This window comes from Odontesthes bonariensis, chromosome 12 (assembly GCF_027942865.1).
Source record: "Odontesthes bonariensis isolate fOdoBon6 chromosome 12, fOdoBon6.hap1, whole genome shotgun sequence".
NCBI lineage: Eukaryota > Metazoa > Chordata > Actinopteri > Atheriniformes > Atherinopsidae > Odontesthes > Odontesthes bonariensis.
The window spans coordinates 31,892,443-31,953,390 of NC_134517.1; the positions used below are offsets into that span (position 1 = coordinate 31,892,443).

The 60,948-nt window shown below is 41.7% G+C and overlaps 2 protein-coding genes across 2 annotated transcripts; both read right to left on the bottom strand.

The window, feature by feature from the left end:
• Positions 1-2,855: 2,855 nt before the first annotated feature.
• LOC142396907 (ADP-ribosylation factor-like protein 4C) lies at positions 2,856-4,655 on the bottom strand. The gene has a single exon (XM_075480116.1). It carries the CDS (start codon positions 4,114-4,116, stop codon positions 3,538-3,540), a length of 579 nt encoding a protein of 192 aa, XP_075336231.1. The 5' UTR covers positions 4,117-4,655; the 3' UTR covers positions 2,856-3,537.
• Positions 4,656-22,417: 17,762 nt separating this feature from the next.
• On the bottom strand, positions 22,418-58,640 carry LOC142396908 (SH3 domain-binding protein 4). Its single transcript, XM_075480117.1, has 5 exons — positions 58,484-58,640; positions 39,972-40,194; positions 37,125-39,481; positions 24,795-24,983; positions 22,418-23,652 (listed from the first exon to the last, which is right to left on the bottom strand). Exons 2-5 carry the CDS (start codon positions 40,093-40,095, stop codon positions 23,428-23,430), a joined length of 2,895 nt encoding a protein of 964 aa, XP_075336232.1. The 5' UTR covers positions 40,096-40,194; positions 58,484-58,640; the 3' UTR covers positions 22,418-23,427.
• Between the last annotated feature and the right edge of the window lie 2,308 nt (positions 58,641-60,948).

Below are 60,948 nucleotides of genomic sequence, written 5' to 3' on the forward strand. Positions count from 1 at the left end.
TTTTGCTGTTGTTGTCGGAGGTTGAAGTGACTCAGCGGTTGATTCATCATCTTTGATTCTAGATTTGTGTCGTGAGAAAAAAGATGTTGCTTTAATCATCAGCTAAACTGCTAAAATGTAAATAAATCGGACTGATTGCAAGGTTTAAAAGAAAAATAAAGCTTATGTCGATCTTCTTGAGTCCTCACTGCTTTACCGTTTCAATTACGTATTGACAAACTCAACATTAAGAGCCTTATGCATTCCATGGGATCCATGGTTTGACACCTGGTCGAGAGCAACTTTATAGATAGCCATGTGTAGCAATCTGCAGTCACCTTCAGCCAGACTACCCTGCGATGTAAAGCAGATAGTCTTAAAACTAACCATGCTCATTTGAAAAGCTAAAGAAGGAAAAACAGTGATAGCTGAGATGTTTACAAAGATGAGTTAAGTCTGTCTACGTGTACAAGCACGGGCAATGTGTCTCAAGTTTGCACAGGGCCTTGCAGCCTGCCCAACCCCTGCGTAGGACCTGGTTTCTAATCTTGGTGGTTGTCTTGGCCCCCAAAGAGCAGAACCTTCTTAAAGTTGATCCTGACGCATATTATCAGGTTCAATTATCAAAAGGATTCCTTTAAACACAAGTCTTCTGAACAGCTATATTACAAGAAATCTAGGCTTGAAAATGAGGCGATGCCGTGATAGCCTGAAATTGCACACTAGTTTTTTTATCTGCTCTCGTAGCATGATGTTGTGTTTTAGATATTACCTTAAGTTTCAAAATATCTTAGTGCAATCAAAAAATATCCTGTTTCTCTCTGATTCTCCAGTTATGTTCCTGACTAAGTGTTTATTAGCTTATTGTTAGTTTTGATGTTAGCTGCATTGTTATATCCTCATCACGTATATTTGTAAATCGCTTTGGATGAAAGCATCTGCCAAATGCATAACCATAAACATGTTTATGAATCAAATAAAAAGGTGAAAATTGTCTTTCAAATGTTTTTTTTTTGGTCAAACTTTAAAAAGAATCAAAAGAATTTGCTTCTAGAGGAAGAAAAGATGAAAAAACAGTCGACTTTCATTACATTTTTGCTACATTTCCTTCGATTTAACTCATTTTAACTTCATTTTTTCCACTTGCTAAGTCACTTTTAAGTCAATAGACTTGTTGATTGATCAAAAATAGTTTTATCTTTGCTCTTAAACACATTACAACACAACGACAGCAGAGAACAAAATTCGAACAAAACACACTGAAGAGATCAAGTCTTTGTCTTTTTTTCACATTTCTCTTAACTGTAACAGAAATCCTTGGTGTGTGTCGCTGCATTTTTTTCTGAATTTCTGCACAGTTGAGCTCCTGATTCAGTTTTTAAATCTGAACTACGCAGAGTTGAGAGAAGGCGATGAAATATGGATGAATCAGTCACACGACAGGAATGCAGAACCCTCTGACACATGAGATTAACTCATTATGTCTCAGTCAAAGTGGACAGCTGTGAAAGTGTTGAGCTTTTTCTCAAGTAATGTCATGTTGGAGCTGCTGGTTGTTCGGCTCCCAACCTCAGGCTCAGACCCCTTCAGAGGCTCACCTGATGAATCAGAGGAGTCATGACATGACTGATAGGAAACGAAAACACTACTGTAGTTTTTAACTTTATATTCTCCTTCCCTGTACTTCTAAATCACAGCTTCTAAACTCCTCATTAGATGTAGCATCTATGTGAAAAGGTAGGTCGACACTGAGGAAGGGTGTACAGTCTCATAGTCTCATTCCCCATGAGCTCTGGCCTCATTTAAATACAGTGCTTTCAATGTCAGGACACAGACTCCACTAAAATTAGCTGCACCACATGGTCAGACTGAGCAGGGTTATGTTGCCTCATAGAGGAGCTGGAAATAAATCGTTTAACTTCACCTGAGTATTTTGAGACCAACTGCAGTGCAACTTTTAGAAATCAGTGTAAATAAATGTCAATTTTCTGGATCTGAACACATTACACCTGTTTGTTTCTTGGGCACAGGTCACTCAGACTCTTTCATTTTAGAAGACTGAAAGAAGTTCAAAAGTTATTGGGTTCCAACCTAAAAATAAAAGGAGGCTGTAGCTGTAAAACATGTAGGGAGGTACAGGTACATTTTCCTCTGATATGTTGGGGAGTCTAAGGCAAACAGAACAAGTTCTCAGAAATACACACAGCACTGAACTTAGGATATCCTTCAGAGACCTGTGGGTTTAAGGTTTAATAGATGATCATTCCTGTTTAAAAGCAATGCTTAAGCTTTGTACGCATCAGGTCATATTAATCACCAGGATAATTGCAAATGCACACACAAAGAAAGTTTTGTCTTATTTCATCAATGGGTTTAGCACTTATAACCTCACATCCAGCACACGTGTCAGAAGCATTACACTTCAAAAACACAACATTTTGCTTTATCTGAGCAGTAAAATAAACTCTTTCTGTCCAGAAAATATCTGCAAAATGGTGCCACCATCATTTCGGAGAAAGGCATGTGAAAATCATTGGTATTCAGGACGGAAATCTATAATGTTCCGGTCCAATACGAGCACTGGCTCCTGCTGTAAACGCAGCACCGCAATGCAGATCCATAAATTTCGCAAATGGGCTCCAGCTTTGCTCCTCACGTTCTCTCTTCTCTTTAAAGGGAGACCTGTGCTGTCGGCTTCCACACCTCAATTAATCATCTGTGTGAACTATGTGACCTTTGACCCCGTCTTTTGAATGTATCTCAATGAAGAAATCACTAAAGTCACTAATGAGCTTTGTGTCACCAGTCCCAGCCCATTATCCCACTTCCTGCTGCCACATCCCTACCATGTAAATAAAGACCAGTCGTTAAAGCTGTGGGTTTAAAATCTTTTTAATATTCCAAAAATACTTCAATTTTGGCTTCTTGGTACATAAACAACCTGGATCTGCTCTTCTATTAATACAGTGTCGTTTTCCTACTGTTTGTTAGCAAATGAAAAGTGCAAAGTAGTGGACGCTGTTCTCAGTCCACCATGCAGAGGAAAGGCTACTTCAATGCTCCAAAAACAGTCTGCATGACATCCATAATAATCAACAACTGATACTACAGATGTCTGTTTAAAGAAAATAAAGGGGGCAGGGGACACTAGTGACCCCTGCTACGTGCAAAATGAAACTTGTGATTCCACAAAGATGTCCTGTGGATGCAAATAAAAACGATGAGTCCATAAAAGAAGTCCTCGGTGAGCTACAGCTTCTTCAGTGTTCAAAGTCCGAGATAAAGCAGCAAGACACACGGGCCAGCCCGTTTCTCCCCCTCAGTGCTGTAGCTCTAAAGTTTATTTCATGAATTAGTCTTTTTTGGTTAACATCGTTGTGTATACTGCAGCCACTGAGGCAGCCACCCTCATTCAGCAAGGCTTCACAGGTCAAAGAGCTTTAATCCAAACAGAGGATGGAAGGGAAAAAAAAACAAAAACACGGCAAACCATGTTTAGGGCAACACTGGCAGAACCCGGATTCCTCACAGTAAAATAATGTCCGCTCTCAGCTGCTGTTATCGCTTCTTCTTCTGTTTTAGAGATTTCCTCCTCTTCACTATCATTTCATACAGCTTGTCCATACCCTCGTGCAGCCCCTCGCCAATGATGGCACAGGCAGGCTGGATGTGGTAGGTGGTGGAAGGGGTGAGCTCGTGCAGGGCCAGCTGCTTTTCAATGTCCGCCACCGGGAGAGATTTGGGCAGGTCCTGCTTGTTTGCGATGACCAGCAGCGGTGTGCCCTGGTTCTCCGCAAACTTGGTGACTTTGTGCAGTTCAGTTTTGGCCTCCTCCAGCCTGTCGACGTCCACCGAGTCCACGACATAGATGATCCCGTCGGTGCACCGGCTGTAGGACTTCCACAGGGGCCTCAGCTTCTCCTGGCCCCCGACGTCCCAGAAATGACAGCTGATGCCCTTTGCGGTGCCGTTACTCAGCTTGATCTTCTCAGTGTTGAAACCGATCGTTGGGACCGTGTTGACGAATTCGTTGAATTTGAGTCTGTACAGAACTGTGGTTTTCCCTGCAGAGTCCAAACCCAGCATGACGATGTGAAGAGACTGGAAAGCAGAGATGTTGGAGAAGCTGTTGCCCATTTTGGCGTATCTTTTTGTTTTTGTTTTCCCAGCAGCTTCAGGAGGATTTCACCCACCCCCCGAATCTGTAAACAAAACGCCTCTAAAGCTCAGATCCGGCTCATTAATTCCGGGGTTTGAAGGCGTAAAATTCCTCTGGTCGGTGGACTGGGGGAGTGCGCAGGACCCGGTGCGCTCTGGATGATTGATCGGCTCTGCTGTGGCCCTCAGCAGCAGAGAGGGAAGCGGTGCGCCTCGGCAGGACGCAGCGCGCTGTTCATTAGTATTCGCCTCACGCACTAACATCCATCTGGCGGCGAGGAAGCTCCACAGTTTAAACACTCCTTCGTTTAAATGTCAGAGCTGGAAAGGACAGGGATGAGCAGAAAACTCCTCCGCGTATTCAGAAATCCTGTAAACTGCGCACAGACACCTCTCAGGATTCGGACTGCGCTCCGTCCCTGTGGAGAAATGAACATCCACAGCGTCCTTCACCGGCTCGTGTCGGACGCTGCGCTCCTCTTCTGTGTGTCGCTGGAGCCGCACTGTTGCGAGGCTTACAAAACACCACCACAAAACTAGAGGCAGGCCCACTACGCTCCACCCCGCCGGGACATGTGCCAATGAGGCTGCTGCAGCGATCCGGTTCCCATAGACACGCAAACACCAAATACTTTACACGCGAGGTTTCATGTCAACGTTGCTGCATCGTTTGTCCACCAAAATAACGAAACTATAAGCAACCATTTCCATATTGATTAACGCGGTTTGCTGATAAAATACCAAATCAGGAGAACAATCTCCAATCAAACGCGGAGGGTGACTCCATTGTGTTAAAATCTCGGTGACCCTCTGGTATCGACCGTGGACAAAGGCGCCACATTCTGGTACAGATGAGTAGTGAAAACGTACGTCTTTTTTTTCTAATTGGAGCATCAGCTGGTTTATAAAATTTGTGAAAAGCTGCAAATTGAGTTATTAAAAGTGTCAAAATCTAAAATGAAACACCATCGGTCCCAAATATTTTCATCTGAGGCACTGGATGTAATTGTTGGCTGTTGAGCTGCAGTTCTGTCACCAACATGGGCCCAAGCGTGAACTGATTCTGAAACTGCTCTCAAACAAAAGCCATCATGTTTTCACTATGATTTGAAAAATGACTGTCACATCTGAGGTCCTGGCCCGGCCTGCGTCCCGTTGAGTAATCCATGGTTCCAGGTGTCTCTCAGATTTCTTGTGGTAAGTATACTTCCAGTGTTTAGATGCCTTTTGGAAGATAAATAATGAAAGAATAAAATAAATTTACAGCTCTTTTGCTCAACAAAGTTGATGTAAAACAAAGAATTCATCTTCTTGGTGCAGCTCCTCATTCTGTGTCTTTGTCTCCACAATGAAGAAATTGATGGATACAAAACGTTTAGTAATCCCAAAGAGAAAGGAAAGTCAGCAACCATGTGGCATTAACCTAAGACGCTGAACAGAATCAGAACAAACTGGGTAAACAAATTATTTATCCCTATTCTTGGTGAATCTTTCCATCCGGTTTCTATAACCGCTTAATCCAATTCAATGTTCACAGGGGGGCTGGAGCCTCTGCCGGCTGCCTTTGGGCAAAAGACAGAATACCACCTCAACAGCTCGCCAGTCCATCACGGGGCCACACAGACAAATGAGATGAACAACAAAGTTCACTTCCACTTACTTATATTCAATTTAGAGTCACCAGTCAACCTAACATGCATGTTTTAGGACTGTGGGAGGAAGCCGGAGTACCCGGAGAGAACATTCAAATTACACAGAAAGGCCCCAGCCGGGATTTGAACCAGGAACCGCAGTGAATGTTTATGTCTGTCCAAGTACCAAAAGACACGGGATAAAGATGCTAAGAGTTTAACTGTTTCTGTCTTCATTTTATGTAGAAACTCTATTTTTTTGTGTCATCTGACAACAGAATTAATGATCCGTTGTTCAGGAGGCTTAACAAAAGGGTTTCTGGAAAGTTTCATGGACCATTTCATTGTTTGCTGATTGATTTTTGCAGTAAGTTAATGTATTTTGGTTTCTGTATGTACCATTATTTTCCCCTCTTTTGCAGATGAGACCAGACTCAGCACACAATAAAGTGGAAAAAGATTTGTATGGAGTAGATGTTTTGAGAGGGTCTTCCTAAAGGCAATCCATAATGTTTGCTTAACCCTATCACCCAGTTTTTAAATACCTAAAGTTAACTAAACAGCATCTGAAAACCAAACAGTTTGTAGTTTGAAACTTAAACTGTTGATAGACTTGTGTACCTCTACCATCAAAGCCCTCCAGACTTTTTAAAATCCTGTTGGAGCAAATAATCACTCCTCTATTGCTAAGTTTTTGTGACCATATACGCAAAAAAGGTGACTTTGACTTTCATGAGACTGTATTGCAGAATTGGTGTTAATACGGGAACACTTTTGTCCAAACGGACATGAAAATTAGCATGATTTATCATGAAAATATCATCGTTCTCTTGTTAAACAAACAGCAAATCTCTCCATTCAACTTTACCAATTGCAGCTTCTTTTTTTTTTAGACTCTGGCCTGTTTTATTTATTAAGAATTAATCTGTTATATAGTTACCCGGTTATCCTATGTTTCATTTGGCTTAAACATTTGTCAGATTGGACAGATTGGACAGAGAATACAGGGGAAATTTATTTCTACAGCACAATTTAAAAGCACTGTAATTCAAATAGCTTTAAAGAGAAGCTGAAAATGTTTTAAAATAAAATGTGTCAACAAAAATGCCAAGAAACAAGAAAAACCTTTATTCAAATACACTTTGGTGGACTGAAATAGGTGCACAGCATAATGATAATGTAATCAGGGTCATGAATAAATGCATTTAGAATTATGTTTTATCACTGAGTGGATTGAAAGTTAAATCCCCTGGAGCTCGTGAATAGTTTAGAAGTGTCTGTGTGGAAGATCTGCTAATTCACAAGATGTTGCTGAACCTCAGTCAAGTCATAAGCTAGCACGTGTCTTCAGCTCTTGAACTGATACTGAAGATTTTTTATTGTTCAATTTTAAATTTGCAACAAGCAGAGATGCTTAGATTTTGATTCTGTCTGGACGAAGTGGGCTGAAACATGACTTAAAGGTTTGTATAAACCATGATCTGTAAGGTTACCATGCAGGTGCCTGCATGCAAAAAAGAATCTCAGGGGCCAGGCTGGGCTCATGAAAAGCTGTAAAGGTGTACTTATTGCATCCCAAGTCACGTTAAGCTTTAATAGTGTCTGTTTTTGTCGTTCAAGGTGTCACTTTATGCTTTTTAATCATCATTTTCATGCATGTACTGTGACAGAATGACACCCTAATTTTTAGTGTGTTTTTTTTAGCAGTAGAAAAGGCACGCAATGGGCTAAAAAGCAATTAAATGTCAAAATGACACCCAAGGTGTGAGAAAAGTGGTGTGCTATTTATACCATTTCCATAAGATCATGTGGCAGGGTATGTAAACAAAACAAAGGCCCTTGACTAGCATAAAATTCAACAATGTGATGCAGTCTTCACACTCGTTCACTTGTTTATTTTATCTAAATTTGTTTTTTTTCCCTTACTGTTGATAGTTGCTTCTCATATGTATTTATTTCTAAAAAATGTTTAAGAAAAACATCCTCCAAACGGTATATTTTGCTGTACGATATTCATCCACTAGATGGCAAAGTCTAATAAAGAAACTGATTTTCTTCAAATTTGCCTGCCCTGTGTTTTTATTTCAGCACTCAGCTGTGAGATGACATAAAGATTTTTTTAGATCTTCAGAACCGTATGTATGAGCAAAGACTCGTTGTCTTGTATCTCGTAATGCCTGGTGGGGGGGGGGGGGGTGATGAGGTCCATGAGGGCGAAATCTGAGAAAGCCCACAACAAAAACAGTTTCAAGAAGTCGCAGGTACCTGCTACAGCATGTGCACACACATTTCCACCCTCGTTAATTGCTCTTTTATCACTATTCCCCAGAGGATACGTCTCTCCAATCAAACGTACACACAGAGAAAACACATAAATCTCCTTCTTCACACACATGTTCACTTCATTGTTTGTGTGAGAGCTCTCAGCTGACTGCATTTGTTCCCTGAAGCCTGATTCCTTTCCACGGATGTCATTACTGGAAGAATACTGGAGGTAAATAAGCTCCATTTACTCTCCTCTCAGAGGCTGAAATGGCATTTGGGATCTGTCATCTGTCTTATTGGATAGTGTTGTCTTCAGGAGAGGAACAGCTCGACTAACACACAGTCTTTTAAACATTTCCATGAATATTTCAGATATACTGTATATATATATATATTTTTTTTTTTTGGATAATATATTTTCTGATTTTACCTATATTTGTTTGACATTTTGAATGTTTTTGTTATTCTTCAAAAATTTATAAAAAAAATTCAAAATGATACTAGTGATGGTCACTAACAATTAGCAGTAGCTACAAATGATGTGATGCATTGCAGTGGATATTATTATTGTTATTCAGTTTTCTATTTAAAGGCACCTGCCCAATCAAATCACGATAAACTAATTAAATAGTGATTTGCGGGATTTGAAAATAATTTTCTTATATTTTAGCAATATTTACATGTGTTTTTATATCTTTTTATTCTTGTTTCATATTGAATCATGTTTGTTGGATATTTTACACCCCATTTACATTTCTATGTTGAATACTTTGCTTACCATCTGAATTTTGTTGCTTTTCTCTTAATTTTTTGGATATTTTTTGTGAAATGCGACCATTCTGAAATAGAATTAGATATTATTTCAAAATTGTTGAAATTGACACTGGATGGAGATTGGAGAAATTGTGCAAAGCGTCTTGCATGGAAGTTTTTGCTGCAAAATAATCCTGCTTGGTAACCTAATGTGCACTTGGTGAGTTGATACCAGTTGCAAACTGTAAAGTTTCCAGACAAACTCACTGTAAATTTATACTATATAGCATAATTGATGGAATCTGTTGGTTTCCTTAGCAAAGAAATTGTTTTTGAATGGGCTCTATGTGAACAAATTGAATTATTTCATAAATAATTATGATTACAATTAATTGAATTCCAATTGGCTTGAATTGGACTTTATTATTTAAGTGCCTTGAGATGACATTTGTTGTATTTGGCGCTATATAAATAAAAATGAATTGAATTGAATTGAAAGTGCTTTACATAAAAAGAAAAGCATTAAAAAGTTACAGTTTAAAAAAAAAGTACAGTGCAGTGAAAGTTATCAATCAAAGTCTTTCGTTTAAATTAAATCAGTTCATTAAAATCAACGGTAAACAAGAAAGTCTGATGGTTTAATTAAAAAGAAGCAAGAGTTGCTGCAGACCGGCAGTTATCTGGGAGTTAGTTCCACATATATAGAGCAGAAAAACTGAAGCTAACATTGACTAATAGCAAACATTTTCTTGAACACCTGAGATGCAATTTGGCCTCAAATCATTTAAAGTTTCATAAATCAATGACAATATTTCAAAATGCAGTCTTTGATGCACAGGAAGCCAGTGTAGAGACCTCAGGATGGAGAAATATGATGCACTTTCTAGGACTAATGAGGTGTCAAAGCAGCAGTGTTCTGATCCATCTTATGGGCAGACAAGAAAATACACTGTTACAGTAATCAAACTCATTCTGACACAGTAGTCCTTTAATCCTTGAAATATTCTTCAGGTGATAGTTAGCTAACTTCATAACTGACTTAATTTGATTGGTGAAGTTCGGGTCCAAGGCCATTAAAACACCCAGATTTCTGGCTTGGTTTGTAGTTTTTAACATTATAGACTGAGGTTGAATAACCTCTGTTTTGTCTTAGTTTATCTGATATTCTGGAACATCATATTTTGCTCAAGGCACTTGATGTTGATGAACGTTATAATGCCCAGGCGATATGGTTATGTGGTTTGTGTGTCTTAGCATTGTCTATTGCTTTGGATTATCTGAGCCAGTGGGAGCATGTAAAAGTTGAATAAAAGAGGACCAAGAATTGAACCCTGGGGAGCTCCACATTCCATTTTTGTCCAGTCAGATAAGTGCTTATCTATTGAGACAAAGTAGTCTGTCTTTTCAGTAGGATTCAAACCAGTTTAGTGCTGTGTCAGAAAGTCAAATCCAGTTTTTCAACCTGTGAGGCAATGTGTTGTGGTCAACTGTATCAAATGCAGCACTGAGATCCAGTAGCACTAAGACGGAAACATTGCTGTTGTCTATGTTTAATTGTGTGTTGTTTATCACTTTAACGAGCGGTCTGTGGAGTGGACTGAACCCTGACTGGAAGATGGAACAGCTGTCCTGTGTAAAAAATGGGGTTCAGCTGTTGATTTTTGCTTTGATTTTACCCATGAACAGAATGTTTGATAAACTGTTTTATCTCAATTTACATCCATTTTATTTAAAGAAAAGTTGCATGCATTTTCATCACCACCATTTGTGTAACTTAACTTGTGCAGCTTTCATCCCTCAGACCAAAAAAGCCCAGTGATTTGTAGATTTTGCAAGCTGATAAATTGCAGCACAGCTGCATCAAGGTTGCTTTGAAAGGAGGAAAAAAACACTATGTTCAATGGCTCTGCTCACTTCAACCAAAGGGGCTTCCATGTGTATAATCCAAATATTTAAATCATGATTTATTCATATTATTAAGCATGTTTTCCAGACGCAAATTTATGTTCTCTGAGGTTTTTTTTTTCATCTGTTGATGGTAATAGTTTGTATCTTTGCGGGCATGTTTATTTGGGTTTCCCTGGGTATGTCCAAATCCCTCTCCTCTGAAAACTCTTTAAGAGTTTTGTTCATTTTACACCTCTGTTTCTTCCAGTCATAAGTTAGAGCTGTCTGAGGAAATTAGCATTAGAAGTTCAAAGTAGTAGAGCCAGCCATGAGAGGATGAAGGTTTCCTAAATGAATTATGTACAGCTGCCTGTCCGTAAGTCACAAAATGTAATCACATTTAACAATGAGAGTTCAGGCTGTAAAAACGGAAGAAGATTAAAAAAAATTTGGTCTATTTAAGGACAAAGATTTGGAAAATGTGTCCATGAATAAACAAGTGAAATGTGATGTCAGATAGGATATTGTTCGACCAAAGAAGTCTGATGAACAGACATTCCTCATGACCCTGAAGTTGAAAGGCTTTTCTCTCCATGTTTGTTTGAGCAGCCAAAGAAAATTGGACTGTGGCTGCCGTGAAAGATGACTGATGCAACTGAGCTCTTTGCCTGTGAAATTCTGCTAAATGACTCCAGGCCGGTCAGAATTTATTTAAAACTCTGCCAATGAAAGACAGCAAAAAAAATTCTGATTTCCCATCATCCTTTTGGCAATAGTGGTATGGTTATGAGTGCTTCTATTATTAGTTTCAAAGGCCCAGAGACAGTGTTTTCTACATAAAACCTTTTATTCTTTGCAGGAAAAAGGTCCTGCCTGAAGTCAAAAGCATGATGCAGTCCCATTGTTTTCCATCCGGATGACTGTGGACATCTCACAGCAACCTGCAGGAACTTGTTGCTGGCTGCTGCTGGTGGAAGAGCATGGCAGGTCTTGTGTCATCCAAACTGAGACCAGTGAGCTTCGTCGTAATGGCTCCTTCAGCCTGCTCTGTGGAGATAAAAGCCTCAGTGGGCCTGCGGCAGTCTGCACTGAGATGTAATGGAATCTGACAAGACAGAACATTTGGACTCTCGAAGTTCCTCAGATAAAAAGACAGCAGTGGGTTTGAAGTAGAGAGCAGGAAAGTGGCCTGAATTCTCCTTTGATGTGTCACATCTTGACTCTGGCGTTTGTTAGGAGAGGCCTGATTATTTATTTTTTTCTGTGGTGAATTTACTACAAACGAAAATTATTTCACATATGCCTCCTTTCAATGAATACTACGCCTAAATCAAAGCATTTAATCTAGTGAAAATAACCACAAACACCTGCTATTATCTGGCTTTTGACTCCAATGGGAAGGTGTTTAAGCCGCATTCAGTGACTCTGCAGTAGTGTAGTCAAGATCATTTATTGGTAACACAAGTTCAGTCTCAAATAGAGACTCTGAAACTGATAGTAACAACTTGCAGACAAAAAATGACGAACCTGATCAATTTCAACCGTCTTCGAGACAGCTGGCAACTCAGTCTCAGTTCTGCTGTGGGGCTGACGTTTGCTTGGATTCTTTCATTCTTCAGCTTGTGAAAGAAACAGATGTACTCGTCATTTAAAACACTCTAAAACAGCAGCATTTAATCAAAATCAAATCAAATCAAATCAAATTTATTTGTATAGCACATTTCATGTACAAACAGTTCAAAGTGCTTTACATAAAATAAAAGCATTGCAGCAGGGAGTGGAACAAGCATTAAAAATACATAAAAGAATATAAAGAGAAACAAATAAAGTCATTTAAATGAATTTAAAAACAAGCAACAGTCAAGATAAGTTAAAAGATATCATTCAGATTTCATGCATAGACACATGAAAAAAGAAATGTTTTTAACCTGGATTTAAAAATGTCTCCATTTGGTGAAAGTTTAATCTAAGGGTGAGGGGTGTCTGAGATGTTTGCTACCAGGATGTTGTGGTGGTGGTGTTGTTGTTTTCTCCCCTTGTCGCCCTCCAGCTCCGACATTATTCATCTCATCTCCTGCTTCATGCATTCAGAGATGAGACGTCAGCAAACACCAAATGTTTTTGTCATTTGTCTTGACTTTTTAAAAAGGTTGCCTCCATCTTTTTTTATTTACCTACACACAAACACGTAGAGGTCGCCATGGAGATTTGCATGCTGTGCTCCGGAGGTTGCCATGGCAACAGTGTTTACATGGAGCAGAGAGTTTTGTTGGCGCAGTGGTGGCTCTGCCTCCCTCAGCAGCTGTAGCTAATGGAGCAGTTTTTCATTGTTTGGTGCCTGTTGAATGCAGCGCTGGATGTTTACGGACTCCTGAACAGGATCATCATGACTGACACAGAGGAAGAGGAGGATGTGGGCGAGGCGAAGGGAGAAAGGGGTGTGGTATTGAGATGATCTAAGATTTGCAAACTGTAAACAACCCAGAAGCAGAGAACACTCAGGACGAGTTGGAGGAAGACTGGAAGGAAAGCAGGAAGCTGTGTGCACATTTCAGCCCTGGTCTTCCTTTTATAAAATAGTTCAGCACTGAAAAGTCTGAATAAGGTCAGCGTAGCCTGCATTGGAGACATCCAGAGAAACAAATCATCCAAACAACGAGCAGGATATCACTTTACATTTTTAGATACGGGCATCAAAAGACTTCATCTCTGCTTGTTGAAACTCTCAGACTTTGTGATATTTTATTCTGTTTTTCACTTAGTTCAGCTCAGAGCTTCACTGCTCCTCATCCTGATGTGCAAAAAAAAAAAAAAAAGATAAAGCACTTAAGACTAAGACCAGTGGAGAAAATAAAGTGGATATAAGAGGCCTGATGATAGACTGCTCAGTTCTGTTGCACACTAATGATAAAAAGCAGAGTTTCTGTAACTTGGCCTCCAGAGTAATGCTTGTGAAATGCTCTTATCACTGGCAAACCTATCCTCCTAGGAGGTTACCTAGGAGACAAGCGGCTAATTTCACTCACAGAGGGTTTTTTTGATGTTGGAAAGGAGGGAAAAATGCAGCCATCAGTGATCTGCAGTTTTGTTCTGACACAGAGGTGTTCAACAGTAAAAAGTGAGAGATTCCATCTACATGTTCAGTAGCAAACACCAGTGGTCCTGTACTCTGAAAAGTTAACAGTCATATGCTTGTATTAAATGGCATCATGTGCTTTGTAAAAGACCAGAGGTATGTAATACTCTCAGAGAAATTACATTTAAAGGAAAAAGTACGAGTTTTTTCCACAAAAATAAAATGATTTGACAAGTTTTCTGCTCCAGTGAATGATGCTGATACACCTCCATCCATCAGACACTTTAATTTTCTCCTGTCTCCTGTTTGTTGGAGCTCTTTATCTCCTCATACCTCGGTGTTTTGTGCACACACGTACACACAGAGGCCTAGGATTGCGGAGAGAGGAGGTTCTGGCTTGTGCAGGGGAGAATGACTGGTACAGAGTAAACAGAGAGCCTCAGCCTCGCTGCCAGGTTTCGATCTTACTCACCTTTCACATCAGCGAGCTGCTTCAAGAACAAACAGGCTTCTGTTCTGCTCGTGTCAGCACGGTCGCAAACTCCGGCGGCAGCTCCGACACATGCAACTGTTTTTATTCATGCATGTCACCCAAACACCATCCAGTAGGCGAAGGCAGTTCATTACATTTTGATGTGGCTTTCTAAACAAAAAAAAAAGATCAAAATAAAATGTGTGTTTCAGAAACTGATACGAGAGGACTAAACTGTCCAAACAAATACGTAATGACAAGTTTGTGCAAGGAATCAGATTTCTAAAAATCTCTTCTTCGCTCTCAGATTTGCAACACTGGTTGTTTTTCCATTCACTTCTCTCATTTTGTTGATTCAGACTTTCACTTTCCAGAACAGCCCAGATTGTATTAAAGCATAAAAGCAGAAGCTTCTTCCAGTGGAAGAAAAATGTTTGTTAATCAGAGAAAACCACGTAAAATAACACACACTATTTGAACAGCTCTCATTCCTCACCACACAGAAATATGGGGCTCATCTCGGGTCTTTTGCACGACAGTCTGCTGCTGAATGCCACAAACCAGTTACTTCTACCTCTTTTCATGTGATGCAAAAACATAGTTATGAGAAAACTTTTAAAGGAAAAGCCATATGTAGGATTATAGAGCCTTGAAAATGATTATTTTGACCCTTTACTATTAAACTGCGATGCTTTGTGGTGTAAACCAATGTAACTTTTCTCACACACAGGATTGACTTGGTGTTGCTGGAGATGCTGGAAGATGTGGTGCTGAGTCTGTAGTAGTTTCAACGTGCAGTTTTCATGGCTCACGGCATTTTTTCTTTCTTCATCTTTCACATCAGCAGGTGGCAGATTGGAGTAGTCAGAAACGCTTTGTTGTGTTTGGTTGTTTAATTAGGTGGGTGGGATTTGTTGAGATGGCGTCACTGGGCATCACTTGTCATAAAGAGGTGCCAGCATCATATGTTGGGTGTCCTCACAGTAATGAACATGCATGTGGGTTAGTTTTGCCATGTAAACTCACACACAGGTGGAAATTATCAAGCAGCAGCATTGACAAATGTGGAGTCGTACTCTATATTGTTAAAGACAGGCGTTGCATTCGGCTGGAGTCCATCATAGATCAGCTGACATGAAACGTGTTACTGGTCCTTCGCCAAGACCAGGCAAGAAATATCAGATCGAGCAAGGTGTTGCCAAAACCTGTTAAACTCGCCTCCAACAGAAGACAAGGGATCTATAGCTCTTAACAGAAAAGATGAAAGCCAAATGACTCAATTTGAGGAGCAACCCATTAGGTGTCTCTGGGAGTCTCAGGCTGAGTGGTTCATTGAGACATTGACCTTTCCTGCTGATAGCTGCCACAGTGAAATGACAGCTAAATGATTAAAAAAAACGACTCAAATAACAGAGCTCCTCCTGGGCTGGCAGGGATGACAAAGCTTTCACCAGACTCTCAGCTGTTGTCAGACTGACATTTGGCTGCTGCTGTTGACGTAAAGAGCCGTCGCTCCTTTTGGAAAACAGAACAGCGCATTCATGGCATCAGAGAGGGCTGGAGTTCATCCTTTCACCTCTTTGTTTATGTACGACCGGGAGGAAAGACTTGGGCACAAACTGAACTAAAATCCATGCGTTTCAGAAAACTGTACAGAGCCGTCAAGACTTCATTCTTATTGACTAAGCCGTCTTAGTCTGAGAAAAAATGAGTCTGGAGAACTCTCAAGCCGTCTATCTTGAATGTATCAATACACAGTAGAAGTATGTGGACACGCAGGGTAGTGAACATTTTTATGGGGCGATTTTTCCTGGCTTTGAGCTCAATAGTTCAAGCGGTGCAACATATAATATTTGAAAGTAAAGACGGATATAACGGAAGAGTAAAAGTGAACAAATTAGACGATTGAGAAGTAGAGCCAAACAACCAATAGTGAAGTCCTTCAGAGGGCTACTCATGTTCTCATAGAGCTACAGTTGCATCTTTAAACTCCTGTTTTATCATTAAAATCAAATAAACTTCATATATGTTGCACATTCATACGAACTAAATGTTGCTCAATTTGCTTAATGTGGTTAAAAGCAAACAACACTTTCCCCAACCTACCCTACCTTTGCTCCAATTTCAGCCCAAAGCATGAAATGATATAAATAATATTGGAAATGGACCATAAAAATGAATAAAATTAAATTTATAAAAAATGATGACACAAACCACTTGATAAAAACTATATAAGGTAAAATGGAATTGACAGACTACATACAATAATAATCAACTAAGTAAATTTGGCTAAAAGCAATGGATTGATAGACAAATTAATGCTTGAACTAAGCAACACTTATCTTTAGATATTTATGTAGTTTAAATGTAAATTTGTCACGACTTTCATCAGCAGTTCACAAACCCTAACATTAGAAAGCGCTCTCGAAATCATTCAACAACAGGGTTGTTTAAACATTTCTAGGGAAAATAATGAGATTCTGTGCCACAGAGTTTTTATCTCTTTTATCATCAGGCGCTCCTCACCGACACGCGTTGTCTTCCATTAATCAGAAGGCAGCAACGCTATGAAGAATATTCTGTGGGTCTCAGCCAAAAACATTTCAGAGGTCCAGTAATCTTGAGTTCTTTCTGAATGAAAATAAAAGACTGTGACAAAGCGGAGAAAAAATAAATAAATTCTCTGACTTGTCTGCCTTCCTCCGTCTCTGGGAAACTTTGATTTCCTGCTTCATGCTCCATCACTGAAAAGAGCCAAACTTCCATGTGGAAGCGGCATTATGGAAAGAGAAACGTATCAGGGAGCAGAGAGAGCCGGAGACATATGGACTTAATACCCCACAAAACACAGCGTGTGCGCAAGAAACAGGAAGTTAACGGTTTAGATTTGAACTTGTGCGCGTAACGTGACACCTGCAGGCTTAAACTCGTGCAGCATCATCTGCAGCTTGATATTTTCAGTAAATTCTTTGGAAACTAAGGCCTGCAGTCTACGTGATTTGAACGACTCAATTCCCCAGATGTGTACTTGGAGGACATGTTTGACGTGACAATAAAAAGTCAGCACGTTAAATGAGCGGCCCTACAGTCCCCCATTTGTACAGATTATCCCTGGATTTTGAAGCTGAGCACAGAGCTGTGTGCTCTTTCTGTAAGCCCTGTCACCCTGGGGGAGCTCATTACCGGCACTCCAGGCTGCGATTTGAAGCCTGTCAGCCTGTTCTCCGCTGTAATTAATTTCACTCCTTTTAGTCCCTTTTTTCTCCTCTATTAATCTGTGTATTTAATTAAGGTCTGCTTGCTTTAGAAGTGAAGAGACGAAGAAGAATGACCAAACACAAAGGAGAACTGATTCTTACTTAAAGATCCTGCATATTATCTAAGAAAAGAAATGGGTCTCCCCTCTGAGTCGAGCACTTGTTTATAAAATGTCTCAAGAGAGAATGGCAATGGATGTTCTCATTTATGCTTAAACTTTGCTGATTGTCTGACTTTGCAGCTTGTTTTTGACTTAATTCATTCACCTTCATGGTTTCCAACAAATGAAATACCGATTTGAGAGTGTTGTTGTGCATCTAAGGCTCAGCGATTAGTTATTTTCCATCATGTGGATGTATGGTGGGTTTTGTGGTTGCGTTTTAGCCTCAGCAACATCTATTTCCAAGATGTTCACTCCATTTGATGACACATTCATAGACACAAAAGATTCCTAAAAATAAACCAAAATGGCCAATTTCACTATTTGTTAAAAGGTGAAGGCTGAAGGGCGAACTACAAAGCAAGATTCATGATGTAGTGAGCAACAGTATGTTGGATTGAAAGTCAATTGTCACTAAAGTGAAGTCTCTTTTAACCTGGTTAAATCACCATGGTAACTAAGCCTGAACTCATAATCTGCCCCAGAGAGGCTGATGTTCAGCGTTTCGGATTGATTCGTCTAAAAACAGCGACAGACTTTCACTGATTCTTGGCTTGATGACACCTCAGACAGCAAAGTCAGACTTCAACAACATTTAAACAGCATCTGGCAAGAGACTAAAAGTTGATGAACGACACTGTGATGACATTTAAAGATCAATCATTTGAAAAGGACATTGGTGTAGGCTACCACATAACAGATGTTAATCAAATGTTGACATTTTAATCCTCAAATGTAGCCATAATCAAATCTTGATTCAGTAACATCTTTTCAGCATCTAATCTAATTTATTTGGAACTTAATCTAAAAAAAATTACCAGAACTCAGTTTTGAATGAACGACTAACAGAGTCCAAGCAGAAGAAATACTTTGAATATCCAAACCTCATGATCCCAACATTGTGCCACGGAAGCTTTGAAGCTTTAGTGAAACAGCCTGTAGTTCGTGTGTCGTGTTACCACGGGAACCAAGCTCTCAGTTGCTGAATCGGAGTTTTTATGCTTTGTCCTGATGTTAAAGTGTAAGAGTTATTTTCTGCTGATATCAGATTTAAAATGAATGAGTCTTGGCCAATATATCAGAGAATATTCAGTAAACTTCACTTTGATTTTAACAACATTTGTGCAACTAACAGTTTTCCTCTTGTTTTAATCACAGAAGCAGGGTTTTTGCCTCCTTATGATCACCTGGTGAACCAATAATGTAAAATCTGTTATCTCTTCTGTGGAAATTTAGGTTTTGTGTTGAATTTACTTCGTGGTGCATCTGTCTATTATGACGCATAATCGCTTAAATGTAATGCAAAAGGAGCCAGACATCATCTTCGGGTTTAATTGACGTTACTGTCAGCGTAAAGTGTATCACAGTGAAAAGGTTTAAACTGAACAAGTGTTTATCGTTTTAATTTGTCTAATTCTTTGGACAAATTGAGTTAGTGAGTTAAGTGGAGTGTTCGTGTTATATCATACAGTGCTGGAAGAATGACGCACGCCTGCAACATTTAGTGTTCAGGTTAACAGAGACAAATAATAACGCATACTTATGCCTACGGACAATTTAAACAATTAAAAGGACAATTAACCTAACGTTGTGGCAGGAAGCTGGAGTCCTCACGCATCCACAGGGAGAACATGCAAACTGCACAAACAAAGGCCCCAGCTGGGATTCAAACAGCACACACCAGCTATTTTGATAGTTGCACTTCAGTTTGAGAGGATAGATTGGCGAGCATAAACCGAACATTGTTCTCTAAGTGGGCGCTTACACTCTCTCCTCATTGGGAACAAGAAAAGACGCCGGCGCTCAGGCTCAGAGGAAAGTTGCAGTTGAAAAAACTTTTCTTTCAAGACTCCACTGCGTCTGGGATAAAACGACGATTCCAAGCCGGGAATCTTTAATCCACCTCTGCTGCTTCCAATTGTTGTCGTGGTTACAACAGCTGCAGAGAGGGGCTTGAGAGGGAGAGCAGAAGCACAGCAGAGAGGGAGAGGGTTTGGATTTTCAAGTAAACTTCTTCTGAAGATTTCAAGTTCTGCTCTGCCCCTGAAAATCCGCCTTATAAACTAAAGCCAAAAGTTTGGAAACAGCTTTTTGTATCGTAAACGTTCCACAAATATGCACCCTTATAGACAGAATAGGTGATAAACTACCACTTTGCCGATTGAAAAGGGGGCATCTGTGTCTTAAAAAGGATATGTTGTTTAATTAAACGGGCTGATGTTATTTTAAGTCCAACAGCAGAGTTTACTTTTGCTCTACGCTGGTGTTCAACGCTAATTAACTTTTAGAAATCTCTGGTCTGAAAGGGCATGCATTGTCAGGAGAGCTGTACTGTTGGGAAATATCACAAAAAGTCCATTAATTCAAAGCTATTTTAGAGAAGTGGAAGTTTAATTCTTTAAACGTCACACGTACTCTGAGCAGCGTGGGCTGAAAACAAGCGGGTCTCTGCTGGAGGCCATGCTGCAGGAGCCTACTTTTCTTCAGGCCACTCGTGTCTTCTGGCTTTTCCGTCTATAGAAGAAGCAGACCTGAACTCTGGCAGCATTTCTCCACCCTCCACTACCTGCTTTCTCAGCCGGGGAAATTCTCTGGATGTTTTTCTATAAACAGCACTGATAACGCATGAAATATGATGGCCTGTTGCTCTCACTTCAGATAAGAAAGCACCCTTGATTCTGATGTCCTGTTCAATGTGTGTGTAGCCAACAGAAGGTCGATTCTCACAGTGTGTACAAATATTTACATTTTATTTTTTCCACAAAAGTATGCAGTCACAGAAAGGTGTTCAGGCTGTTACTACCACATTATACAGTACGCGGCACTGAGACGAAACAGCCAAAAGCTTTGATAAGTCATTCCATCAGTGGTCTCAACATTGTACATCTGTGTAGAGCTCCATTCATTTTTGGCAAGCTTTGGTAAAAGCATACATCTTATCAAACTATAATAACACAGGCAGAAGATGGCAGAAAGTTCAGAAGTGAGGAGCTATAGTTGGGTTGCTTCGTTGATGACTAAATTAATGGATAATTAATGGATAGATTAATCCTTGATGGAACAACTTCGGCTCCCCGTCAGCTTATTTGCTTGTTCGGGAGCTTTTAATCACGCCTTGTGTCCTCATCAGCGGTGTGAGTGAGAATAAACACGTAGCAGATGTTAGCGCGGTCAGAGACAGCTGAGCAAACGGCAGCAGGCGAGGAAGGTCGTGTGACGTGTTCAACGGTGGCTGAGAGGGCTCAAAACACTGCAAACGCATGCATGTAGAGGACCAGGCTGCAAACAAAAGAAAATATGATCTGTGAGTGGGGCGCGCTTGTTTTTCAGCACTTTCAGGAGACACGTGCCCGTTTTTCACAATCTGACACAGTTTCCTGAGCTCTTAATGAAATGCCTGTCGCATGCTTTGGTCATAATACCACAGGGTTGCAGTACACCGGCTCCTTTTTACAGCCCCATCTTTACATCTCTGTTCAAAGAGGTATAGAGGCCAGCTGTACAGGGTGGAGTGATTAACTCGACTCCGCCCCTCTCTTCCGCGGGGTTTGCCTTATTTGAGACTCATAGTGCAGTTTTGCGATGACGTAAATTTGGACTGAAATTACTCATCAGTCAAATCAATTACTCATCATTTGGTGGGATAGTCACCGAAATTTTAAGCAAAACTGTTTTTATCAGCTAAGACATATCTCTAAAACATTATCTACTGCACATATGAAAGACCCAGCGACCATTTTACACACCTTAATCTCCTCACACTCTCTCTACTCTGTTTTAGGCTCCTGGCGGTGACTCTCAGTATATCTTAGAATTCATTTTAATCTCATACAATCAACTTCTGAGGCTCTATTTCCCCTAAAGTTGATATTTTCCATGTCTGAATAGATTTAATGTGTTCTTGCTGTGTGAAGCACACTGAAACGCTTGTAGAGAAAAGTGCTACACCAATAACGTTTTGTATTACCGTTATTATCCTTCTCAGGGTTATTAAACTACCGCACACTATAAATACTTATTCTCAAGCATCATTTCCCTCATCTGCAGTTCAGTCACAGACAGCAAGTGTTTTCCATCCTTTAAGCACAATCTGGTCACAAGTCAAGCTTACCTGGTCCAGGTTGTTAAAACACTGCACCGCAAAGAGGAGGACTGAAATAAGATCAATTACAAGCTCGATAAACCCTTTCAGACCATTTTTCCGTGTTAAGTTTTTATCGGCCAACATTAGAAACTGTTGCTTGCGGTCACTCGGCAAAAAGATTTCCAAATGGGAAAAGTCCAAGAGAACCCCAACAAGAAGTCTGAGTAGCTCGTTGGGAACTCGGGTTATGTTTTTTTTTATTATTATTATTTTTTGGGGCTTTTATGCCTTTAATGGATATGACAGTTTAAAGAGACAGGAAGCAGGGGGCAGAGAGAGGGGGAACGACATGCAGCACAGGGCCGTCCGATGGGGGACTCGAAGCAGGGCCAGCTGCAGCGAGGACTACATGGGGCGCCTGCTGCTGTAGGGAACTCGGGTTACGTTTATCAATTCTGACTTGCACAATTCAAGTCAGGTAGGACGATTACTAAACATGTGAATGCAAAAGCTTTCATTTACTAATCTTGATCTCACAAAACGTTGAGCGAAACAAAGGTGGAGCCTTATCAGCTCATTTCTTTCTTCAGTGAAGTGAGATATGACCTCCATTTGCTGTTCACCGCAACACGAAAAGCAAAACACAAGAGTTTCGACTTTCCCCCTTTCGAGGAGCAGTGAATGAAGGGAAACATCGCAGTTGGCAGTGACTTCATATAAATGCTTTCAAGGACAAAAAACAACATTATTTTCACATGATGACACAAAGTTGACTTTCTTCTTATCTCATAATTAAGATATGAACGGTGATATGTGTTAACCGGCCTCAGAGTTTTGATTCTTATTTGTCTGCACATTGAGATTATCCACCTAAATGCTCAAATAGTGCCTACAGTCGTGTTCCCTGCCTGACAACACCGTACAAAAGCCTCAGAATAAAGTCGGAGAACAATCAGAGTTTAGACAGAAGGCTGCTGAAATGTTCCATACAGCCCCGAAAGTAAATTATTAGACTTCTGTTCCGTCAGCCAAAATCAAAAAGTGCACTGAAGATAATAACAAATAAAAATGTGTCGCTAGTCTTTCTGCAGTTAGTTAAGCGATGAACGAGTCCATGAATCTTCAGTCAAATCAGCTGATTCAATCCTGATCGAAGGTTTTATCTCCGGCCCCAGGTCTTAAACTTACTAAGGGACATGGGAAATGTTTGGCTCTCTGAAATGAGGAGGACCACAGTGAGATAGAACCTGAAGAAAGAGGAAACGGGGGAGACTTGATTTACAAATAAATAGAACAGCTTTGACACGGGTGACGAGGTTACAGTCAGGATACCACATCTAAAAAAAGGTTTGCTTTTGAAAAAAAGTGTCTTGGCGTTCATTCCACAGTTCTTAACCAAAAGGTTCAAAATGTTGCTTTACAAAAATGCTGTGCCTTAACTGGAGTAGAAAAATACATAACTGTGCAAGACAGGAGCTGCTGGGAGTCTGGGGTAACTGCGGGCTGCTGCAGCACTGTGCTGTCCGGGGGCAGTCAGGTGGTGTTGCCCCCCGGGCACGGAGAGCTGAAGGCAACGCTGCAGGAACCAAACCACAACGTAGAACAGCAGTAGTGGCATTCAGGGAGAGCTGACAGCTGATATGCAGCATTTTGCGACTTGTAATGTTTTAAAAAGTGCTCCAAAGGAGCGAGGTGAGCGGGACTTCAGATGGCGTAGTCTTCCTGAATGGCGGGGCTGAAGGCGGAGCTCCGCAGCGCCTCCAGGCAGTTGACGAGAATGAGGGTGCCCGTCAGGTGCTTCCAGCGTTTAGTGATGGGGTTCTTCATTTTGTCCAGGCCCATGTGCAGCTCCTGGATCACGTCTCTGTAGCTGTCACCGATCTGAGCGGCCCACGTGACCAGGAAGTCATACGCCGGCTTCCACATGGCCTGCAGACAAAGGGACAAACTTTATGTCATCTGCTACGCTCAACGTGTTCAATTCGCTCAATGTGCCAATAAGCGGCCTGCTTTCGTTTCATGAGCTGAGAGGAGCTCGAGGAAAACACCGTGCGTTTCATGCACTGCTGCTGTGGTCAAACGTTTGCTGGAAAACTACTGAGCCAGCTCGACCACAAACTTTAAATATGAGAGACTCATAAAGTGCGACGCTTTAACTCTGTGGTGAGAGACGGACTGATGGAACAGCAGCGCTTTAAAGGCAGAAATCAGATAATCAGTAAATTCATCCCATCCCACAGCGCTGTTTCTTTACACTCTTACACCTCATCCTGACTGAACGCGAGCGAGCGATTGATAAAAAGTGATGAGAATGCATACTTTTCAATCAGCCTGTCCTGACATGCCGCGAGCGATGTCGCTCCATCCAGCGATGGCGCCGACCCCTTATAAAATAAAATAAAATCGCCCGCGCTGTCTCTATTTGGACGACATTTCGCGACGGTGTCCCGCCTCTAAACACTTCTTATTGGTTGAAATGAACACGCTGCTTCCTGTTGACGAGCTAGTGAGCAACAGGTCAGCATCACTGAGGGAATAATGGACGAGAAGCTGATCTTTACCGTGGAGCAGCACCCAATGGTTTATGACCCCAAACACCCGTACCACAAACATCTGAACCGAAGGGAGCCACAGAACTCGGTGTTTCAAGTGAGTGCTTTCTGAACCAATAGAATCACTCCCGACAAAATTGTCACGCTGAATATCAGGACACAAATTTCGTCGTCGTATGGCGTCAGTTTCGCTCGCTTTCAGTCAGGATGAGGTGTTAGGTTGCATTTCATTGAGCTCAAGTGAATCGAAATGCAACTCAACACATTATTTATTACGTCTTAAGTGCAATACTGAAGAATGCTTCGGTCATATTAGCCTAAAGGATGTTTTATTTGAGAGGAAAATATTTGTATTCTGGGATTTAGTCATAAAATGATGTCAACAAAGCACATTTTAACTACTTCACTGTAACATTGTTAATTAGAAATAAAACAGAGGTTTGGTATTTTTATATTGTTTATCATCAAATAATGAATTTATCGGTGTTGTAGTAAAGATCTGCTGTAAGGCAGGCGCACCTCGCTGTCCACCACCCCGTTCTTGTCGCGGTGCGGCGCCTCGTAAGCGTCCATCTGCTGGCGCGAAACCTTGACGAGCCTCTCAGCCAGCTCCCTCCAGCGTCCGGCGACCTCCACAGCGGTGGTCAGGAGGACAAAGTCCATGACCAGTCGAGCCACCAGTCCCTGACAGTCCATCTTCAACAGAGCCTGCAGAGAAAAACACAAGAGTCCTTCAGATGCAGAACGGGGATGGAGGTGTATTTCAGAAAACTGGGGTTCCAGACACGAATAAATCCTGAAAAAGTCCAACACCAGCTCTCACAGGGAGTCAGCAGGTGGGGTAAGAGGGAGGATGACAGCGAAATGTTCACAAAGGGGCGGAGATGAAACGGTTTTCATGAAAGTGTTCACTACAAAGAAACTCAAAAATTCTCCATCTGTAGGTTTCATTCCACTGACTTCATCCTGCTGTTTTTCTACCACCGGCCTCCTCGATCCCCACAAATGTCAGCTTTCTACATCTTTAAAAGGCTTTCGCCTGGAAATAGAAGTAAAAACCTTGTGTTGTTTGAACAGCGGATTTATGTCACATCTGAACTGAGGGGAGGAAAAGTGTCTCACAGCGCTGACAGACATAACACAGCAGATCCAGGACACAACATTTAAAAATGCCCTCATTTGACAAAAATGTCACAAGATTACTCATGATTTGGTCGTCTCTCTTGAGAGGGACCTTGGAGAAGGCATCGGTGTCAGTAATGAACCTTTCCAGCTCTTTGTCTGGACAGAAGTTTGGTCTTCTGAACAAGAGGGGAAAAAAACGAATCGTGCCAAAGTGTCTCCTGTTTGTTTGGGTTTAAGTGGTCTGGACAGGAGCCGGGCTCCTCCCACCGGCCCCTGTAACCTCTCTGTCTCCGTCAATTCTGCCCAGACGACTGCTGATGGTGGGAAAAGAAAATGCTGTAGAGACTCGGGCTTGTTCCGGCAGCAGAGACGACCTGCCGCGCGTCACGGGAGATTTGCAAATAGAAATGTGGCACATGCAAATACGAGTGCATTTCCACTGGTGCACACACATATCTGTACATGTCTGCCTGTGAAAAGAATCTGAATTCCACTTCCTCTCCTATTAGTAGGGCTGTGTAATATTAACAAAAAATAAATAAAAGATAATAAACAGGAAATGCTACAGGTTTACAAAGGCAGGTCGATACAGTCTTGGAGACAACCACTGAAGCTCCGCCCCTTTACTGCATGCCCGGACTCTCAGAGACTCCGCCAGGCTCAACATCATTCTCACAACTACGAGTTTAAGTCTGAACCATCAAATGATCCAACTTAAAAATAAACACGCACTAAAAATATCTTTCCTCCCTCTCACAAATCACAACTTCCCAAAAATGTCCCTTTTTCTTCTAAAAATATTCTCACTGTGCGCAACTCAAACTGGCCCGGACGGCGACGGAGGAGCAGGTTCAGAGTCAACAAAGCAAAGGTGACTGCACCGCTGCACTCTGGGCCTCAGCTGGATGTGCAGGAATGTGAGGAACGACAGGATATGAAGGAGGGGTGAGGATGGGGAGGTGTGGGAGGGGGTGAGGAATGCAGACTCCGTGCTCGCTCACTCTGAGACCAGAGGATGAGATAGTGGCAGCTGTGAGCCAATCAGACGCCACTTCTTGCTCAGCATGAATGCTGAGCTGCTGTCACATCACATCAAAGTAAAAGAGACCCAAACGAAGAGCAGTTCAGACACTTCTGACGGCTCTGAGCACAGTTTAGACTTTTAGTGACCGATTGATGCTTTTTTTTTCTCCAGGTCTGTGTGGATGTTGAGGGAAAATCGGTCTCGGTGAGAACCTCTTCCTGGACAGGAAGTCCCTGTCAAAATAAAGCCACTGGGCAGAATTGCTGCTGGGTAACAGTAACAGAGTTTGTTTACTGAGTTGGGCTGCCAAAACATTTTGACAATGAATAAATATCAGAATGTAGTCTGCAGTCCCCCGCAGACGTAAAATCCTTCCTCTCATACATAAGTTTAACTGACTGAACTTGACATAATCAAATCTCAAACCACTTTTTCCAAGAACAAGAAGCAATTACATTCAGAGTAAGAAACATATCCACCCCCTTAGAGTTTGTACTATTATTATTTTGCATTACAACCTGTATTTGGGATATATGGGATTAATTAGAAAAGCAAGAAAGAGCTCCATGGAGGAGACTGGTGCTTCTGTCCATTGGACCACTACAAGCTGAGTTTTACAGAAAAAGGTAAAAAAAAAAAATGTTCACCAAAGGGAACATGGGAGACTCCCCAAAAACATGAAAAACATCCTCTGGTCAGATGAGACTAAAATCAAACTTTTTGGTCAGTAAGGAAAACTGTCTGGATCAAAACCCAACACCTCTCATCACGCCACAGGACCCCATCCCAACACTGAAGCACGGTGGTGGCAGCGTCACAAAATTCACAAAATCAACATGTTCAGGCAGATCTTTGGACTTTAAAAACTTCAAATGAAAGGCTGACTATATTTACCATCAGGAAAATGACACAAAGCACTATACAAATAAAGCTTGAGTTGAGTTGGAAAACAATTATTTTGATTTTAAAGAAAACGACACAGGGGAAAATGGCTTCTTATGAAGTTGTATGTTACAAGATTTGTTGCGGCTGCATCTCAAGGAAGAGCAGCCAACTGCCAATAAAAAAAGGGTGTGATGCGACTTGTAGTGTAAAAGCACTTTGAAAAGCTCAGTCCATTTACAAGAATAAAAATGTGAACAAAGTGTTCAGATTCTTGTGCATTATGAAAAAAACACAAAGGACATGAGTGACGATGAGTTTATTTGATGAACGGTAAAAGTGTTCACTACTCCACATGAGAATCCCAACAGCGTTCTTAGTTGTGAGACAAGTAGGGCGACAGTCATTAGGCTTTGTTTGTGACATGTAGCCGCCCGTCTGTGTCAGTTTGCCTCCACGCAGAGTGAAGGATTATGGGTATTCTGACAGATTCGTCCTTTTGGATTTTCTGGAAAATGCCCTGGATTTAAAAGGCATCTTCACTTCAGAACCGATGCCAAAAAAACAACAAAAAATGTCTTCTCTTTATGAAAAAATATCCTCACTTTACTTTTCAGATCCACCCACTAATAACACAGAATAAAATCAACTTTTTCCATCTTAAAAACATTAGAACAAATGTCTAAATCAAAGAAACGGACGGTGGACTTACTGATGGAAGTGTTCATTTATATGGAGCATTTTGGAAGTCTCATGGTCCAGTTCCTTAAATCTGTGTGAAGCTGGTGTTTGTGGTTTTTTTTTCAGACTCATCATGGCGGTTGGAATCGCTTTGACTGCTGTACATCTTTCATGTCTTCTTCTGAGGTATTTATCTCCGACCGCCGTCCTCTGTGGGTGTCTGAGTCCGGTTTTAAACTCCCGTTGTGCTGGGAGCTGAGCTCGCTGTCGTCGCTGCGGTTTAAACGCCTTCTTCTCGCAACAATTATCTGGAGGGGGGCGGCTTACATGCAGTGCTGTGTTTTTCCAAAATGTCAGCTGGTATACATATTATGGGACTCGCTGAGTGTGTGTTAAGTACCACGGAGTTTGTTACACCAGCTCAGCTCTGGAGCTCTGCAGCTTCTCCTGCTGCATTAATAATCTGCTTGTCAAAACCAGAGGAAGATTCCTGGAGACATATTTTCAGAGATAACCTTTGCGTGGAAATTAATGAGGCGAGCAGCTCAATCATGTCGCTGCACACCAAAGCATGCGCGCGGTTTCTGTACGTTTTGGTTGGAAGGAAACAGTATTGAGGCTGGGCTATGATCCGCAGCGAGGCTTCTGATAAATGCCTTCTATCGTCTGTAATCCTGTTTCCATTTTTCCCCTCAGCTGTAAAACTGACAATCTCCCCACTTCAATCTTGTCTTTATTATGTCTCAATCCCATCTTCACTTTTCATCTGAATCTCTCCAGCTCTCCCATCTGCAGCCTCCTCACTCCATCTCAGCCCCTTGATGTTTATGCTAAATGCTCTTTCTGCTCTCTTTACTGTTTAGCGAGCAGCGACCCTAAAAACTGAAAACCCTGAAGAGATTGAAGATGGCGGCTGCCGGTTTTGACCCCGCACTTGAACTCTTCTTTCTTCATTAACTGGCTCCGGAACGACTCTCAAACCAGGCCGAATCTCCTGAGAGTCGGTGATCTGTTGTGCATTCAATTATTCCAAAGGCAGCAGATCGCCACACCCAGCCACTGAAGGAGGGAGAGGAGGAAGTGGAGGAGGCCAAGAATCATGGAGGAAAAAAAAGAAAGAAAAAACGTTTATCTGTGTACAAAAATGGCAGAGAGCTAATCGCAGATAATGGCCTCTCCAGTTTTCAGAGTCCTCCTCCAGAAATAGGATGTTATTATTATTCCCAGGCTCTATCTGCCACTGATCTCACTGCAAATAATTCACAAGGGTCAGACGCTCTGCTGCAGAGCTGAGTGAGAGCTTTGAAATGAAAATCCCCTTTTAGCTCAGAGATATAACAAAGACACCCCCTCTGTGGTCTGAGGCCTCAGCACTTTATGGATCGTGCTGTTGGCACAACAGCGTCTGTGCAGCAACAGGACGAAGAGCAGGAGGGAAGAGGAGTTCGCTTTCAGAAGAGAAGAAGAAGTGTTTTGATGCTTATTTTGATGTTTCAAATTAGAAAACCATGAAACAGCAAAATCTTAATTAGTTGTTTCTATAAAGAGGGGTGGAAACACTTGTTAGAATATTTTCTTCACTTGGTTGTTGAAGGGAAGAAAAAAAGGTTCCCAGATTCTCTCCGGGTACTCTGGCTTCTGCCACAGTCCAAAAACATGCATGTTAGGTTAAATGTTTCTAAATTTACCCTCCGAACGAGCTTGAGTGTTCTGAATTACATAACATTTAAAGTCAGCTGTGCCAAAGTTAGCCCTCAGAGCCACTAATTAATATAAATGATGTGGAACAACAAGAAGTTCAACAGCTAATTCAGGTAGTTTAGTCTTCATTTCCACCCTGTTCCAGGGAAGGAGGAGCTGGATGGGAATGACTTAATCTGTACAAACACCAGAGTTCACACTTTCCATCAGCACCCTTTGTTTAAAGAAGTTGAACAAGTTAAAAGTCCAGCTTATCACCAACACACAATGCACTACTTTATCAAGCTTCCAGTGAATCCCAAGCACGTCAGGAAAAAACAACATCCGGTTTTTATCTTAAAAGGCCTTCACCCATACAGCGGAGCTGACTTTAAATTAGTTAAGTGTGGTCTGAATGTTTTTAGAGAAAGCTAAACTTCAGACACAAACTTGAAAGCATAAACCCACTGTAAAATACATATTATAATAACACCTGTTTTAAAAGTAAAACCTCCACATAGAATCAGATGAAAATCTGTTTGAATTCAACTGTCACCGTAAGAGTTGGACTCTAATTGGGTCCTGTGATGTCTAAAGATTCAGCTGCTAATGCAGTGCGCACTATCCTGCCTGTGAGCCATCTGCTGTTTTCTCAGCTCTGACAGTCCATGCACAGAATCAGTCAGTTCAATGCTTCCTTTACTCACCGTCTCCTCCAGCATCTTTAAGCCTGTACATGATCCTGCCCCTCATACTGCTCCTTCTCAATTTAAACTTGGTGTAAAGATTCTAAAGTGGATTTTAAAAGATCAAATATATTCATACATCAAATAAATATCAACAACTCTGTGTTTACTATTCAGTTATCCATTCTCAGATGGGGTCTTCGTAAACTTTCCTTACTTCTCTTGCTGCTCATTACAGCAAATCTACGCTGGCACACGCATCCATCATTTTGGGCAAAGCCCGAACATGTCAGGACATCACGGAGTGGGAGAGGTTACAGGAGGATGCGAGCAGATTGTCCTTTTTCACTTTTAATTTCTGAACAAACAAACCTGCACGAGCTTCAGAGGAGGTGCAAGGTGAAGGAAACCTGTGAAGACTTGCCCAGATGTTCCCAGTACCAATGACAGCTGGCTGCACGTGAACTTGTGTTGAAAACCGTGTAACTGCCACACACTTAATGAGTCCTTGGGGTTTTTGTTTCTGTAACCGGACGTTTTTTAAAGTGCCACTCACTGAAATCGCTGCAGACGATGGTTTTTCAAACGGTACAAAGGAGGAGACATTTTACCCGTCAGAGCCGGTTTACAGACGGTTCATCAGATAAATCAAATCTAATGGTGGAAATCTCTTTATCGTCAACGCTGCGGAGACATTCGTCTGCCTGGTTATAACCTTGTTTCAGTTTATCAGACACAACAACATGTTTTTCACCCTCACCTCCTCTAATAAATACAAATATCCCATCACAGTGAGCTCTGCTTCTTTTCTCCCACAGCCAGTGGACCAAAGTAGCTCTCCGTGTTTAGAATGTCATGCATTTATTCATTTCACTCCGAGTCTGATTAGAGTCCGACTAATTTCGCATCAAGAACGGGAAATGATTTTTATCATTTGTTCCAAATGAAAGTCCAATTTAGAGATTACTGATGAAGAGTTCAGTAAATGTGCTAAATTAACTGTTACTTAAACATACGTTTTACAAAGTCCTCTGATCCACTGAAAACTGACTGTGCTGCAGTGATAGTGGAGTTTCTTTCCTAACATTTAATTATCACCTTTAATGAAAGTGTGCACGGCATGTAATGTATGTCTACATTTAAAGGGATAGTTCGCCTCTTTTGACATGAAGCTGTATGACAGCAGTAACAGATGTCTACAGAGGATAACATCTGCTGTGGCTTCCGACGCTGAAATCAAAAGTAACTTGTTGATTAAAGTCTATACGAGTGCAGCTATACTCCGACGTTAAACTGAAATATAGTTTAACTGAAAAGTGTTATGCAAAAGAATTCACCTGCCACGGTTTAGGGTCTGCGATTGGTCCGCTGTGTAGAGCGGGTCTGGGTCAAGGAGGATTATGGGAAGGACAATGAACTGCAGGCGCCTGCAGGTCCACGACTGGAGCTTCTGTTTAGTTTGTGAACAATGAGGCAGGAAACATCTGCAGGCCCGAGAGCCAACAGACACAACCTGGATGCTCGCCACCATCCGCTGACAACAACAACAACACAACCTCTTCACCAACCAGCGCCACATTAGAAGCTACAAGTCCAGATGGACTGATTAGACATCTTCAGCCTGCTCCTGCAGAGGCTTGTTTTAACTCCAGTTCGCAGTGAAAAGCAACTCATTCCCAAGTTCCTCTGGAAAGCACAAAGATCAGTCAAATACGGCTCAAAGGACGTTTTCTCCCTGCTCCCCAACGCTCAAAAAAGCATCTGAAAATGTGAAATTCAGCTCAAAGTAATTACCCTTTCTTTAATTTCACGAAAGACTGTTTTGACTGCAATGAGCTGCTTCAGAAAAGACCAAATAGTCTAAAAGTAATTACAAGAAAAGGATTCTATGGTGCAAACATAGATTTTTAAATAAACAATGTAAACTTACTGACTTGTTGGCAGCTAAACCTGCTGACGAGTGAGAGGCCACTTCCCATTTGTTATCCTGTGTACTGATTTAGATTTTACTCTCCATCTCTCTATCTCTTCACTTCCTGTCAGTTAAGTACTGTTGCCACCTTATGAGAAGCAAAAATACTTCAGATTTGGACAGATGGGACACGAAATGCGGCACTTATAGAACAAAATAACTAAAGTATTTGTGAAGGAGTCGATAAACACAGACAAACAAGTGTAGATGATTAAAGTGTTGAACAAGGGGATTTTTTTTACAAATAACTTTTAAAGGGGTTTATTATGGAAAAAACTGTGATCCATTGAATTTGTAGGGTGTTGTTACATCACAGTATTAGCTCATGGTAGAAATATCCAGCCACCAACTCTTTATCTGCACTTACCGATGGACTGTTAATGCAGTGAACTCCTTTGCATTTTTGCTTTGCTAATAACAGCAAATTATCATCTGAAGTGATATAGTTCAGTTAAAGAATTGAGCCAGTGATCCTCTACCTGAGCTCTGGCCAACATTTAATTTGATCAAGAACATCAAATAAAAAACATTGTGTTTACTTAAAAAGCCGCCTTTCAGGGGAGTTAATTAAAATGGAGAAGTCAGGGTTGAACAACCCTTCAACCGAGCTCCCGACTAGGGAGTCTGACTTCTTAATGGCGTTTTCTTTGATCTGCCCCAGGTGGTAGAAGGTAACTCAGAGTCCTCATTTGTTATGAAATGCAGTATGAACGAACCAAAGAGCAATACCAGAACCAACCACACAGAAACGAACCTGTAAACCTCCACAGTGGAGCGGGCCGAGTGTGAAGGCCAGGGTTTGTCAAGCCTTTATGAGACGGGGGAATAACTGCGTCATTTTGACCCACACAGTAAAAAAAAAAAAAGTAAAAAAACGGTAAATGACTGGCAGCTACGGCTGCCAAACAAACACCGTAAAAATAAAGAAAAAAACTGTAATTCAAATTAATGTGCAAAAACAAATATATTTAAAGAAAATTTCATTTAAAAATTTACAGAAAAATAACATTATTTTACAGATTTTTCCCAAATAATTATGATCAATCACTTTCAATAAAGAAACAATCCTACATTTTTTACGCGCGGTAGATACATAAGTTGGTAGTTACTTTACTTCTGCCGTCCTACTTGTGGTTTGGTGTTTTAACAACCTGGACTGTGTGTAGTCAAACTGCTGATAAAGAGAAATGTTACACCTAAGTTGACACAGTTTCCTGAGGTCTTAATATGTGTCTTCTTTAAAGCAGTCGTGCAGCATTAAACATCCTTCTGTTCAGCTCGTCTCTGGTTATTCCTTCATTCATTTTATTAATGACTGGGGGAGGCGTGAATCCAACAGGTAGCTGTTCATACATGCCACATGATGATGAAGAATGTCAACCTGAGTTTCCCACTGAGACATCAGGCCTGAACCTGCCTGTGGCTGAAGACGAGCCCCGTGACAGAGGATTTTTTACAGTAAAAACAAGCCATTTGCAGATCGTATGTAAGCTCAACCAATAATCACCCTCAGTGAGCACAGCATTAAAAACATAAACCTTCCCTAATATTAAGATGACAACTTTTCTGTTGCTGCTTCTGTGGAAAATCCACAACGACGCGCTATCTACACCCCGAAATGCGATAAAAGAAGCAGACTGACAGTCTCGCTGTCAGTTGTAGGAGCTCAAATGTTTATAAGTTCATTAATATCAAAAGGCTTCATCCTCTCAGCAGCAGGAAAAACAGACTCTTGTTTCTTAGGTGCCATTTATACTAATCTGTTTCTATATAGTTTCTATCGCGGATGCACTGTCCGTTTACATTAAAATACTGGAATACGACTTCATAGGTGGAAGGATTCAAAGACGCCGGAGCCCACGTAAGCATTCGCATACGATGCTGATTTCAGCAGTTGGAAACGGGGATACGCAGTGCTGAGCTCTAGCTACTGCGGACGTACTCCTGATTCGCTAGGCTGGTATCGTTGGTCATGTGACTTGAGTGCTGGGGGCCTGGAAAACTAAAAACAAACAGGCGTGCTTCACTTCAGTTACACACTTCCTTTCTATTCGTGTCATCGAGAAGAATATGGAAATCATGGACAACCACGATCAGCATGGGAGCCTGCTCCATGTCCTACTGCTGGTAGTACGCTGTGCACAACAATACGCGGCAAGGAGGCGCCAGATTCAACAAGCTTTTATGATGAGAACCCATCCACTGCAGCAACGCAAGCCGTACGGAGCGCCGCTTTTGGGTTAGACCGGGAAGAAGCAGCGCATGGTGGGACAATTTCGTGGACCAAGTTGTTGTCGCCGAAGAATAAATAATAAAGAATAAATAATAAAGCATAATAAATAATAAAGCAAGGGCGATCATGTGATGTGATGGCTGATTAGTCATGTGACTAGCGAATCAGCTGATCCCCGTTTCAGCAACTTTGTGTGTAAATGTAAATAGTTTGCAAGACGCCAACACGAAGAAATGAATTAATGTAAACAGAGCCTTAGAGTTAAGTCTGCAGCTAAATGATTGCTTTTATCAATAATGAAAGAGTTCTTCACTTAAATGTTCAACAGCTTTGACAAATATTGGAGATCGTTCAAGGCAAAGAGCTCTCATTAAAGAGGCCTATTTTAAATCAGGGTTATATGGGACACAGTAAGCAGCCCGAGAAGCCATTAAAAAGAGATGAGGAAGTAAAAATCTGTTCCGAACATATTTAACAATATGTGCACACACAGTTCTGATGTTGCTTTCCTCCACTAACAATCAAAGTAGAGCAGAATGGGTTCAGACATTTCAACACAAAGGCGTGCGATCACAACGCTTTTGATTTAGTTCTCTTTCTTCTACAAATAGACTTCCGTTCATATCAAAAGACGCCGAGCAAATTGTTCGTGAGTGTCGTCACTGATATAAGAAGCTGTTCATTTAAAACGGAGAAGACGATTCCCTTCGACAGTCCTTATGGCTGCTACTCTCTGTTCTGCGGCCCACACACTCAACTGTAAAATCCACTTTTCAGGGGACAAAACAAACACCTCGTACTTCAACACGACAAAAACAGGATATTTGTATTGGCCGAAGAAAAAGGCGTTCAATTTTAAAATGGATGGCTTTCTTTATACCATGATTGTCTTGAGGAGTTTGTCTGATCCAGACAGAAATAAGATAAAAACAGGCCTATAGTCAAACTTTCCAACGGGGCATATTTTCATCCACCACCTTTTATTATGTCCTCTTCCATACTGCAGTTTCTCCGTCTATAAATGGTTCTAAGTAGTGTTTACAACCTTGTGGAAATTACAGTGTTTCTGCTCTGTGTTACTTCAGCTGTAGTACGTTTTGTGACCTCTGATGGAGACTCTCAGGAGGATTATATACTGACACAGAAACAACGTGTAGTAACAGCCGTTAAAAGCACACAAGGATGAACGCTCTTCAAAAAGGCTGCAGTGTTTCAAAGAAAGGCACAGACACATAAACACCATAAAACTGTGTGTTAAAAGTGTTAACAGTACATGGGGCCATCAGCATAAAGACTACCGTAGATATAACAGGAGCATTTAGTGTGTTTAACCATCTGTGGAGGAGACTGGCTGCAGTACCTGCCTGAGGCAGTGCAGAAAATACACATTTCTATGACAGAAGATGAACAGCCGAATGCCAAAGAAAGGTGGTTTACATGTAAACAGAGAACACAGCTCTGCATTTCGGTCTCTGGACACAAGCAGAATATAAAGTACTGTTCAGAGTCTCGAGCAAGCCCTCATTCCTTTATAAATTGACAGAATGACAGGAAAAAGCTGCAGCCGTTTACTGAAACTTGCAAACACAAATGCAAATACAGGACAAAATTGTGTTTGTACAATAGGTACAAGGACTGGGCTGAAAATGAGTAAAAAAAAAAAAAGCAGCCAATGTCAAAGAAAAACTTTGGATGGCGCTCAGAAAGCCTTGAGAACTATTGCTGAAGACCATTTTAAAAGATTACAAGAACGTTTGGCTGCTTGGAAGCTAAACTAAAGAAATTGGAGGTGGATAAAGACACTGCACAGTAATTACTAAATGAAAACCACTGGGCAGGGGCAGGGCTCCTACGGGACTGTCCACACATCCGTTTGCTTAAGAAGGCAGCAAAGTAATACATCAACTAATGTCAAACCTGACTAAATAATACCCATTTTATTTTATAATTACAGCAGAACAATCTCAGGTAATGGAGACACACAGGAATTTGTTGTGAGTAGCCATGACTCCGTTCAGGTAGCTGAATATCAGACCATAACATCAGTACATTAAAATGGTGGGGTGTGCTTCTTTAAGCCATTTCCCTGCTTGGTTTTGTTGCCCTCTGGTTTGATTCATGTCCATAAAGATCGATTGATTTATCAGATCAGCATACTATATTCACACTGCATACGCTGTAACTCAAGCAATAGAAACAGTTATGGGGACAAAGTGCTCTGCTGCTCTCCACAGCTCCTGAGGTCCCTATTAGACCTTGATGCCAACACAGCAGTTATCGACTGCACTCCCAACAGAATTAACAGACTGGATCACAGCCTGAGACCTGAAGCAGCTGTGAGCAGATATTATCATAGTGAAGGAACAATTGTACACAGGAGGAGAAATTTCCTACCAAGGGGATTAACACATAGACATATGGTCATTTAATTGGACACATGAAGGACAAAACCCATCCAACCAAGGCTCAAAACTTAAAAAGCACTGATTTGCATTTTTTCAAATCAGTGGCTTGGATGAAACGCTAAGTCACTGCAACAGAGGAGGATGCCAAGGCTGTAACTTACCGTCAGGAGTTCTTTCTGGAAGGACTTCCTCTCTTTGCTCTCTGCATTGTTGCAGTCCTCCTTCAGCCTCTCCAGGACTGAGGCAACCCTCTCTGGTTCGCTGTCCAGCTCAGCGCGGCAGAAATGGGTCAAAGGCAGGTTGACGTATCCAAGGGCATCGGCGAACGCCCGCCAGTTGCCGATGTTCTCCATCAGTATAGTTCTTACAGAGGCGTAGATGTACGTGAGGAACTTGCAGGGCTTCAGTATCTGCTCTAATAACAATGACGTTGTAAGATCCGGCCCACTGAAGTAAATGGGCTTCACTTTGCCGACCACTAGCACATTCTTAGCATGAACTAGCCCCATTTTACCCTGATAGTATCCAATGTACCACTCTTTTGTCCACAACTGGCCCTTCAGCTTGATCTTCTCCTCACTCAACAGCGCCACAAAGTCCCCTTTTTTGTACTCGAGCAAGTACTGATTTTTCGTTTGTCTGATGACAGTTTTGATTAATTTCCCAAACTTCAGGTTATTTATTCTCCTGTCCTGGAAAACAGGGTACTTGGTGGCGACAGCGAGAGGAGACAAAACTATCTTTCCTACTTCCTTTTTCTTCAGAAAACGCCTTTGGGCTGATGTCTTTGGGCCTGTTTTGGGTGGCGGCGTTGGCGTCTGGACACAGAACTGACCCAGAATACAGTCTTGGTCGTCTTTGACTTGGATTCTTAAGGTGAAATCGAAAACATCTTCAGTGTTGCGTGAGGAAATTACATAGACCAACCGGCTCACTTTGCCTAGTTTAACCTGGAAGCCCCGAACAACTCTGGCCTGCTCACTAGCCTTTACCTCGTAATTGGCCATGTTGGAGTAAACTCCAACACGCAGGTCCTGCGGTCTGGACAAGACAAACTGGTGTTTTCCCCAAAGCTGCAGAGCAACAGGTGGTGCAGAATGCCCCTGCTTGCCAACCTCACTCACCAACAGTGTCTTTGGGGCACAGTCATGGCCAAACATTGCCACAACTGTCTTGAAGGACGGGTGAATGTGTTTGGGACCATACACTCCTAAGGTGATCTTTTTAACAACATTCTCCCAAACTGTGGAGTTTGGAAGGACAGACTTGGCCTGGGCCACCACACACACATACATACAGGGTTCAAGATTGTCCAGGCACACCTGAACTGTGTCCCCGTACATGTACGCCTGAGGAATGGGAGTGTAAGGTCCCTCCTTACAATCACTCCTCACACATAAGACTTCAGTCGTCTGCCTGCTCTCCATTTTCACTACAACTGACACCTTCATCTCCAGGGTGATGGTGGTTTTGATCTCCATGTTGCTGAGTTTGATCTCCACCACAGGGCTGACGGTTGTGCAGCGGTCACTGTTGAGCTCTAGCGGCGGGTCAAGCAGAGCTTTAATGGAGATCTGTTGCGTGTCCCCTGGCACCACGTGGCCCTCAGGTATGTGGATGCTAATGTTGGTGTCTGGAAGCTGCACCGCACCTCCTGTGCTGTCCAACCGACAGACGATGTTGGTCTCCACCGGCTGCGTTTGGCCCCAGCCTGGGTTCTGACCCAGTGAATCCAGGTCATGGCAGGACCTGGCCAACTTACGGTGGGTGAGCCAAGCAGTGCGAAAATCCTCCCTGCTCTGGAACTGCTCCGGTGCCGGCGCTTTCAGGCCTCCGAAGAAACCAATGGAGGCCTGAGGGTCTGACTGAGCTTGCAGGATGGAAAGCTCAGACAGACTGTAGGAACGTTTGCTTCTAAAAAACGGGTTATCCCTGCGGAACGCTTGGCCCTCCCCCACAGTGGGACTAAGAGGGTTAAAGTTAAAAACACCACTGCCAAAGCCATTGTCGACAGTGTTGCTGGTGGAGTTGGGCACTGATGGAGAGAGCGTATCAAACAGAAGGAGATCAACTGATTTCTCATTACTGTTCAGATCAAGTAAACTCTGAGGACCCCCATTCAGAAAAGGGTTTGTAGAGGTATGGTTTGTTGAGAAAGGATTTCCGTTTTGGAACGTGGTTGGTTTCAGAATCACTCCTGCCCACTCTCCCAAGAGGTCCATTTCTTTGGCTGCCTCCTCGTTACAGTCTCCCATGGTGTCGATCATCCCGCTGTCGCTGAAGAACGAGTCTCTGAAGTTGATGGGCTGTACGTAAGCTGCAGGGATGTAACCCATTTCAGTCTTGTTGTGGGCGTACCACCACTCCCCTCCTGATGAGTCGAGAACGTAGAGGCGGTCGCCTTTAGAGAACTTGAGGGTGGTGAAGCTGGACGGGCAATAGTCCTTAATGGCGACGACTTCCCTGGCAGTGCCGAAGGAGGCAGTGGCATCCAATCGTAAGGCACTGGGAGAAGGCACTGGAATACAAAGAATCATGTTAGGTGAAGGTGCAAGATCCAGCTTAAACATACAACCTTTATTTCCACGTGTGTAGAAATATATAGAAGTATATTTTTGATGATACAAAATAATTGCAAGGTATCAACTTCAAGCCTTTAAAAGTGACTCTGGATCAATCGTGGATGCCTACCAAGTGTTTTCCTCATAGAGCCACTGGATGACTTTTTCCTGATCTTAAAATACAGCTTTGACATTTATTTCTCGCAAACTATTTCAAGCACTAAAAATGACTGAAGCATGTAACTTTTATGTCTCTATCTGCAAAGCTCCTAGGCAAAACTGCCCCATGTGCAATGACGCCATCAGTACGCCACAAAAAAAAAAAATCCTGTGTAAATATGAGCTGTCACTTCCAAATCCCTCCAATCTGTTGCAGCATAAAAAATACACTTCAGAGTTCTAATGAACAACCACAGCGGTGTTCCTTCCTTCTCATTGAATGCTGACCTTTGACATCAGTAAGAGTGGCTTCTGACACTCCTTCACTGAGGTCGATGAGCGTCCCCTCCGACTTGCAGCGAGGGAGAGAAGCATTGTTGTTGGAGGTGGCTCTGATCCGATGGGCGGCCATGTTGGGGCCCGTCACTGTGCACCATGCGGTGAGTTCAGGCTGCTGTGAAGTACTTCTTATTTGGTGGCAAAGTCAGATGTCAGCAGTTGTCCATGATCTCTGAAAGAGGCAAAGCATTCAGTTACACACAGCTACAACAAACTGTTAAGACTTTATAATTGAGAATACAGTTTCCTGTTTGAAACTCAGTGCTGGCTTAATAAAAGATTCTCTCTGGCTGTTGCAGTGCTTTCCAACCCACTTTAAAATTCTCAGTATTTTTGGTTGTTAGGCTTTTTATGTGCTATATATCAACTAATGAGGCAATATATATCACTCTATATATTGAAAGTACAAACATATGTGTGTGATGAAAGTCCTCTTCATAACTTTGATATTCTTGGGACTTTGGATGTTTGTGTTCAGAGTCAGACCAACGGGGAGTTAGAAAATCCAAATAAACAGAGTGAAAAATCAGTGTTCGGAGTTTTGGCCATCTCATGGATACAATGTCTAATTTAAGTTTATGGATATCAGTTTATTTGTTCTGACAAATTGACCCCTGACCGATGCATGATGTCTGTCATTTTTTTTTCCAAATAAGTGGCTCTCTTAATATTCAGAGTAAAACAAACTGCTAGATGTGATGAAAATCAAAATATGTTAAAGACGTCAGTCACAGGTGTAGATAAGTGTAAAAAAATCGAAAGAAGGAACATGAATGTGGCACATTATCAGCTCTCCTCTAAAGTCACTGCTACAGAGTTCAATGTCATTCTTGCCTCAACAAAAGACAAAAACAAACAGTTATTAGTCCAAATCTTGAAACTGTGCAACATTCCTGCCCTCTCTGCAGCTCTCAGTCCCAAACAAGGTACTTCTCACCAAAGACATGAATCTGGAGCTTTAACCTCTTCTACTTTCTTATCTTATTAGTGTCTAAGTGATAAATGAGGGTGAAAATGTTCGTAATCAGGTTCTATAAATACTTTGAATATTAAACAGCTGCAAGTTGTAGCATTAAAACAACATTCAGCAAACAAAATATGTTCTTGATCTCTCATCAGTGCCCAAGCGATGCATCTGAGAGCCTGATTTGAGATTCCTTCAAAAAAGTTTCTCTGTAGCTGATCTAAAGTCAGATTATTTTTCCATGTATGTAATTCTAGCAAAAAGTGGTCGTCCCCGGTGGCTGATAACAGAATTGCTTCTTATTTAACTCTTTCATTCACTGATTACAACAGCTAAATATCTCATTTGTTTTTTGAAAAACTATTAGACTGCAAGAAGAGGAAACAACAGCTTCATACATCAGAGGAGCAAGAACCATTGATCAATTTAGTAAGTTTGGCTAAAATTACTTAAACTAATAAGATATATATATATATATATATATATATATATATATATATAATTCAAATTAATCCACCTAATAAATAGGTTTTATTACTTGTGGTAAGCGCCTTTTATACTTGTTATGATATGATCGTTGGAGAGAAAGGAACAGGCCACCCTATGCAAGACGGAGATACTGTGATGTGTTTTTGTTTTTGCACAACAATGGATTATAGGATGAAGGCTGTTCACACGGCAGGCAAAGCAGATTTGTTTCTCAAATCCTATATCCAGATCAGACTGTCCACTCTCCTATTTACCGAGTGATTAGATTGTATCTGAGTTTCCAGACGACATCAGTCCCACAGATCCGTGTGTGTTTCTGTGGTAACAACGTAGGCGTTGAGTAGCTACGTTGTTGATGCAGCTTGCCAGCAGCAGGTTCCACTCAGATTTCCATGTCCAGATGTGACACTTATTTCCACATTTCACCAGGTTCAGTACTGCAACAGCTCTGGACTTTTGGAAACACAGTTTGGCTGCTCCACATCTCAAATGTGACCCGTCCAGCTCACTCTCCACAGAAACGCTGGAAAACTTGTTACATTTCACGCACATGTGACTTCATCCTTGGATGCTTCTTAAATGCATATTTTCTTCCAGACTCCGACAAATATTCAAACCTCTGCGGTCTATGTCAACACAAAGATTTCCAAAGATACCGGGGTGAAAGATAATGTAAAGAATCGATGTGGGTCAGTGAAACGAAGTAGTTTGAGAGATCCAGGTTTTCACTTTAATCCATAATTCATGACGGAGTCGTGGCTGCAGGCGACATGCTGGGCAGAGGAGGAGGAGGCGGCAGAAAGTTTATTACTGACACACTTCTGCAGCAGCAGACACAAACTCTGCCAACAACATCGCCCCAAGCTAAACTTCTTTTTATATCCAAAGTCTCGGGGGTGTTTCAGATCATTAACCTTTAATAAGCACCCAAACATATAAGATTTGCTCAATGTTTGTCCACTGCTGACATTAAAACTGATTTTAGCACGTCAGCCAGCTTAGTTTAAAGGAAGGACGTCTACATGTATTCCTCGCTTTTTATAGTCCCTGAATCACTTTGTTCCACTCTGTGAAAGGAGAACCATGTGATGCTGCAGTCACATCACAGTTAGCACTGTTGTAAAGAAAACACACACACACACAGAGCGCCAAGTGTTCTCCTTTTGTATTTTGTTTTAAGCTGAAAAACAAGAACTTGCAACGTTACAACTTCCCACATTCTCCTGCTGACATTTAGCACTTCAGCAGAAATATTCCCTAATGCTTTAAAAGTGTAAACGGCCCATTAACTGAAGCTGAATTATTATTTTGGCATATAGGACCTGAAGCGTCAGCAACTTTATTGTATATGGCAGTTCAATAACTTGCATGCAAAGGGTAGGAGACTTATCAGCTGACAAACACAACCCTATTGTCTGACATGAGCTATTCATTAATGACTCTGCATCCACTCACAAGTTGGCAGAGGAATACCCAGTGCTTTGATGTTTGCTGAACCTTTTTCATTTAGCTGAGCTTGTAAAGCTTTTTCACCCATTTATCCTCCATACACAAGGAGTAGACCCTGGACAGGTCACCTCTCCATCCCAAGACCAACTACTGACAGTAGAATTGGTTTGTGTGTAATTTACAAATCAAACCATTATTCAGGATAAACAGTTTCCCAAAGGAAGCTTTTCAGTGGGCATCAAACACCCAGCATTAGTCAGGTAGAGTAAAGAGTAGATCTGAATCACCTAAGGCTGCAGCTAGAACCACGATAAGTCCAAAGGTAAGTTTTAATATCATTTCACAAAGGTAAAATGCCCTTTTTGCCCCAAATGCTCCTTTTTTAGGTTTCTGACTCACAGCTTTACTGTTCTGGATCCCTTCCATTGATCCCATAGCGTTACTTTCTAAGGGAAAAAGCCACCGTAGTCCATGTAAGCTGCTGGTGCAACCAAATCCATTTTCACAAAACGAACATCAGTAAATATCTGCAAAAGCAGGGTGGAGCTTTCCTCCAGTTTTCTACCGACACAGGCACTTCTCACTGGGAGATTTTCAGTGGAAGACGTGTTCTCACAGCTGGAAATGCTCCAGGGAAGTGGCTGGGTGGAGTGCACAGGAGGCAGAGCACGATGTAAAAATTATTCTCAAGACAACAAGGTTAAAAAATTAGCCAAAATTAGCCAATGAGAGTCCCTATCTCTCACAATAATTTAGTTTTTTGATTGAGGATGTATGAGAGCTTTGCAGCTGCCAGGATTGATGTTATTTTCTCTTCTGGTGGTGATGAGAATATGCTGTTGTAATTGTTGTAAAATATCACTCATAATCAGATAAGATGGAAAGAGTAATTCTATGGTAGCAGGTTATTCATGAGTAAGACAAGGCTGGATGTAAGATATCCCTCATCCATGATACCAAAGTAAAGGTTATGTGTTGGTTTTAAATTACTTCTACTACTCTAAAAAGAGCTACAGGAGTGCCAACATACAAATCTGAGTGGCTACAAAAAGACGGCCCCTTGGGTCCTCTGCAGAAGTCTCTGTTTTTTTCCGCAGTGGAAGCCAAAAAGCTCTGGTGGGGCAGAATTTCAACTTCTACGCTCTGAACTGCTGGAACAGTCGACGAGGATCTCTGAGAAGCACAAACTGTTGACAGTTTATTTTGGAGTGTTTTACCGCTCTTAAATCCTTCTGATTTTGTTTTTGTTTCTTTCTTTCTGTTATTTTCATCATTTTCTTGTCATTTATTTTGAACCCTGTGATGTTTTGATTTATGGTTTTGTAGTTTGATTTCAATCATAAGGTTTTTTCAATCATTAAGTTAAAGTACAGAAGCACAGAAGTCCACCCATGACTTGACAGCTTATAGAACCACTTTCAGCAGCAAAAACTTTCAGCAGTAAAAATATTCTGTATGATATTTCCAGTCTCTCACATCACTGTGGAGGAATTTTTGTACCAAACTTCTTTCCATGTTTTCAGCTGATTGACGTTTGCAGCATTTGTTTATGCACAGCTTTCTTGAGGTCCCACCAAACGTGCTGCTGTGCATCATGACCAAACATCTCCACTTTGGTGTCATTATTGTTCCAGAAGTGTTTTGGTTTGTTCAGATGTAACCTGGCAAACCTAAGCTGTGCTGCCATGTTCTGTTTAGAGAGAAGAGGCTTTCTCCTGCAACCCTTCCAAACAACTCTTTGATTGTACTGTCATGAACTTTAACATTAAACATGCTAACTGAGGCCTGTAGAGTGAGCTGTAGCTCTTCAGTTTTTGGTTTCTCTGAGCATTGCTCGGTCTGACCTTGGGGTGACCTTGCTGTGACATCCACTCCTGGGAAAACTGACAGCTGTTTTGATTTTTGAACCCTTTTAACCCTTCCCAGATTGATGGGGAGCAACATTCTGATCTCTAAGATGGTTGCTGATGTCTTTCCTCCTTGGCATTGTGTTCACACTAAACGCATATTTACTCTCTTAATTCCTATGGAAGCAGCAACTTAATTTTTCACTCACTGCTTCTTCATTTTGGCTCAGTTTTCAATAAATAATTACACTGTAATATTTTTTAATAGTTAAAGCTATTTATCTAATGTTAAAAACCTCGTAAGGACCAGATAATTTTCTTATTTTCTTCTATTTAAAACCGACTCCTGCTGTCAAATGGTTATTCCCCCCCCCCCCCCCCCAAAGCACTTTTTCAGCACTTACTTTACCACTGAATAACGTTCAGTTACTGTTAACAAAATCCTAATGTTAGCGTTCTCTGCTCAACAGCATGACGTCTGGAAACCATCTCTTTGAAGCCAGGGGAGGCGGGGGGGGAGCAGGGATGAGATGGGGTCAAACGTAAACTTTGGGTGGTCTGCTGCAGCAGCACATATCTAAACCTCAGCCTGACCACCCTGTACTGTTTAACTGCCCTGCAGAACAATGATGGGTGGGGTCCGTCTGGCTTGTAAATCAGAAAAAGCACAACAAGAAAACTCTATGGGCCAAATCACCACATGCTGCCTGATAATAAGGTACTTGGAGAGGCTCTAATGAGGCACAGCCACCTTCTCTGCTAAAGGTACGTCAAAGACTCTCCCTCCTGACTTTTCTTGCATTTCTAATCGCTCAACTGCCATTAAAGACTTTCATAACTTGTGGAATTACCTATGAAAACAATGTCATGTCTCTCATAGCGGGACTGTGACGTGAAGGTCAGGTCTCGACTGAAACAAACTTCCTCAGAGCTGCAACACGAGAGAGAGAACCGTGGAACTATCAGTCCATTTTTGTCAGTTGGATTTCATGTAGCTTTCTGGAGCCTGATGGTGAAGAGTGTTTATCTTCAGGAAATTAGGCTCTTTGAGGAATCTGACTTCACTAAAGCATGCCGAGATAAGTTCATATGAAGAGAGACGAAGTGTGTAGATAAAGATTTCAAGGAATCCCGACATCAAGGAAGAATGAGAGTGTAAAAGCAGCCTCCAACCTCTAATCTGTTCGTGCATGCAGATCAACTTATTGGAATTTTCAGACTTTCTCTCTGTCGTGTTGTCTGATAATCTGATGTATCTGAATTTGGTTTCATAATCACTCAATAATCTGTTAAAAACATTTGTCAAACAAGAGAAGAAATAAGTCATTGTAGGCAGTGGATTCAAAACTACATTAAAGGGATAGTTCGCCTCTTTTGACATGAAGCTGTATGACATCCCATATTAGCAATATCATTTATGAACATTTTCTTACCCCCTGCTGCGTCCTGTGAGCCGAGTTCCAGCTGAGTTTTGGCGTTGACGAAGGTAGTCCGGCTAGTTGGCTGGGGCCACAAAAATAAAGCGTTTTGCTTCTCAAAACAATATGCGTTCAAAAGAGTAATACATTTGCATCACAAAATCGTTCATCCAGAAAAAGTCAGACCTCACAATCGCTTGGTGCTATTTTCTCCCCCTTCATATCACTGCGTGCTGCCACTTGCCGACAGCTGCGCCTGTTACGGTGTTTGCTGCTCGGTCTGCACTTCGGTCTGCACAGTTTACACAGCCCGCAGTGATACGAAGGGAGAGAAAATAGCGCCAAGCGATTGTGAGGTCTGACTTTTTTCTGGGTGAATGATTTTGTGATGCAAATGTATTACTCTTTTGAACGCATATTGTTTGAGAAGCAAAACGCTTTATTTTTGTGGCCCCAGCCAACTAGCCGGACTACCTTCGTCAACGTCAAAACGAGGCTGGAACTCGGCTCACAGGACGCAGCAGGGGGGGTAAGTCAAATTTAATAAATGATATTGCTAATATGGGATGTCATACAGCTTCATTTCAGACGAGGCGAACTATCCCTTTAACAGCTTTGTCCATCTCTTTTTTTTTTCTGTTACAATCTTTTGCACAAATGTTGTCACAACCATAAGCACAGTTACGCGTACAGCTGAGTCGAGCTGTGGTTACGTTCGACTGGGCCATTTAACTGGACCCCCATCCTGTCTCAGTATACGTGAGTGGGAGTGGAATCTTGTTATTGACTGAAGTACGTTCAGGTATGCCCTTTGGATTCACACTGCTTTTTGTTTCTGAAGACCTGCAGCTCCAACACAAAGAACGATGGACTGATGTTGTTTTTTCACACGTCAGACATTGTTAGAAATCACTTTAGTTATGGGCCAAATCAGAGCGATCCACAGAAGAGGACAGTTCTCCCGACCACACTGTAAAAACTGCAGAGGAACGACCCGAGGAACACAACAATGCTCCAAATATCTACATCTCAATCTGATGAAATATCTCTGGGATGTGTTGGAACAGGTCCGGACCATGAAAACCCCACGTGTCCCTGACTCACTCAGAGGCGCTGTCTCAGAATATCGTGCGGGTGTTTCAGGCTGATCAGCGAACACGAACTTCATTTTTCCATGACCAACCCTGTAAGGTAAAATGACTAATCATCCCTTAGATGACAGTTTTCCCTCTCGCTTTGAAGCTCAAACAAAATAATTCTTCACAGTTGGAGAAAGAAGCAATAAACCCGAAGATATTTACACGGAACATTTGAATGCCTCCCGATCGGCTAATAACTCGGGTGCAGTGGACTGCTTAGCAGGCTGCTCGGAGATAATTTGGTAATTCCTTTTGTTTGCTGCTTTTCTCTGTCGAGTTGTTAAACAGTTAAGATCCCTCATCGGCCCTGTTAACCAATTAAAACTGGAAGCACCCTCCAGACATGAGCATAGCATAGCACAACAATTACATGTTGCCATCAGATCTAGCCTACATAGGTTAAAGCTAAGCCAGGCTGAGGCTGCCTTTTGGTCTGTCTCTTAAATGATCTGCAGCAAGAGGAAGAGAAGGGGAGAGGCCCTGCTGTGATAACTGACCCACCCAACATAAACCCAAACTATGAATATAAAATGAGAATCACATGTGTCACTCTCTGCCCCATGCTCCTCTCTCCTGTCATGAGGTGGTCACTGTCAGCAGGCAGGAGGGATGGCAGCCAATTGACCCTGCTGAGGCACCGTAAACCGATTTCCACACTCCAATTCACTGGAACAGCCGTAGGAAAACGTCTCAGAAAAAAAAAAAAAAAAAAATGAAGTCGCTCAGCCTTTCCTTCACGGTCCCTGCAGAGGAAGTGCTCTGCAAGGCTGTCATCCGTGCCCTTCCTTTTATTCTGCAGTTCACTTCCTGTAGGGTGGGTGGGTGTCCCTCAGGAGAACGGTGGTGGCAAATGGTTTTAATTACAGATTCAAGAAGAAAACACAAAGCACCTTTGAACAGCTGACAGGGCACAGCGGGGTGCTCACCTTCATCCTAGAGGACGGGCTGAAGGTTTTTCTGCACTCTCACAACAGGCTTTTTTATTAATAAATGCGTCTTTTGGTCTGTTACCAACGTCATAGATACAAAGAATTGAAGAAAGAAGAAAAACTAAAGGTACTTAAACCTAAAAACGCTCAATAACTTGTTTTGTGCCAAAAAGCAGCTCATTTAAAAGCACCGAGCAACTGCAGCTCAAATAGCCCAGAGCAGAGGTTTCCACAGAAAAGTTCAAAATGAGGTGTTTCTCAACCACCAGTGAATGCATCTCAAGTGATTAGGTTTCCCTGGTGATCCTGAATTGGATTAACAGGGTTTAGAAGATGGATGGACAGATGATTAGGTTTCATTTCCAGTTCTCACCAAACCCCCAAATCCTGTGAAAAGATAAAGATTAGCCCGAACCGCGACTGAACAGTTTGCCTTTTAAGGGAGTTGACACTTGTGGTTTGGTTTCATCGTCCGGATGAAAGAAGAGAGAAACACGAAGAGAGTCATACCCTGATTGGACAGCTGATCTGACAAATATTTTAACTTTCAAACTTGAACTACTTCACTGCAAGGAGCAACAGAGCTGCCACGTTCAGAAGAACTAAATAGGATGGTAGAGCTTTACATTTTATTTCAAGTCACTAATCTGCATATTTTAAATTAGCTCTCAAAAATATTACAGGAAAAGAGAGAAGGCATTCTCAATTTCATCAAAAAACTTTGAATTGAAGTGTTTTATCCATCTTGAGGTACAGGGAGGAGTGGAGGACGGACGCAGCTTCCGGATGCAGGGAACATGTTCATCGCATGACTAATCACAGGAAAGATCATCGGTTTATGACTCTAGAGAATAAACAAGGTCAATATTGCAGACATGAAGGAATAAAAACAACCTACTCAACAAAAGGAAACTCCTGAAGACCTCCTGAATATTCTCTTGTATGTTGCCAAGGCAGCAAATTTAGTTTGTGTCCTTGAAATTTAATTTCCAGTAAAAGACAAACGTGTTTATTGAAGCCTATGGTGCCACTTTCCTATGATTCTATACTGGATTAACAGCAACAGACAGTTTAATAAATCCTAACCTGACAATGAGTGGTCAACAAGACTGAAAAAGCAGTAAATGAATACAGCCAGTCGTCTATTCAAATTATTAAATTGCTTCACATCCCTTTTATGGAGTCTTTAACAGAATCAGAACAAATAAATAATTCAGGCTACTTGTTTTTTGTGCCAGTGTTAGGATTTCAGCCCATTGCATTTCTGCTTACGCACTATATTTAGCTCATTCTGTTGCTTATTTCAACAGGAGAATATATTGTGTGCATCTGAGCAGAGCAGAAGACTGCAGTGGATGAGCATATCGATGCTTGGGCTATAAAACAGCTCACTGTACAAGGTCAAAGACATGCCAACGTTTCTCCCACAGCAATAAAACCATCCTGATGACTAAGCCACAGGCTCCATATTAGCCCTCGATGCAGGCCGGGCTTCTGCAGCGAGTTTAAGGACAACTGCTCCTTAACAGGAAGTGGCTGAGGAGGAAATGCCTTTGTGATGAGAGGCTGCTAGATCTCTGCCGACTCTCCCGGCCTGCTGCATTTCCTTCAAAGCACCACCTCTAACACATTGTTCCCGTCCGCTTCCCCACAGTCAAGAAGGACGTTCAAACTCAACAACAGTATCAGTATAAATGGTAATAATGAACTAACTCATGCTGAAGAGAAGTGAAACTGGCCCACTAACAGGCAGAGTTTGTTTGCAGCGAAGGAGGATTCGGCAGTTGCCAAGCGTCGGCTGCTAGACGAGCTCACAGACCTCGAATTATCTTGTGAATTCGAGAGCTAATGAGAGAAACCCAGATGCTGTGTTCTCAGGCAGCAGCCCAGCGAGAGACGTAAGAACACAAACAGTCTCACACTGAGTCAACACTGCTGAGGCCTCCAGTGTTCAGAAACAACGCTCCGGAACCTCGTGTCCTGCAGCGAAGCGGAGCTGAGCCGCAGAGTACACACCGCCGTCAGAGAGAGACGTTTCTGTGCATCTGCAGAGTCGCAACCACACCTCAAGAATATCTAACGGGAAGGCTGCAAACTAAAATTCATTGTATTATCTGACTATCTATTTTTTCTTCATTAAAAGGGTGAAGGTGAACCAAACACTCAACTTTCTAAATATATTGGTGTGCTCACAGCCAGAGTTTTCTCTTGTCACAATGTGATCACTGAAGAAGCCGTCAACAGTCCAATTGCCAATAACAGTAAAGGTGCGAACTACTGTACCGTGTAGAGTGTTCCTTCCTTCTTATGAAATCTAAAAGATATTAGATATGATACCGCATTGTAAACAATTCCAGTGTTCGTCTTTGGAAATGTTTAAAATGCTTTTACCATTTGATCTGAGCATGGCATCTGGCAGGCAAACAAGCTGATAGGCTATTTAAATGATGTGTAGACTCACTTGACTCTGTGTATAGGACCTTATTCAACCCAATTTCAATGGTAGGATTGAGCAGGCTTGAGTGGAATAAATTAGACTGCATGGCGTTGTCAGTAAATGGCACAAAAGCTACGTTACACATGGCTAACAGGAAACGTTAAGGTCTCACCAACTAAACCATTCGTCTTTGGACATATACAAAACAAAAAAACGGAGACAGGCCTTCAGGAACAGCTAGGTTTGTTTTCTTTAAGCCTTCGTGTCCACCGTACTGGCTATGAAAGATGAAAGACGCCATGGGCAGGAGGGACCATGGTGGCCACCTCTTCTGCTTTAGAATGGAGCGAAAACTTGTGATTCTTTCCACAGGACTAATCTGACGAGTTCAAAGTATTAGATCACTTCTAACTTTATCTCAAGATGGAGACAGCTAATCATGCATGCCACCAGTCCTGCATAATATGTCAGCTTTAAGGCTTTTTCATCTGCCCTGATGTGAACGTAAACTTGTTTGCAAACATCTGGATTTTTGTTGTGTCCATTCATCTTTTCTAATGAGTAACTTCAAAGTGTGCATCAAAAAACGACTTACTCCTGGAGGTCTAACAAATATATCTATCTCTATCTCAGTATAAAATAAAATGTGATCATATATTTTGGCCCTGGCTGTTTACTCACAGTGTACAGATAATACCTTATTTTGTCCAAAATCTCAAATATAAACAGTTTTCAAGTGGACATTTTCCACAGCAGGAAATACAGAACTGTTTGTGGAACCAAGGATGCTTACCAGATGCCTACTTAGTTTCTGATGAAACCTTCCAACCACAAACTTAACAGACTTGTGTACGGCTTCACTTTCACAGTGAACGGTAATACAAACAGCAAAGCAAAGAGAGCAGCAATGGAGACGAGACGTGTGAAGAGGGAAGACGGTCCCAGTTACATTTCTAAAGCAGATATAAACACTCTTTTTATTTATTCATCACGCTCGTATATTCCTCCCTCCAGACAGTGAAAACTGCTGCTGTCTAATTTGCCCATTCAGATGCAGTGAAAAGAGAAATAGGGATGAGATGGGGTAAAGGACAATTAGTCATTTTAGTTTAAGGTGGGGAGGGGGGGGCATTACACACAGCAACTGATTCTTCGTCTGATTAGAGCTGTTTGAAGCTGGAACACCAAAAATGGCAGATTTTCCTGGCGATTTTAAAGCGATCACCTCAAATGTTCTGGCTCCGCAGCCAGGGGATGTGTTCTGTGGGGTTTTAGTCGGTGCTGCTGCAGCCATCACTCATCCTTTTACTTCACTATGTAAACACGCCGAGGTGAAATTGGGCTGCAGGGAATAAGAGAGGAGGAATGTGAGGAATGCAGAGCCCCAAATGAAATCCTGCATTATTCAAGTAAAGGAGCAGTTGTGGGGGGGAGACTTAATCATTGCCGTGACGACAAAGACGAGGTCAGAGATCATGTTCAACTGCCTCTCTGGGCCTTTATAAGGAAATTCATTGGGCTGCTTTTAGTGTTGTCAGTCTTGTCACGACCATGAAGACAATTGCAATGCGCACACACCCTCAAGACACATGCACACCCCTTTCTATCCTCCAACCCCACACATACAAAGTGACCCACACTTCACTCCCTGTACTCCCCTAAACAAGACAAGTCCACAATCTAAAGCGTCACTGGCAGCAAGCTGTGAAGCTTGTAACTTCATCACCCAGCAGAAAATCTGATAATTCATGGTGAAAGTTCACTCTCCTTTACCACAGATGGGACAGTAATGGAAGGTTGGTGTGGCACCAGAGGGCCCACTAACAATAACTAAGAAATAGCTCGAATGCAGAATTAACTCAGCAGTAGACATTCCTGAATGGACGCCATGTTTGTTTAAAATTATGGTCCCTTCTCACCACTCAGATCTCTGGGAAACTTGCTGAGAGGTTTGACATCTTGTGTCCTGTGACAACGATGTTATCGGGAGACACACACGATCTGCTCCATGTTTTGTTGGCTTTTAACACCCTGGTCCTGAGGGAGGTCATTTCTTCAGTTACTGTATTGTTGCAGTTTATTTCAGATAGACTGCTGTGGGCCTGCTTCTAAGTGTCTCCATTACGCAATTTCTGAACACACAGCTCTGCCACATTTGCTCCAGCTGGAAAAAAAAAAAAAAAAAGAACCTCACTCAGCACATATCTTGGTCCTAAATCTGAACTAAAAATAAATGTTCTTTTTTTAAAAACAGATTGAACCCCACTGCTTGTTAACCTAGTTGTTTCCAATAGTTGGTCCTTCGTCCTAAAGCACAAAGCAAAGACTGTGGGCAGCGTATAAAACATGGACACTTCATTTTGTTTCTGAAATGCTGTTCCAATGCAGATGGACAGAGCTGAAGAGTAATACTTAAAGCCTGATGTGAATAAAATGTAAATATGTGAGGCCTAATATCTATTTAACTATGGATTTTTTTTAGGAATAAGCACTCTGATGAGCGGGACTCAATCCAGTTAATGATACAATCATGGCTTGTGGGTAAAAACGTGTTTATTTAATATTTTCTGAGAGGTTTACGCTTTTTGAATAGCAGTCTTTTGGATCCAAAGGTGTTTTTGAGCCGGGCACTTTCCTCTGTGGCTTCACATCTTACATCAGGTGGCTGCATCCATCCAGAAAAAGCTATAAACGGGTCCAACCCCGTACTCATGTCTCTGTGGCTTTCTTCATCAAAGTGACACAATACACAACAAGAACAACTACAAGTGACATTTTGCTCTTATTATCAGCGGGCTGAGCATGAACTACCGTCTGTGGACAAACTAAAATAAAACAAATACTGAGGAGGTGTCCAAAGGGTCTTTAAGACTGCTTTCCGTTGTCTGTTCCTTCACATTTTGGCGAGGTTGTGCCAGAAGCCTCGTACAGAACCAAACCAAGACATCGAGCAGCAGACTGTATCATTATTGGAGCCACAAAGCTAACAAGCTAAAAATAAAACTGAAGCTATAATGCTCATGCAGGGAGAGTGAAGATCACTCTCCATCGTGGATGCAAATCAGACCAATGAACAGCGAGTTTCTTACTGATAGCAGGTAGTGGTGATGACTCTTAGGCAGCAGTGAACAGTCAGCTGATGTCCTGAGTGTGAATAATGAAAGTGGGGGGGGGCTCGAGGATGACTCACTCTTGGTATAATGGCTGTCTTCTTTCCCCGAGAAAAATAAAGCTGACAAGGGTGGCCCTGGGTTGGGACTGGGAGCCTGGGGCTGGTGGGAGGAGGTGGGGGGGGAGGCAGGGAGCAGCTGCCTGTCTGATGCCAACATCAGCCGTGCCCTCGCTGTCATAACTCGTGCTGTAATCAGCTGGAACCGAACTCCAGCAACACCAGGACATGCACGTTTACCCCCGAGGGGAGGAGGTTGCGAGGGGTGGGGGGGTTGTGCATATCTGAAATCACATGCATGCATTCACACAAAGAAGTCCATTCAAGTTTCGCTGAAACATAAGTCAGCCCTTCGATGAGGAAAGGATGATAAGAGGTCCAGTTTTCCACAAACAGATTCTTACAAACCTGCAGTGACAGTCCAGCCATTTAAGCTGCGTTAATCAAATTTACATTGCAGTCAACCACGTGACCTTTGCTGGAGAGTTTAGTGTGTGGTTACTAGAAATGTCTGATAGAGGGTAGGTAAAGTCTGGACTCGGAAACAGATCTATACACAATATAATCTATAAAGCTGCTTGTTGAAGGAACTGCTTTCTTAGTTTTGTTGCTAAGGACAGAAATGTGCAGCTTTAAAGGTATTTTACTTTCTTTTTTAACATTAAACTTCTGGTGATAATCTACATTTTTTCTTGTTAAATTAATTGACTGTAACAGCATCTGTTATGAGAGCAGAGTATTCTTTTGTGATAGAGCTCCACTATTGTCCGAAGCCCAGTAAGAGCCAAACGTTGTAGTTTATCTTGAGTCAATCTCACCATTCCTGCCCAAAATAGAAACACCACTAGATAAATAAATCTTAAAACTGCTCGGATAATAATCTTCACAAATGCAGAAATACATCCTCTTTGGACAAAGCAAAAAAAAAATAGTCTGTCTGGCAGTGATGTCACAAAGTATTTAGAGACAGACGAGGAAAATATTTCGTTTGCTGAGTTCATTTCGAGAAATACAGAGTACTACCAGTTTAGCTTTTCAATAGAATTTAACCATTGGGACACATTAAGGAAATGTTGCAGTGCTTTTTACAATGTGATGATGTATATACTGTTTTTTTTTTCTTTAATGAAAATATGATATGCTCAAAAGCACCAGCACCTAAATCTGCCTCTGCAGAGATCAGAGGCTCGAGGACCAATCAAAGTGCTCCACATGAACCCAACAGACAACAGATGGTAACCTATATGGAGGGCATTTATATGTGAACAACTCTCCGCGTCAGCACGTGTGAGCTTTTAAAACTTAAACGCACTCATAAATGGGCACAGAAAAATAAAACAGAGCTGTAACCAAAAACAAATTATGGGGGGGGGGCTCCTTTCTGGAGCCACATTTGGCGCTCTCATGTAGACCATCATTATATTCTGTCCCATGTAGTTTTATATCATCGTTTAAATTAAAAATTTTAACTTTAAAAGAATTTCAACTTTGGTAATCCAGCTTTTTTAAAGCTATATGTGTCTCAACATTTACTGTTTTACTTGCTATTTTTTTCAATGAGGCCCGAATTTCCTTTGATAACTTAAGATGTAATGTATTTGCTATTGTTGGAAAATCTGTTTACATTCATACAAATGCAATTAAAAAAATCACATCAGCAGTCATCAGCAGTCACTTGACAAAACAACTCATTATAGCTCATGATTTTGAACAGACCTCAGAGTGATTAACCTATCATCATGTTAACATCCCCACAAGAGGAAATAAACACACCAAACATTCTTGGCACTTCTACATTTTGGACGATCATACAATATTTTTCCTGTTTATACCATCGACTTACAGTCAGCTGACAAAAAAAGGAAGTTATTTTTCAACAAAGGGCTTTTGTGTTTGTTTATTTGTGACTTTTTTAGTAGCAAAGGGAAAAATGCAGGATTCATATCCATCTGTGTTACTTTCATCCCACACAGAGCGAGAGATTCGGGGAATTCACCCAACCTACATTAGCTTGCCAACAGTTCTCCAAAAATCTAACAATGCTTAGCCCTCAGGTATGATGCTACACATAGGTGTTGACTGTAAGCTAGCTTGAGCCAAAAAGGGGAAACAAAGCACACATCCTCATTCACTGCTAGTTCTGTTTTTTTCCAGAGCAGGGCAAAGCTAAAGGACCAACAACAGCACTAACACAACCAAGAACAGAGCAAAGCTAAAGGTCCAACAACGGCACTAACACAACCAAGAACAGAGCAAAGCTAAAGGTCCAACAACAGCATTAACACAACCAAGAACAGAGCAAAGCTAAAGGACCAACAACGGCACTAACACAACCAAGAACAGAGCAAAGCTAAAGGACCAACAACGGCACTAACACAACCAAGAACAGAGCAAAGCTAAAGGACCAACAACAGCACTAACACAACCAAGAACAGAGCAAAGCTAAAGATCCAACAAAGGCACTAACACAACCAAGAACAGAGCAAAGCTAAAGATCCAACAACGGCACTAACACAACCAAGAACAGAGCAAAGCTAAAGAATCAACAACAGCACTAACACAACCAAGAACAGAGCAAAGCTAAAGGACCCACAACAGCACTAACACAACCAAGAACAGAGCAAAGCTAAAGGACCCACAACAGCACTAACACAACCAAGAACAGAGCAAAGCTAAAGAACCAACAGCAGCACTAACACAACCAAGAACAGAGCAAAGCTAAAGGACCAACAACAGCACTAACACAACCAAGAACAGAGCAAAGCTAAAGGACCAACAACGGCACTAACACAACCAAGAACAGAGCAAAGATAAAGAACCAACAACAGCACTAACACAACCAAGAACAGAGCAAAGCTAAAGAACCAACAACAGCAGTAACACAACCAAGAACAGAGCAAAGCTAAAGAACCAACAACAGCACTAACATAACCAAGAACAGAGCAAAGCTAAAGGACCAACAACAGCACTAACACAACCAAGAACAGAGCAAAGCTAAAGAACCAACAACAGCACTAACATAACCAAGAACAGAGCAAAGCTAAAGAACCAACAACAGCACTAACACAACCAAGAACAGAGCAAAGCTAAAGAACCAACAGCAGCAATAACACAACCAAGAACAGAGCAAAGCTAAAGGACCAACAACAGCATTAACACAACCAAGAACAGAGCAAAGCTAAAGAACCAACAGCAGCAATAACACAACCAAGAACAGAGCAAAGCTAAAGAACCAACAACAGCACTAACACAACCAAGAAGAGAGCAAAGCTAAAGGACCAACAACAGCACTAACACAACCAAGAACAGAGCAAAGCTAAAGGACCAACAACAGCACGAACACAAGCAAAAGCAACAGACACCTCAGATTCTTCGACATATTTGAAACTGCCCCCAGGTGGCAGCAACATGAAACAAGAAGTATATATGTTGATTCCAAAGCTGTGTAAAGCAACAACGCGGAGAGGACGAACAACCTTACGGGGACTCAAGTCTTGCCTCTTCGCGCAACCTTTGTTTCAAGCAATGACAAATTCAGAGAACCTCTGTACCCAGAACACACCAGCAGCTATCCAGTACTTACTTTATTAAAAAGGATTTCACACAACACAACATTTAATTTTAATTTAATTTAACTTTGAACGCAGTTTAACTGGAGACTAAATGCATTTCTTGTATGTTGATGTTGAGTTTTGTTTAGCTTTAAACAGTTATTTTCATATTAAAAGGCACTTTTTTAATCAAACATAGCACAGATTTAAGTTTCTGAGAGGTTTTCTTGTCTTCAATAAAACAAACATCCTGAAGTAGCTCCACAAGCTTAAGATGGTGGTTGGAGGACCTGACATTATCTATCACAGATGTTGAGACAGAGCAGTAAAGGTGGAGCAGTTAGGGCCCCCGTGGAGACTGGGAGGGGGGGCATCCAGCTACAAGAATTGAAAAACCTCTAAATCTTAAAACAGCATTTGGAAGACGACTGTGGTGATGAAGAAGAGGCCTGTGATGTCAAATCGTTATTGAAATCAGTCTTGTGTTTCATTTGATGTCATGGCAACCGGTGTTCCCCCAACTACCCCACTTCAGCTACGAGCAGACCATTAGCATACAGAGAGACCATCAGGTTGTGACACCGCTACGCCTCCATTTCTTACATTTATTACAGATTTGCTGGGCTTGAGTTCTCTTACTGTGGGATTTCCAGCTTTAGAAGGATTTAAAAACACTTTGGGTAACATCAAGGCGACAAAAGCAGCCGCTGCTTTCGAGCGAAAACCACCGTTACAGTAGTTTTACAGCAGGTACGAGACAGTTACACCCACAGGCAGGATTCAACGGTCCAACTAACATCGAGACACGGAAAATTAGACAAAATAAAGCCTCTCTGTTAAAGTATGAACCCACTGACGACTAAGGAAAACTACCAAAATCCATCAGATGTCGGTCAACTGTCGTTTTCTCATCCAGAGCTTAGAAATATGTACCGCTGGCGCTGCATTTCTCACAGGGAAAAGTTACTGTCGCTCCCAGGTGGAGTAACATTTTCTCCCCGACAAGAAAATAAAAAAAATATAACAGACTCTGGAGGAAGATGAGGTCGAGAGAAAGAAGACAGCCTACCTGGAAGAGAAGTCTTGTTTTGTTCCATTGGGGGAAAAAAAAAAAAAGAACCAACAACAGCCGAGCAATCACCTTCTTTCCGTCGAGCTTTCCCGGTGGCTACGCTGGATGTGTGTGTGCGCGGATCCACCGAGGGCTCCTGGAGGAAAGCAGCCGAGCTCCGGCTGATGTCACCCGGGCAGGGAGGGGCCTCACCGGGACACATTTCCATAAGGGCATGATGTCACGTTGTCACTCAGTCAAATGAAACAAGACAGATAACTACTTTCAAATTTAATTGCACATCCATTTTTGTTGCTGATCTGCTCATTCTGCTGAAAGTGATCGATTTGGTTTTGATCAAGATTGTAGGCAACTGAACAAGACTTTCATTTTCTTGGCAGTGTGTCGCACCACAGTTCAGTCTACATGATGTGTAGATTATACTTAGGTAATACACAAATTGTATTAAAACTGATCCTGTCTTTCATAAAATATCTGCATACATACAATTCATTGCTATAGCTGTCTTTAAATAGTTAAACCTTAATAAAACAAAAAAAAAAATTTGCAAAGCACACCTGCTACACCATCTGATTGGTGTACTATATGCATGTAAACTGCTATATCTAATTTACAACACTTGTCAACTGATATCCATTAATAGACAAGTCATTAACATCACATGTTAATGTATCATAAACTAAAACGACAGCAGAAACCTGCTATTAGATTAACAACAGCAGTCCGAGAATGCACACCTCCACCAAGGCGGGATGAGAAATTCTTGGATCCAGATCTTACAGTGGCCCTGAAGAGCAAAGCACAACCACCAGAGGTCCCATTTCAAACACGATTATAGGTCGTATGTGCCTGCATGAACATGGGACCTACGGGAATGTTCCGGGGAGGACAGTGTCAAGGTGTCACTTTTGGAAATGAAGGGTTTCCTGAGTTGGAACAGCATCAGAAGCAGGAAATTTTGTTTTGGCGAGTTGGGAAATGCTGGTGAATCTTTTCCAGTAAGAGACACTATGTGTCGGAATGCCTAACCATGATGATTTCCAAACCTTAGCCAAGAATGTTTTAATGTGTAACAAAGTAGTGAAATGATTGAGCAACGGAAGTGAAAAAACAGCCGTGTCAAAGTTGGTCTAAATGTTGTTATTAGTAGTGTAGAACAATGATTCCATTTGTCACCATTTATCATTGGTGCAGTCGCTGTATCACTGAACGCTGCAGAAGAAGAACTGTGAATATGAAACTGTAGATCAGGTCACTGTTTGTTAGAAAGTGATGATAATGGAGATCTGCGTTAGTTATAAATGACACAAAGGGCTTTTGATCCAGGATAAGTACGTGACTAGTCAGGAATGAGAAGGTGTTGGAGAAAATATGTCCTTATATCAACCATTACTTGAAGTTTTGAATGAAGTTTGGCATTAAAAACCTCTTGATATAAAGGGAGATGAGTGATTGTCAGACAGAGTAATTTATTATGTGGATGTAAAGTCGATAAACTTAACTTTGATCTCAGAGACTTGGGGTCAGAAAAAGAGATTTGAGTCTTGTGCGACTTACCTGTGAAAAAAAACACATGCAAAGAGGAAAAAGGCAGCATTTGAGAGATTGATTTGCAAAAAATATAGTCATAATATGCCTTTCAATCACTTAGATGTAGAATCTTGCCTCACACCTGGCACTGCAGCCTGACAGATGAACAGGCAGGAAAAAGTGCACCTTGAAAACTGGACAACGTTAAACTCAGACGACAGAGCTGACAGCCAGTATCCACCATATGATCACTCACAAGACCCTACAAATTGTTTTACGTTTCACAGACTTAAGCAAGCTCCCATCTCATCAAACCCAGAGGCACAGCTGAGCCAACTGTGAGCAGCCAAAATAAAGAATCTCTTCATTTATATTCAGCAGAAGTGTTCTTGATAGAATGCAGTGAATTTAATAATACTTACAGAGCAGTGCAAAAGTTGTCGGCACTTTCGATTCTTATCACAAACAGGGAGGCGTCAGATTGTTTTTAATTTATCCTGCAGCAGGAAAACAATCACAAAAACACAGCCATAAAATCCCTACTCCAGCCACAGGAAGGAGAAGGAGCCCTGCAGCAGGAAGTCTGGACCTTAAAGTCCTGATCTCAGTAGCATCGAGTTCAAACTGGGATTACACGAGGAGACAGAAGACAGAAACAGACAAAACTCACTGAAGAATGGGGGCTCCGGGACAAAACCAAACCTATCCTCCACATACTGGCACATGGTGCTGATTTAACTGATTACAGCTCTTTGAAATGAGTTAATTGATGAATGAAAATAATAAAGGTGTGGATTGTCATAGTTTTGGGATTTTATTTATCATTTATTTTTCTGAGATATTTTTCCCCTTGTCCATCCCGCTTAGTTTTGTTTTCTGCCTTTTTTCCTGCAGGTTTATTACTCTACACTTTTTAAATTTTAAATTGTTGT

Bases quoted from the DNA above. Each gene is read 5' to 3' on its own strand.
- LOC142396908 (XM_075480117.1), bottom strand. From the start codon at position 40,095: ATGGCCGCCCATCGGATCAGAGCCACCTCCAACAACAATGCTTCTCTC. The intron at 24,984-37,124 runs GTAAGTTACAGC...TTTTCTCTGCAG, and splicing joins TCCAGAAAGAACTCCTGACG to GCTCTGTTGAAGATGGACTG. The intron at 23,653-24,794 runs GTGCGCCTGCCT...CTTTGTCTGCAG, and splicing joins ACGGGGTGGTGGACAGCGAG to GCCATGTGGAAGCCGGCGTA.
- LOC142396907 (XM_075480116.1), bottom strand. From the start codon at position 4,116: ATGGGCAACAGCTTCTCCAACATCTCTGCTTTCCAGTCTCTTCACATC.